Source organism: Anoplopoma fimbria, chromosome 16, assembly GCF_027596085.1.
Source record: "Anoplopoma fimbria isolate UVic2021 breed Golden Eagle Sablefish chromosome 16, Afim_UVic_2022, whole genome shotgun sequence".
NCBI lineage: Eukaryota > Metazoa > Chordata > Actinopteri > Perciformes > Anoplopomatidae > Anoplopoma > Anoplopoma fimbria.
This window is the reverse complement of record NC_072464.1, coordinates 7,150,685-7,216,418: the sequence shown is the minus strand read 5'-3', so window position 1 is coordinate 7,216,418 and position 65,734 is coordinate 7,150,685. Positions and strand designations below refer to the sequence as shown.

Sequence of the window (65,734 nt, the reverse complement as noted above, 5' to 3'; positions counted from 1 at the left end):
ATACTTCTGATAATTGAATGAAATTTTTCTATTTTATGTTAAAAGTCAAGGCTGATTTTGTATTTTGTAGGTCACCTGCATCAGGACAGACCTGAGTTAATTTGTTGAAGAGTTTGCCAACAATTACCTAATGCCTGCAGGCTTTATTTTGTTTTCATTGGAACACCTTTAATAATTTTCTTATCATGAAAGAGGCATTTGTGTATTATTGAAGAGTGTTTTATCATAAATTGAAGAGGGAATTTTTCACATTTTCAATGTGAAGGCCCTTGTGAGATTATTATTCTCTGAGTGAATGTTTCTGATGAAAAAACAATTGTTTGTTAAATAAATGAATGGTGAATAAATTGTTTAAATGTTTTAAAACAGTCGTGACTAGAATCCATCCTAGCTACTCATTACTTTCAAAAACTATGGCAATAAATGGCTTTAAAGTTCGCATAACCTGAACAGGTAGCCAGAGAAGAGGCATGAGCTTTCAGAGGGAAGCTGGCAGATGAGTTTTATGAAACAGCCACAGCGTCATGAGGTACTAGTCTACAGGAATTTTTTTATTGAAAAAAGTATTGATTTTGTTGTTTGAGACCGCAATAATCCACAATAAAGCTGCTCTGTAATTGATATACATCGGTTTGTGTGCAGAGATTCCTCCTTCTCAGCGCTTTTTCTACTCTATCCAGTGTCTCCCAGATTCCCTCTAAGATTTGACATTATTACGGCATAGGATGAAGATGTTAGCATCAAAGTCTGAAAATGATTAAATCTTTTTCTTTCTTTTTTTTTTCTCAGACACATGTTTTCATGAAACTTTTCAATCACACAGCTTTTATAGCTCGAACATCGGTATCACGCTCATTCGATCACATGCTGACTCACTCCTAAAAGGTTTAGGAATTTTGGGTATTTATCTGCATTCGGGTGAATTGTTATGCACCAATTTAATCGTGGCAATGTCTTTATGTAAAGGAAAACACAATGTTCAAGCCCCAGATGACAATTCAAGATATGGAAATAGAATTCAGTTAGTCAATGTTTCAGCAACCTCATTTACTGAACATTGTAAAGTTATCCCACATATCTGTGTTTTTGAGATTTGGAAAAGAAAAAGACTGGTAATATTGTGCAAAAACAAATATTCTGTGAATAAAGTTGTAATTTTAATGAGAACAAAGTCACAATATTTCAAGCAAAACCCACCTGCCCTATAGTCTGCTGTGCATTACAATATACAGATAACTCTTCTCTTTAGATGAGACAAAGTTTAGGAAAGCTACTGTGCGCTCCTCTTATTTGAAGATGGAAAACTTAGAATAACAAAACCAGTTCTGATAGGGCATAAATCTAACAATTGTGCGGCTTATTGTCCACACAAATGTAATTTCACCACTTCTGGTAAAGTGCAGCTCACAATTGCGTCCCCAAGTGTATTGGATAAACCATGCAGTAGAGAGACGGTCCCAAACAGAGCAAAGGTGTCTCTAAGCAGGGGGACACAGAGGACAGTGACACAGAGCTACCGGTCAGAGGAAAGACGCCGCACATAGCAGTCCATACTTTTAACAATTTAAAATAGATGACGCACACGGATCTGCTCTCACCTCCTGCAGTGTCTGTCAGTAAGTGCGATATTTGCCCTTAACGTGAGCCATCAGCTAACACCCTCCCTTTCAGCCAATCAAATACCAGCATGCTCGGTCACCTTGGAGACATGGCCTCTGGTAGGGCAAATCAGAATTATCCAATATGACTACACTCCAAAGATAATGCGATCGACTTTGTGCAAACATTGGTAGGCACAATTCCCTAACTTCCATATGCAAACCTATGTCCTTGAGGAATTTGCTTATTTGTCAATAAATCATTAAATGCCTATGAATTGCAAATGCATGCCTGTTCTTGGCAAACACTTTCTTAAATAAGACTGACAAATGCTACATGCTGTAAAAAAAAAAAAAAAAAAAAAGTATCTGCATTATTAAGTACAATCTGTTTGTCCCTTTTCAACAAAAAGAAGATTCAACATTGAAAAGATGAACAATTCTGCCAGAGCTGGAGCCTCATTGAGTGGCCTAGTATCGGGAAAACTGCACTACGGGGCAGGGTCCAATACACCATCGGCCTATTGCATTCGCCATTAGAAGGAACCTGTCTGTCAGCCATATTAACAATTGCATGTATTCTGGAAAGACAATCCCTGCCTTTCACAGGATCAGCACCATTGTCAGCAATTAAGATAAACTTTGCCTCAGATTGTTCCGCATGATCCACTTGAGCTGTACGGAAAATTAGGATTCATTGATACTGTTTATCCTTTTATTTAAGCTGAGCAAGAGTTCATTTCACATTGTGATTCAGAAACTTACAGACAGATATAGTCACATTGACCTGAGCCGGTGGCCATGCCAATGCGTGACAACAGAATTTAAAGAAAAATGCTGAGTCACAGATCTATTTTCATACCTAAACGTACACATAGTATTTTATTAGTACCCTGTATACACAAAAATGACACTGTTATTTATGGACTGCAATATACTGTAGCAAAGTGTTATCCTGAATCAGATAAAAGAGAAAGCAAATTACTTAATTTATTCCAGCAAACCACTATACATAATTCCACTTGGAGACTGGACTGTTTATAGCCCCAACTCCATAATTCCGAGTCTGTGTATATTTTTCCAGGGCAGATAGAAAAGGGACAATAAGCTTCCCAGATTTTGTTCACAGAAGGTTATTTTATGCTTTTCCCAAGAGTCACATTGCTTTCACAGTATTTACTGTATGGCCTTCACCTTATTTGGGAATAGATTTGTCATCCGTGTCTATAATAGGACAGCGTAAAGAAGCTTACCCATGGCAACAATATAAACTTAAGGTGAAACGTCCTGAAAAGTTCCCAATGCGCTCGTTCATTTTTTTTTTTGTCAGCAAGAAAGTGAAACTAACCAAAGTACTTACTGCAGAGTCGTTGACTTTCCAGCCCCAAAATAGAAGCCAATTCATATGCTGACTATATAATTTATAGCATATAAACTGATTAATTCAACTCAATGCTGAAGTGGCTGACACATGCAGGTATCATGAGCTCCTCATCTCCCCAGAGGGAAAACAGGGCAGCACAGACATATCTCATCTTTCCTGCCTTTCTTTATTGCTTAATACTTGGCACTGTGTATGTTCTTGTCCCTCTTTTTATCACTTCAAGGCTGAGGGGTTGCTCAATAAATTCTCCCGTGTGTATGGTAAGATTGATCTTCTTTTCACCTGGAAACACTAAGGCAGTTTAGTTGTGACACAAATCTCTTGGTTTTGAAATGATAGGCCAGCTGCCAAATGGGGCAGAGAAACGGGTCAGCTGCAGGTGCTGCACAGGCTGGAATTGCTCCAAATCGAGCCCTTTGCTATGCATCACCTGCTTTTATAAGATTGCAAAAAAATACGGTGGACATATTGTCATAAAAATACTTGTTTTAATGCCGTTTGTGGCTAACATGGGGTCATATTTAATCAATATTTTACAGATAGGGCATATAACAGATACGGTGACCCAACTGGCCCCTTTGTTCCAGTTTTCAAGCACATTTCACACATAAGCTAAAACGACTGATAACAAGCCATTCGCAGATAACATTTATTGTGCGTCTAAGGCCCAGCATCCAAATGTGGACGTTTTTTGCAGCAAGTGACGTTCAACAAACGATAAGCAGAGCAGATGACGCGATATATCGAGCGACCTTAAGTGAAAATTACATGATATAATAGTATTAAAGATTACGTGGTTTAACGAGTATAACAAGCGAAAAAGTCCATAGGGTTTGGACTTTGGACTACTGTGTTGCTGATTAACTATAACGGCAAATCGGGCCAGGTGCACAAAGTGTTGTTTTTTTTAAGCAAACATCCCATCACTCAATCAGGAGTAAATGGCACATTTATAAGGGACTATTTTTTTTGCCAAGAATTGATACTAACTCAAAAATCGGAGTAGTAACTGCAGGGAGGTGTATGGATTATATAATAAACTACATTGTGTGTGTGTGTTCATGGTAACAAGGAACATGTCAACCAGTGCAACGATGTGGCTAACTGATGGTTATTGACACCAATGTACAGGCTACAGATACAATATTTGTCAGAAGGATGATTTCACTGTTGGTTTTGGTCTTTACATGGTGTGTATTGACAGTATGAACAATATAAAGTATCACCAGCCTTATCTTTTAAATCAAATACTCAATTCACAAAGGTATTGAAGACCATTAAGTTGTACCTAAGAAGCCAATGTTTTGTTGGGGAAAAAACAACAGTCCCATATCTAAAACAGTGGTAACTCTCTTTTAAAAATGTTTTCTATTTGAAGGAAGTAATCCTGCCATTGATTTCCTTCCAGCATCTGCTCGTCATTATTTTTGCATGAGCCATGTCGAGTATTTTGCCATGTATTATAGCATACCAAAGCAGATATTGCAGATGCCTTTCCGAGTGAATCAATTTTTCCAAAAACACTCTTAACAAGTAGTAAGATTTCAAGCGTGTGATGAGCACTATCTTCTCCAGAGCTGAGAATCCAAACACCAGCAGGGACGGGTCTTGACATTTTGAAGTATTGGAGGATGGAAGTATTGAAAATACACAGCCTCTTTGTGGCTTGTTATCCGGGTGGTTACTCTTCTGTTTTGCTCGAGTGCAGCCACTGCACATGATGTGTGACGAACATCACATTTCGTCACCTTGAAGCTTGTGCTTTGCTCAACTGCATTCTGCTTTCAATTTTCTGCCGTCTATGGCCTCGCTGTGATGGAAACATTTCTTTCGGAAGTGACGATTAGAAGGACATTGTGGCAATACAGGGGTTTTATGAACATGTTTCCTCACAAAGAATGTAGTAATTTGTACTGCTACTGTCAGATATTGCATTTTCCTTTCAATTATCAGTACGGACATGGTCTTGTTGCTTTGGAAATATCTCTTCTGATTCATATCAATGAAGTGATGGTGTCGCAATTTGTGAACTTTTATGAGCATATTTCATACAAGAAAGATCTATGAGTTTTAAAGAGTGAAAATACGAAATAAAAAATGGATAGTATGTAATGTGTGCTGTATGTCCTTAAGATGCCCTTTAGCTGTGCAAGCAGGCCATCTAATAATAGCTCCTCTCCCTGCTTTTAGCTCATTTCTCTGCTTTGTTAACACCCTTAAAGGAGTTGCAGTCTTCCAGCTCACATGAAGCACAAAGGTGATTGGATGATGAATATCAGGGCAAATCAATACCACTGTCACTGCAACACTAATCACTACAGTCACTGAGAAGCGAGAGGACCAAATCATTATCATTTTTCCAGGGCGATTGTCATCCCCTTTTCCAACCAGCTGGTTATATGAAGTGAAGTATGTACATTTCACAATTTGAAAAAAAGTCTAATTTGTGGATGAATTAATTTATATTTCATGGTCAAAGGAGTGCCTGCAAACGGTGGAAAAACATTTTACATTTTCTATTAATTCTACACAATAAAAGTCCTCCGCTATTTTTGCTGCCTTCTACTCTACACTGCAATATTTGTAGACTTACTTTATTGAAGAATAGCAGCAAACCAAATGGCCTATAATTTCTTCGCAGTAAAAGTCCCCACTTATTTTGTATTTAAAAGTTTTTAAACCTAACACGAGGAGTCATATTAGAGTCTACTAAATCCATCCATCTGCCAGTCAATCAAGTAGATGTTTCGATATTTCACAAAATAAGCAAAACCTTTGACCTGTTGCTATAAGGTGCTAAGAGAAATTATAAAGGATCACCAAATCAGTAGGGTTAATTCTCTGGGGAACGAGAATATTACTACTAAACTTCATGGCAATCCACCCAGAAGTTGTTTCAAGATATTTCACTAAAAAACAAAAAAAGTCAAATCAACGGGGTACAAGCCATCACCGAAGTCAGTATACAAAGATCCATCCTATTGTAAAATATATTAATTCAGAGTTACCTTATTTAGTGGTTTAAGAAACAAACTCCCACATGCTCTGATGAACAGAGCGGTCACAACAAATCTAATGCAATTGTCTTCGACTGTTTTCTATTTGCCAATTTGCAAACAGACACAGGATAATCCAATGCTTCAATCACATCTTTAAAATCATAAGCTGTATTGAGGAGCATTGAAGTGAAAGCTCCGATCAATTCTCCCTCATAAAGAGTCTTTGGTTGGCCATAGTATAATTAAATGCACTTGACTGAAAATGGACTACACAGCAAGCAGATGACCCGCCTTCCCCTCAAACATTCATTTCCAGACGCTCCTTTGTCTATGATCTAGCACTTACAGAAAGTGTCAACAGCACAGGAAAATGGGATGTGAGTTCCGGCTTAATTTGATGAACATTGGCGTAATGCTAAAATGGCTTGGTGCCTTGGAATCCTCAAGGTCACCTAAGAGACGGACAGCTGTATGGATAGATTGCAATCTGATTGTAAATAGATAATAACAGAACCTTGTCTGGCCCAGGTTAGTCACTCATAGTGACACTGTGTGTAGGGATCACATGTACAGATCACTGAAGTATGTGCTGACAATGAAAAGAGTCACGAAATGTGTGTAAATGTCTTTTTGAGATTCCTGCTGCCACCATAACACAATGGAGGTGGGTGGAATTTTTTTTGAGATGCTCAAAATATTGAAAATTACATGAAAAACTCAACAGCAACTCAACAGCAGTCCCTCCATTCCCGTTCGCACATGAGTCCACGGTGAAGAAATAGTCCCAGTGAATACGTCTCACAGTGATGCCTGTAAAATTGCAATTTCACAAACATTTTGATAAGATAAATAATGATTATAATTAACACATATCACAGCCTCGGTCTTAATATTGATAGAGAGGAGAGAGACGGACTGGAAAATGGAAAGATAGAGGGGACGACATGCAGCAAAATTACATGGGACACCTGCTCTATCAGGTGAGCTATCTGGATGCCCCGTAGTCCGAACATTTAATTATTGTGACCATGTTTCGCCTGTGAAATCACATCTCGTTATTCGAAAGAGAACATAAAATACATGGTGCAAGGCTAGCACCGATGCTCACAGCAAGAGGGATCAGAGTTCAATTCTGTGTGTCAGTGTGGGTTCTCTACAGGTTCTCCAGCTTCCTTCCACAGTCCAAAGACATACAGCTTAGGATACCGGTTGACTCTAGATTGACCGTTTGCGGTAAAAGATAATGAATGGATGGACATAAAAAAAACATTTAAATTAAGTTTCATTCACTATAGATATTCATAAAGAAAGAAACTGTTATGTGAAACATGGCAAAGCACCATTTTCTTAATTACAATTAATTATCTCAGCCAGGAGGTAAGTGAGTGAGTGGGCACCTCTGTCTCTGTCCAAGGCTAATCTCACATTTTGCCGCATAGTATTTTGGATACCCAGTTATGGCTGAATGCCCTAGGACCTCTTGTGGTTGCGGTGACTCAGATGTCTTCAAAACACCTGTTATTGTCTGTTTTATACTGCCTTTGACTGCCTGCTGAACCCTGAATTACTCCTCCTAACTGGCCGGTGTGCAAGAGTAAGTCACGGTATACCAAAGAGTGAAATGTTGCCGGTTCTGTGTAGAGCTGAGTACCGGCCCATTTCGAGCACTGGCTCTGCATATTGTAGGGCATTCAAGACTGCTGCATTTTATTAGTGCAAACTAGACTACTCGATTAATATCAAGAGATATATCGTTCTCGTCATATAATTTTGGAAAGACATTTCCTGCCACTGGACCGCAGATTTAGGATAAGTCTACATTGATGCACAGTGCAAAGTAGTGGTTTTGATAGTTGACTATTCTGTAAAAAACCCTAGTGTATTGCAATACCTTCTTATCGCTACAGTAAATGTGTTCTTTAACAGTGAAGGCCAAAGATATAAAGTTAATATACCAAGTCCTCAAGACGAGGATGTATGTCTGAGACATACAAACACTCCAAGCCAACACAAGCCACAAATTGCCTTGGGGCAAAACATAATTGAATAAAAAGATACATGTACTTGTGTCATGGATGGATGAGATGGTGCAATGTCATCCCAAGAATAATAACAGTGCGCCTTGAGCGACCCTGAATCTGGGTAAGGTGCAATATTATCTGTCAGCCCAAATCTTGTCCGTCAAACTGTGTGTCTTTTTACATTGGTTGAGACAAACTTTGTTTTAGCAAAGACAAAAACATGAGCCTGTTCGAATCTGTACTATCCTAAAAGCATATTTGGATAAATCAATGCAATTAACAAATTGAATATCAAGACAGATTAAATAATGTTATTTTACCTAATGTAATTTCCCAAATACCCTAAATATGTCTGCTGTGATGATACAGGGAGACATCAAAAGCCCTGAAAAACTCATGAGTGATGGGTTGAACTCTTGGTCATTTTCGTATCACTAAACAAAATAATTGTTAATTAAATTGTGTTATAAGAATTCAGCAATAGCCATACAACATATTTATATTCAGCCACTACCTCTCTATACAATATTTTTCATTGTAGTAGATTGCGCTAATTTTGTGTTATGCACAAAAACAATAAGATTGTCAATCTTATCTCCTCACACTTAGCACAAATGAGTGTATTCAGTGTGTCAGTAAGGCCTAACTGTAACACGTGGATAGCATGATACAAATTCAAATGCTACCTTATTTCACCCCAACCTCCACTACATCGTCTCTGCTGTACAAGAACATCACACTTCCTGTATTGGAACAAAATGTTACCAGTGAACATGATGAATTTCTTGTTCCTCCATAAAGATTGTGCCAATTTAAATTCCATTTCTACAAACATACTTTGTAGGAGAAAGGGATGCTGTGGTGCAGTAATTGACACTTCAGTCGCTACACCGTGTGCTATGATCTCACAACACGTCTGCTGGCCTGGCAGCCTCCACATCTCTGGATGTCCCCATTTTAAAAATCCATTGACTAGACATTGCTCCGAAGCAGGTCACCTCATTTACACTGAAAATGTGATTTACTACGCTGCCCTGCTTGTCACACGTTGTTGAATGCCCTCCAAAAGATGGAGTCATGTATGGATAACGTTTACATGCACTTAATAGCCTCCTATTAATCTCTGCAGGGATAAAATGACTGCCTGGAGCCAGGGGTTTGGAGCACGCACAAGTAAATACCTTCTGTTAAAGTGCAATTTTCTTTTTCTTTTTCTTTTTGTGGAGATTGCAAGGCTTGCTGAAAAAGCATGCTTCTCTGAGTAGAAAATCAATACCCTTCATGCAACTGGAGACAGAGTATACACTACTCAAAAGTCATTATTATACACAAATAGAAATATCACTTCTCATGAAGTCTAGTGTAATCAAATCAGAGAACCAGTATTAAAAAACACCCCTTGTTCATTAGCTACAACTCACAGAAGTGGAAATGATGGGGAGTGATGGTGACTTCCTGAGCCGGAGCTGGAACCAAAGCAGCGGCAGTCCTAGTGAAATATGTTTAGGGGTTAATTGAACACATTCTCCTACCAGTACCTGTGGAGTTGAGTTGCTGACTGCAGTTTTCAGAGACGGGGAAATTTATGAATGCCTCATGATCCAGTGGGAAAGCAAAATGCTTTGTCATCTAAATGAGATTATTGTAAAACAATGATGCAACTCCCTGTCCGGGGCCTGCTGATACAGTAGGTGTGCTAACAAAATATCTTATTAAAAGGGCAGCTGCCCATACTTTGAATTCAGAACTACCCTGTGATTTGATCTTACCATAGTTACATGACTGTGATTGAATACAATGTATTTTGAAAGTTACTAAGAGGACCTTTAATTTTGTGTTGATTTTAGCGGTCCCCATGGGAAAAAGCGGTAGTATTCCTGAGCACCAGAGTTTCTTCAGAAAAAATCTAATTTTGGGTCTGACAGTCTGCCCTTCTCAGTCCTGGTTCTGGTTCTCTTGTGCCTCCCCAACCCCCAGCGGGCCCAGCATTACGGCCCCAGGTAATGCTTATACCCTGTAATATGAGGTAAGAAATAAGAGCCAGCATTGGAATTATTTGAAGGGGTCCCTCTCCTAAGCTTACAAGAAACATTGCAATTCTAGAAATACATTTAGCAAGCTGAGCTGTGAATTCACTTGGTTTGTGAAGCTTCATTATAAACCTTTTTCAATTATTAAGCTCATAAAATTCATTTTTTAAACAAAGGCTACAAACATTTTAGCAGATGGTAGTAGATGTCTGAAATTATTCAGCCTATCCATGAAGCTAGGGAGATTTTGGCATATGGCTGGTTAGAGCTTTGCTCAAGGACGCTTTGATGTAGCAAGACATATTCACCATTTCAGGGATTCAAACTGTGACCTTCCTTGGCAGTCTCTCTGCCACCTGCTACCCATGCCTTCCAAATGGCCCAAAATATCCAAATATGGGAAACTTAGTAGTTTTAGGTAAGTGATCTGAAGGAGAGGTTACAGCTAGGAATGATTCAGGACGACACAAACTGTCCTAAAATGCTAATGTCATTTAAACAGGCTCTATTGTGCTATTTTCCAGGTGCATATTTTTATCTCAAGTTACAGTTACAACATGTTTACATGCGTTAATGCTCATCATCAGCCTAGCTTTTCTCATCCTGGCTGTCCTGCAGCACCTCTTCTCACCCTCTCTCTGAAATGCTCCATTGTAGCGCTTGCTCCTCCCTCCAGAAAGCAAAGTCTGCTCTGATTGGTCAGCTAGCCCGCTCTGTTGTGATTGGTCAACGTTTAACATTTCAAAAAACTCTTCCTCAGGAGCTTCAGCTCCGTCTCTCTCTTTTGTTGTTTGAGGGCCAAACTAGCCGGAAGGAGTTTTACGCCACTTCCGTAACATTATGACCTCATAAAGTTACGGAAGTGAAGGAGAGAATTCAATCGAGCCATTTCAGGCAGCTCAGGAGCAGTGATTCTGAGGGGGAGGGTGACTCCTTTTAGGCGTGGACTTCAGGTTTTACACTCTACAGACCTTTTACATGTACAAAAATATATATAACACACTGGAAGAGGGAAAAAGTGGAAAAGCATAATAGGCCACTTTAAGACCAGTGTAGTTCAATCTGGAAAGTTGTTACATTTTTGGACCCTAAGTGGCCATGAACGTCTTGATGGTGTTTCCCTGCCAATGTCAACAGATTTCAGACTCAAACATACATGCATATCTTTGAATAGTCAAGCTTGAATACCGTACAAAGGTTACATTGCCCTTCAAGGTGTTTTTGGAAATGGTATTTTTATTGGTGGTTGGTAAGTGAGGTTAGCAATCTTATTATTATGAGTGTCCTTTCAATGTCTTCTCAAGTACAAACTGCATATATAGCACGGTACATTTTTCCATAAAATAATACCAGAGCAGTGTGAAGAAACAACTCTTACAGAACACATTTAAAACATATTAGATGTCATATTTTAGACAATTATACCCATTCAAATTCTTGCCTGTAATACATTTTTTTTTTAAGTTTTAAGTAAAAGAAAGCATATATTGTTAGTTGGGGGTTTTAGAGATCCCTTTATAAATGTGCTCTGTAATTTGGCCAAACTTTAATTTCTGGCTGGATAGAAAAGCATCTAAAACAAAATGTACATCCTGAACACTAGAATTATAGAATGCTGACTTACACAAATCTAGTGACCTAGATTTGTGTCCAGGTGGCGATGTTAATTTGCGAATGACCCAAACCTTTTGAACGACTCTTTGGTACGAACTAAGTGAACCGAGTCGTATTGAGGGGGCGTTCTTTTTATAGCTGTGCCCAAATTTCACTGCCTGCCCTATCAGCAGCGCCGGGAGACAGGCGGAAGTGTCCCGAATCACCACAAAGCGCTTCCAGATATAAACACAGACCCACACAAGCATACGGACAGAGAGACAGAGAGAGAAAGGTTGGGGTCGAGCAAAGAGCAGTTTGTTCACCGGAAATAATGCTGAAGTTTAGAAGTTTTGATGACTAAGAAAAATGTATGATTTACCTCTGTCCTACTGCTACGAGATGCCAGGTTTAGACTCTAGCACAGCTTCTTGTCCATAGCATCTTTGTCAGCATATCACGGTTCCTCTACTCTTCTCTTCTTGTGCCTACTTCATTTGCTTCCGCAAAGTTGAGATCCAACATTACATTGTGAATCTTAAAATAACCCATAACATTTACTCGGATACTCCCAGAATAGACGCTGAGTCTATATGAGAGACAACACATCACTAGAGAGGGTACACAGGGCAACGAGTTGACGATTCTGTCTTATAGGCAAGAAATTAGGTCTTGAAGGAAAACTGACATAGCTGTAATACCACTTATGGCTCATAGATTACCTTGCATGGCAGTTTGGTTCTCCCAATAATACGATATCAGTGTCTTCAATTAAAATGTTAACGATATTTCAATGAACAGATGGTGCAAAGGGCAAACAGACAGAATTAACAAACACAGGAAGTCGTACGAGTGGATGACATTCCAGCCAAGTGCGTTGTTTTACATGTTAATCACCAGAAGAGATGGATGGAGAATGTTGTCTGTGGAGGGAATGAAAAAGGATCATGATGTAACATGCCAAGAAAAAAATCATGGAACTAATAACAATTAAAAAAGGATCGTGATGTAACATGCCAAGAAAAAAAATCATGGAACTAATAACAATTAGCACTGCATTGCTTATTCCCTGCACTGTGCATAATTTGAGTGAGATCAACACCCTCTGAGGCCAAGGGGCTATGTTAGAAAATGATTGTCTCCTTCTGGTTGGGAGCTAGTTGATCCCCCCCGAGTCATTTAGTATTTCTTGATCGATAAAGCGTATGATTAAGAGGGTGAAGTTCGCAGATGGACTAGTGGGGCATCCACAGTTAAGTGTGTGCCTCCCGTGACGATCCTGCAATTTCTGTTTGGCACCTAATTAACCGTAACCATGAGCCTTTCCCCAACCTTAACCAACTGTTTTAATTTCCTAACCTCAATTGTGATCCTTAAAGTGTAACCTCAGACTGAGTAAAATGCACCCAACACATCATTTTGGAAAAGGCTAAACAGTTGGTAAGGGACTGTTTATCAGACCACAATGAGACTACTCAGCTTGGAGGATAGCGGGCGCAAGCTTTGGAGACGGACTGTCGCGTCTGTAGCAACTGGAATTCAGCCAGCACCAAACTGTAGCGCCTCCATCCCCGGGACGGACATCTGCTACTGGCTCTACTTTGCTAGTGGCTAGGAGAAGGGACCCAGTGTAATGTTGGCATGATCACATTGTGGAATTAGCAAGCTAACGTTAGCTAGCCAACTAGCCAGCTGAATTTTCGTCCCAGTGCCTCCCTGATGTACATATTTGTCTGGCAATAGTTGGCTGAAGAAGAAACTGAGGATTGACTTGGGTTAGAGGGACTAAGCTCATGTAGACTGCTGCAGTCGCAACGAGGAAATCAAAAAGTATAGTAACATGAATTAATGGATGGATGGACGGTCAAACTTAGACTCTGAATGTTGGTCTGCACATTTGCACAGTCAATTGAAGTGCTTAAGTATAGCTCTGCAGATCATTAGAATACTAAATTAATTGGTAACTTGTGTTAAATCCCTGATTGTAAATTTGACTATTATTTCAGTTCAAGATAAAGCACTCACACCCCTGCAGAAATAAGCCTACTGCCAACATCTGCCTCTCCAATCCATTACCAGAGACTTTATTAGTTGACAAAGAACTGAGCAAAAAATGACAATAAACAGTGCAGTGCTAAAGGTTTAGGAAACACCAATTCAGATAATTGCTACTGCAAGTCACAGAACTTTAGTGACACTGGCCTTTCTAACCGATGCAGCAGGCACAAGTTTCTCTCAGTAATGATTCTTTCATAGATCTCCGCACTGAGCACTAAGGCTACTGGCTGGATAAGCTAAAAGCTACAGAGCTTGCTTCTCCTTACACTCTGCACTGTGAGGTGCACTTGCTTGGAAGATTAATAATCCCTTATTTATTATAGTAATGCCAGGTCACTCTTGGCCGCTGATAAATCGCCACAACAAGTGACATTCCGTGATTTTGGGACGAAATTAAACTTTGTACATTTGCTAAAGTACTGTACTTAAGTACAATTTTGAGGTGCTTGTACATGAGTTTTTATGTTTCCTGATTCCTTATACTTTTTTTAAACTACATTTCAAAGGCAAATATTGTAAATTGTGCTATGTTTTTGTGATGAATTTAGGTAGACATACTAATTGATTAGAAATATTATAGATTATTATTATAGATACTGTAAACTATCCAGCAGTATGTAAATGGCTAATTGTAGAGGATAAATCTTTTATACATAAGTAACATTTAAAACGCAGGACTTTTACATATAACAGAGTATTTCAACCCTTTTTCAGTTAGGAATAGTTCTTGTCATTGGCATTTTGCATCAACAGGGAATGAAAGTATAGCTGCTGTCAAATAATGTCTTGGAGCTGCTCCTTTTTTTCTGCAGCTAAATTGTTTGTTGCAAATTAAGTTACTGAGAAGTCGAGGACGAAAAACCTCATAGAAAGAAAGTCCAGCTAATACAGTTCTGATGATGAAAGCTGGCTTTCTTCAGAAAATGCCTTTACCTATTTTGGAGCCAAAACACAAAATGTGAGGAGACTGAAAAAGGTTTGTCCTGAAAAAAGATTTTTATTATTTTCAATTGCTGGTAAGGTGTCCATTGAAATCCATGATAAAAGAAACACGTAGAAACAAACACATAGAAAATTGATACGGTTATCACAAACAATATAATTGGAGCCCTTCCATTTCCATCACAGAAATACACAACTCAGTGAGTAATTCTTCTACAGATGAAGAAGAAACATCAAACAAATTCAAAGACACTCTAAACTTTGACATGGGTTTAGCTAAAGACATATTTTACAAAAATAGCAACACAGATGGCATGTGCCTGCATTTAGATTGTAGAGGTTGTGTACACATTGGCCAGCACAAACATATATGTTATATGACAGTTCAAAACTGCACAGACAGGTAGACACTGTAACAAATAGACCTACAGTAGTACAAAAACAGACTACTTTACTTTATGCAAGTACAGTATGCAACACTACAAACAAAAGTATTAGTTGCAAATAATTCTGTGTTTATTTGAACCTGTTTGAACTACTAGATGCGTGGGAATCACCACATGAGGACAGGTACAGTAGGTGGTCAATCACAGAAAAGCATGTAACATTAACTTTCAAAGAATTTTCTGTCATTGTCATCAGGCGCTCATTCTTGTCCTTTTTTTTAAATAACCCACCCATCTGGGGAATTGGGCTTTAACACCTTTATGACTCAGTTCCCAAGACCTACTCAGAATCTAGCTAGGCATACCTGGTAGCAGACTCAGGTGTGGACAGGGAGGGGACTTAGCACTCAATTGTCCAACTTAGTGCACAGTGCTATAGTGTAGGAGTCCTGGATAGTAGGCACTTGGACACAAGTATCACATGAATTACATTTGTGTCCAAACATCAGTGTGCTGTGTCGCTATGGTTGACAAGTAACAGATATCATGTGGTCTTAGACATTTCTGAACATTGACATCCAACATAAATACATTCACTGACACAGTTATTTTGGACCCCCGAAATTGCTCTGAAAGTACCAGTAAAAATATAATAAACCAGATTCTCTCTGTGGTGTACCAGATGACACAACTGTTCAAAATTGTAGTCCTACACAGGAAATGGTGCATGGGACTGACCATTTTTCTGATGCCCTATTATTGCAAAACTCCAATAGTCCAAAAAAACGACCCATTAGAACGAAAGCCTATTTGTTCCACAGCCTGTTTTACCGAAAACAAACGCACAATCTTCTTGTGGCCCATTGCTCCTAATAACAAATTCTCGAGCAACAAACAGACAGGGCTAATTATTATGCAGGATTACATCATCAGACTTTCAAGATTTTATTTTTCCTCTGGCGAATGGATATCCAGCCTCTACTAGGTTTAGCCATGAGGAGTGATGAATGGGATAACGGGCCGTCGGACAAATGGGCTTTCCGTCGATGGGACGGAGAGCCCATTTGACGAAACATTTTCAGACTTCTGAGGTTTCCAAATAATGGACATTGACATGAACCTTTGTTCAAACAAAGATTAGGTTTTTTTAAAAGCAAAACAATTTATATATATATATATATATATATATGTTTTTGCAGGTGTTTCTCAAACAATCGTGAAATACACAACAGACTGCAATTGCAATTGCTAACCCTTCGTCCCAGAAGTATGCTTCTTCAACCATGAACAGGGGTCGTTAGGGTACCTTTGCATGGCTTGTCCTTGTCTTTTTTAAATATCTGTTTCAAACCTGCCTCCTGACGTGACATTATTCAACCAATCAATTTCTTGTTGCGCAGGTTCATATGAATGTTTTTGAGATCTGGGAGGATTGTCGAGGGTTGTTCAGGGCGACTGTGGCTCAGTGAAGAGCAGGGTCGTCCTCCAATCAGAGGATCGGTGGTTCGATCCCCGGCCTTGTCCTTGGGCAAGACACTTAACCCCAAGTTGCTGCGCTGCGCCATCGGTGTGTGGATGTTGTATGAATGTTAGTTAGACTTAGAGTCCTGATGTGCAGGTGGCACCTTGCATGGTAGCCCCTGTCGTCAGTGTATGAATGGGTATAAATGGGTGTGAATGATATGTAATGTAAAAGCGCTTTGAGTGGTCGGAAGACTAGAAAAGCGCTTTACAAGTACAGTTAATTTACCATTTATGGCTCGGTTCCTCTGCGAACCCATATGAATACATTCTATACGCAGTTTCAAGGTGTTCACGTTTGTATTCAACCAAAACTACATTCCCGTATTACATATTAAAAAAGGTAATGAGGTTTTTCTACCGGATTATGTATGGTTTTGACCAATCACAATTCTATTTCTGATCAAAGTATGCGTAAGTCCACATAATGAGGAAGATGGCCTGATGGTTAGGTCAAATACAAGACTGTCGCGCAAGAGACAACTGTTTGTGTCCCGTATGAAACCTAAAGTAACATATTTATTTGAGGCCACGACAAGATATTTTACTAAACCTAACCAAGTACTTTTGTTGCCTAAACCAAAACATGATTGAGAATGCAGTTTTGATATGCCGAAAGCGCAATGAGCGGTTAAAGTACTTTACCACTGACATACACATATGTGGAAATGTTGATATGAAATATATACTTGGTTCAGAAACGTTTAATTTTAATGTATTCTTGGTTTGTAGAAACGTACTGTACGATGCCAACATTTTATTCTGGCGACTGGGTTGATTTTCGAAGATGCATAAATGCAACTTAACAGTATTATTCAGTCACATTTACCAGCAGCATCAAGAGGCTTTTATCATTTATTTTTCTCAGGAGTTGGTGAAGACCAAAACACAATTAAACAACTTTGAAAACTTGAAAATTTGTGTCTTGAACTTGACACAATGCAGGGTTTGCACGGAGTAACCTTATTTCCTGGGTCATTAGTTTCCTGTGTAAGGTTCACTGGAGGCAGGGCTGTTACAAATGTGTTATGCACACTAAATGATAACACCTTTCCCTTTTTCATATGTTAGCAAATTCTCATAAAATGGCCTTTACCTTGACAGGAAGAACATAAATCAATCAATACAAAGTAACTGGGGGACACAGCCGTGTTAATCGTTCATCTCAGTCGAAACTCTATCACACTGTGGATTGACACCAGAGTGGGAACATTTATCTCTTCAGTCTAGATCTATCATCTATCATGGAAATGTAAATCTTTTGTTTATTTTGTGCTATCGCTGTCGCCCTGTCTGGCTGATTTACTCTTATTAAATTAAACTTAAAATGTTTTTTGAAAAGAAATATACATATATTGTTTATGGGGCCTAAAAAATCATGACCCATTTTTGTCACTGAAAGACCTCAGAATAATGCCTTACTCACATATGTACAGACACGCAAGCACGCACACGTCCGGTCTCCTGATTTGCGTATGGCCCTGCTAGAGAACAGTGCTGATGGTGTCAAAGTCCTTGCTGATCTGGGAGCTGCTCGGCAGTGACTTGAGGTACTCCAGGTGCCTCCTGGCGTCCTCCTGATTGTGTCTCACATAGTAGATGACGTACGCGATCACCATGGTGAACCATCCGAACATGGTGACAAACATGGCTACGTCGGTGGTCTTGTGGTGAAAGTTGCAGAAGTTGATCCCTGAGTCCAGCACCTGGATTACCGGTTTGCCTGCATATTCCTCCTGCACCGCTGTGTGGCAGATCACCTCATTCACCGTCTCGGGGTCCAGCCGCAGCTCCCTCAGGACCTCCTGCAGCGTGCACTCGCAGTGCCAAGGGTTGTTCGAGAGGCTGATTTTTGCTCGCAGGCGTGCAAATGCCTCTTTGGGGACACTTTGGATGCGATTGTTTGATAAATCCAAGACAAGGAGGCTGTCGGAAACACCTTGAAAAGCTCCGAGGTCCACAGTTTCGATGTCATTGTTAGACAGGTCCAGCTCCTGAAGGTAGTGCAGTTCTCTGAAGGCGTGGTTTGGGATGTGGGTGATGTGGTTGGATGCCAAAAGTAGGACAACAGTATCTCTTGGAAGATCTGGTGGGATGCTGTCCAAGTTGCGTGACAAACATTGGACCACAGTCATGCCACTCTTCTCTATACAGTGACAACTCGTTGGACAAGCCATCCCTGGTGCACTTGCAATGTATAATCCAAAGAGCAAGCCCCATAAGAGGCCAAAGCCATCAAAGATAGGAAATTTCCTGGGCATTTCAGGCCCTGCTAAGTCCTGCATGTTCAGCAGGGACCTCCCGCAAGTCCTGTCAGGCAAAAGCAATCATAGTTCGACCTGTTGGGTGGCATTAAATAATGATGGTTGCGGCTTCATTAGCTTTAAAAAGATCACAAAATGATTAGTTTATTCACTCCGACATAGGGTCTTATTTTGAGATACTTCTTCAAAATTGATTTGATAGAGTTTTGTATAATCTTTTGAAATTGGTTTCAAAAGAGCTCATCCCAAGACCGAGCTGCTCACTGAGCATATTTTCCGGCAGGGAACTGTAATCTCAGGTTTATTGTGGCGACGTTGAAAGCCTCAGAGATTTCGGAGCGGGGCACTGTCAGTGTTGTGCACTGAAAGAAACAAAGAGAAGAGTGTTATTCCTGTAGAAAAAAACCCAAAGAACAGTTCTTCAAGGCAGCAGAAGATTGCCATAGCTGCTGTCAGTGTACATGACGAATCATCGAGACAGCGACTCCTGCTGAGATCAGTCATTTTCTAAGTGAGCTGGCAAATGCCTTTGTCTTCCCAAATCGAGCTGAGTAAATGCTATTCCCACAATGTTTACAAAGTGTACAATGTGATTATTGCGAAAAAATCCATTTCACTTCAGCAAATCTCATAAACCCAGAGGCACACTCATAGGTCATCGCCAGCGTTTTCTCATTCAATTAGGAAAAAGCAATTTTGCTCAGCATTGTCTACTATGTGAAACATTATACGAAGTGATTATCTGATGCTAGAGCACTTTCTTGCATATCAATGTTCATTTAATTATTCCAAAGCTGGACAAAGAAGAAAAAACAAAACAATAAAACAGCTTATCTCCCGTAGACTCCAACGATGAGAGAAATCTTGTTTGCGCAGCTCCCTCATGTCTCACTCACAGGCGTATGATCAGAGTAGCTCTGGGCTCTAAAATGACTCCATCTGCAGGAGGAGGATCATCACTTTAGGACTGCGCACCCTCTGGTGGGCTTAACCGATCGCACCATGAACCCCTCGCTGTGTTCGAGGTCATCCGCCCCACAGAGCCGGTGTCTTCCTCTCTTAATTTTTCTTTTCTTTTCTTTTATCGTTTGTCTTTGGCAAGGGCCTCATATAGCTTCAGGACACACACACACACACACACACACACACACACACACACACACACACACACACACACACACACACACACACACACACACACACACGCAAGAGTCTTAAATAAGCCCCCCACGTTCTCATCATTTTCTCAGCAGGAGGTGTGGACAAGATGTGGACATCTACGCACACACAAGGGCAGCTACAACACCCTGCACTTGTGTTGTGACATCACTACATCATTAAGTCAAACAGTAGCCTTTAGGCCAAGTTAAGGTTTTTACACATGCATATTGTGCTGGAGTTTGCCTTAGCTGTCATAGTATCTTTTCTTTTATCAGTAATATCCTAAAGGGACTGCTTCTCAAGATTATCCCCAACTGCTTTCTAGAAAGAGACATTGAGTTTTTGAAATCATTTTTTTGTTTTGGCACATTGAGGACCACAAGCCAAGTGCCATACAGTCTTATTATATTGGAGAGAAGGCAGACATCTCTACGGCTGATATCTCCAAAACGAGACAACACACAGCAAATCTAGATTGATGAATAGCACTTCATGTAAAAAAGAACCAATTTCGTTAGTAAGATATTCTGTGAACTGCCCCTTTTACAATTAAATTAGATTTGCAAATTTGCAAACAAATGTGTTAAAATGTCATAGCTTAATTTACAATTTAGCAGAGCAGACATTTATCCATGCTAAATAAGAATATTAGGTGCGCCTATAGAGGAAAGAATACCCTGGGCAAAAGATTTGAATTTAATCAGGCTAATGATGCCTCAGTGCAGAGTAAGCAGTCTCATGGCGTTTTGTAATATTGCGGATTTTAATCACATTAACATTCCGTGGTTAACAATATTACATCGGCAGTAAACAAATACAAATAGGCTAATGATTTAATTGAAAAAACTAGAGGCATTGGCCTACTTACCAGGATAGAGTTTTATCCTAATAGACTTTTCTTTATCCAGCTTCTGGGGCTAGAAAAGCTATATAGTGGCAAGGTGGACATGTCGTCAATAGCGCAGCAGTAGTTTGCTCCCATCACATCTGTATGTATCATGGTTGAAAAGAGGACGAACATCTCTGAAAAATAAATACTTAATCAACAGTTCAATGAAAAGTCCCGTTCAGCTTGCTCAACGCGTCCAAATTTCGGAAGACAGTAAAGTTCCTAAGTTATTACATCTCCGAGAAAAAAAGATTTCATATTTCCAAACGTTGCTCCTCTCATCAAAAACAAGAGCACGACAGCCACACTTGTTGATGCTGATGATAGTGATGGAGGTGTAGTTGGTGTTCAGGCGGTGTAGTTGGTGTTCGTCGCCAGAAGGAGTCCCGGCTGCGTGTGGATTGGACCGCTGTTGTACTGGCAGCTCTCCTCGTCCCTTCAGCTCCGCCGCCTGCCTGACTCTGACTGTACTGACTGTCTGTCTGTCTGCCTGTCTGCCTGCCTGCCTGCCTGTCCTCCTCCACTGGCTGCCCTGCTGCACCTTCTGCTTTGAACCCCCTCCACCCCTCCCTCCCTCCCTCTCTATACTCTTAAGCAATTAACCAAGCCAATGAGAACACCAAACGGAACCTGGATGCATAACAAGTGGAGGATACGACAGGTATTTTGGTTATAACTTTTTAAATGACTTATATGTCATAAATCATGTCTTGTTAGATACATAAATTAGGTTCTTAAGAGGAGACACCTACTGTGAATATGGGTTAAAAAAAAATCCAATAGATAACACCATGAAACTTCCCCAGTTGATTTTTTTTTTTTTTTTTTTTTAAATCTTTAAATATTCGAATGAGGCATTATCTAATGCTAACTTTTTGTGAATTTAGGACAAAAGTGCAAATGCAAATAAAGGAAGTTTGGTGACATAAACACCTAAATGTGTATTTTTAGATGTTTGAAAGATAAGACATATAGGGCCATTGTAGTTAAACAAACAAAAACAACCAATAAATAAGGAGCTGGAAAGGGGTTAAATATTCAGAGAAGATTTCAGAGAAAAAACTTGAATATTCTCTGAAATTAAAGTGGCAAATTTACAAAAAATATTTTGTTTTCAAGCCATACATTTTTAAGAAAAATATCAGAAAAATAGTGGAGTGCAAAAAGACTGTAATGCCAGTCGTCTGGATTTAATTTCCCAAAAACAAGTGTTGTTATGGTAAGGATGAGTGAGGATAAGGTCCTTAAACATATACACGTTTCATGTTCTTTCTTTGTTGTTTGATGAAAATAAATAAATGCTAATTTTGTTGAAGTAACAGCAAAGTAGAGACGAACAACTTCTATCTTTGACTACAAAAAGGTTACATAAAATAATTGCCAAAGTGTTGAACCACAGAGGGTGTAGTCCTGAGAGTTTGCTGTGGAGGGAAGTCTGGAAAAGCCTTCATGGCCTGTTGCTGCTGTGACCCGGTCTCAGATAAACAGATGAGAATGGATGGATGGATGGATGGAGAGATGCTACAATATGATGTATTTTGCACTGTGTGGCTCACAGTACCACACTGTTTAACAGTGGCACCTTGGGAAGTTAAGCGATGTGGTTCCTTTATCACTATGACCCGCACTACTTTACATCGCTCTACCCTTTTTCAAAAAATAATCTCACAAATTAGTTTTTTTCTCTCGTAAATTTGCCACTTAAATCTCAGAGAATATCCAAGTTTTTTATTATAAATGTATAACTTTATCTTGGAAACCCAGATTTTTACTCGTAATATAACCCCCTCACCAGTCTCCTTAATTGTTATTATTTTACCTACACTGGCCCTAATACACTATAATACACTAAAACACATGTTTTTTGCCTGTAGTGTCTCTCCCCTTAAATGTTTTCAATACAATCCCCTTAATCAAGTCCTGCAGTTTAAAATGCAAGAACAAACTCTTAATTAAAGAGTGAAAGAAATATTTTTGGAATCACTTATCTTGCAACACACCTTAACTCAACACCTTGCCCGTGTCACATTGACCTGTGATGTATTGATTATTTTAATCACCCCAAGTGCTGTATCAAACAGACGGGATGTTAGGGGATTATAGCACAGCAGTGGATCAAGATGTCAGCTTCTGTATGGCGGTCTGCATTCTGGTGTTAATTGCCCTATTGAAACTGTGGAGGCTTATTCCCCACTCACAAACCTCATGCAAAGTAGGCTATATGTAGGAGGGAGAAATAAAATCACCATGTTATCACTACATTTGTTTAATCTGCAATCTTTACACACGAGCATCCGCCTGCAAGTGAGAAAGAAGAGAGCCTGGGGATAAAACACTAACCAAAGACAGAACACAGACATTTCCCTCTTGATGCTCTCTTGTGTAGGTTTCCACTGTAGTTGGGGTAAATATCTAGCAATTTAAGTTTATTTAAATTTGGTTTGTCCTTTTTTACTTAATGTTACTTCTAGGACTGAATCAATCACTGTGCATGTCTGCGTCATCTCACAGAAAATGTGAACATTTTCCCTAACAAAGCCATTAGTGGTGTTTCATTAAAGAGATTGTTATGCAACATTATTTTCAACATGTACCTATACTTATTATGGAAAGTGTGTAAACAACACAAGTAGGATCCTTTACATCAGTATGCTAATCAAGGTTGGATCCAATGTGACCTCGACACATTGACTGTGGCGTAGTGGAGAGCAAGGTAGTTCTCCATTCAGAGGATCGGTGGTTCAATACCCAGCTTCGGCAGTCGATGTGTCCTTGGGCAAGACACTTAACCCCAAGTTGCTTGCCATCGGTGTGGACTGGATGTTGCATGAATGTTGGTTAGATGGTGGCACCTTGCATGGTAGCCTGTCATCAGTGTGTGAATGGGTGAATGATATGTAATATACTACTGATTGTAAGTCGCTTTGGATAAAAGCGTCTGCTAAATGACCGTAATGTAATGTAATGTACATGACCGCACATGCAATGAAGCATTCAGCTTCAGTCTTTAGTGAGACTCAAAAATAAAAAAAGCTATTTTAAAACTGTGCTCAGGCAACTTAAATTGCAGTTTTAAATGATCTTTCTTATGCGCACTGTAGCTAAATTGCTCATGAAATGTACAGTTCTTATAATTAAGGGCAGGTTATAAATGACACAGTGTTATGTCAATCTTCCAGATAACCTTCAGAATTCTTTTTGCAAATATGGGCTTAGAATAGTAAATTTAACCGACCGCTTCATTTCCATTTGCTCTCCCCCATGTGGTTCAAATGTAGGTCAACTGGTCCCAATGTTCCAGGTGTCATTTGAGCTACGTAGGAGTGCAGGTTTTTTTCATGGGGCCAGTCCTGCCACAGTCTCAAACCCACAGTGTGCCAGCTGGCATGATTAATTGTGCTATATGTGGCACTACTGAACTCGATGTAGAATAGTACTTTATAGTGCATATTGGATTTGGGTTAACCATGTTCAGAGGGGGCCTTTCCAGTAGGGAAAATGTAATGAAGTGCCCACTAGGGTGCCCTTAAATGGAGAAAACATGATGAACTGCCCTATAGGGTGCCCTTAAATGGAGAAAACATGATGAACTGCCCTATAGGGTGCCCTTCCAGAAGAGAAAACGTGATGAAGGTCCCTCTAGCTGGCCATTATATGGAGTAAATGTGATAAACTGTCCTTTAGGGTGCCCTTTCAGTAGAGAAAGTGTGACAAAGGACCCTCTAGGGTGCCCTGAAATGGAGGAAGCATGATAACCTGCCCTCTAGGTAATCCTGAAATGTGGGCCATGATAAACTGCCCTGTAGGGTGGCCTTCCAGTAGAGAAAACTTGATGAAGTGCCCATGCAGCTGTTGTCCTTTCATTTTTTTCACCCCCGCCCCTTAAACAGACTGAGTCAACCACTGACAGTGAATGTTGTGTTTTCAGCTTTCTGTACTGCCTCCAAGTAGCCACAAACTTTTTCAATGAAGGGTCAATGAACCAATCATGTGGCTGATATCAAATGCATGATAACTTATAAAACTAACAGATTGTGAGTTACTGATCCTATATCATTTTCAGCATAATTGAATCCTTTGAGGAAAGAAAAATATTTATTGGAAAGATTAAATTGGATTAGATAAGAAAATCTCATGATGTCAAAAGGGCCCTCAGATAACTATAGTTTACGTGACAAACTTCTTTTTTGAAGGTAAAAAGTGAACATCATAATTCCAAGGTCACCGCAACACAGTGTGTCTCATCCTTTACCATTTGTCATCCACTTATTATTCCAAGGTAAATACAAAGCCTGGGTTTTGGGTCAGGTCTCAACAGCTCCAGGATTTACTGTCTTCATCTGGGTAATTCTATTAGCTCAACAAGCAGGTGAAGATGAAAATGCAGCTTTTCAGCGACACTGCAAAACGCAGTACGACTGTTTACATGGAAATCCGTTGCAAATTCAGTTCATGGACAAATGTTAACAAACTTGGAAAGAAAAGATGTGTATCCAAGTTAAGAAATAGAATCCAGTGATAATATCTTCTTTTTTTATTAGATTTCTTGTGCGTTTTCCAAATATTTCTGAGGTTTCACTCTAGCCAAGACATCGAAATGAATCAACCTGCCACTGACAAAGAGGAGTCAGCCAACGGCAGTATCAAGTGAATGAGCTGTAGTGTGGCTGAACGGAGGATGCTCTCTTTTTTTCCACATTCTTTGTAGTTTAGAATGAGAATGCAAGTGTTAAAATAAGAGGGTAAGCATTTTTTTATTTACCTATACAGCAGAGGTGAGCCTTGATTGTCATGCTATCAGCAAAAGGAATTTCCCTTCTTGTAATGACCTTTCCCAATATTAATGTGATGCTTTACAGACTCAAAATACCCATTTATTATTATTTTAACCAGCAATCAATATTTTGCTGAGTTAGGTGATGCTGTAAAACCAATTGAGGAGCAACACCAACAGACTAATGGCGAGGTAAACTGGGAGTCATGCTGGGAAGTAGGGCAAAAAGAGCAGTTCACTGTGCCAATCTGATACATATCTTTACGTTAGCATTATTTTTGTCTGTTTCCTCCTTAATTCGCCACACGAAACCTAATCATCACCGATCCGTCATTGATTTAATCCCAACAAAGGAAGAAACCATTAGACATATATATGCTAATTTTGAACAGGTAAACCCAAAGATGGCAAAAAAAAAAAAGCACCTGGAGAAAGGACTTTATCTTAGCCTTATCTCTATATCTGCTGAGCTTGAATATATAATACCAGATGAAGGGTCATAACAGGGATCACCGGTGGTTTCATTCTGCCAGAACACACACACACACTTACACCTAAGGCATAAAATTTGAAGACTGTGGCAGTCAGATAAGAGAAAGCCAAGGTCAGAAATTTGGAGCGCAGCTGTTACGGGAGCAGCAAATACCACGCATACGCTGCCGGAGAGATGCAGTAGGTTTTCCACGTCAGCGACTTGTGCTAACCTTCCTCCATCAATTCAAGGGACCAGGCAGAGAAACTCCAGTGTTGGAGGAGGTGTGAGTAAGCGGCTATTCATCTAGATGAACAACAGGGGTACATTTACCTTCACATCAATTTATTGTGATTAATGTAGCCACAGCAGAATCTCCCCCTGTCAGGATTTTTTTTTTTCCACTGCAAAGAATGCCCTGAACGTTCTTTTTCAGTGTACAAGTGGGAGACTGTGAATTAGATCACATTATTCTACATTTGTCTTGTGATTAACACCCTGGTGAGGTGTTTCTAATGGTCACCATCTATTCATATTACTCACAATTTAGGACACATTTGACTAGTCTCTGCCTGTAATTGCCCCTGGGACAACTAATAACAGCTTCCAAACACAAAACACATCCATCCAACTCCGCCAACATTCAGGGGGGAGATGGCCCGCTGATCTATGACCAGTTGGTTGTGACACTAAAGATAGAGGACTGAGGTGCAGTTTGGCGTGTATGTGTGTGTGTGCGGGGATGGCATGGCTGAATTTTCTCAGCGGGCAAAAACCACAGGTCTAGTTGTCTCCAGGGGGCCCTTTCCCCCCTCACCTCCATGTTCACCTGTCCCTTAATGAATCTCCAAATGCTTTGGACTAGACAAATTATCTGTGTCCGCTGCCTGCAGTCATTTCAACCTCAACCTCATGTCGCCTACTTACTTATCCAAGTGTGTCACTTCGGATCTCCCCCGACGGTAGTAAATTCATCTCCTCTGAATAGGGTTCAAGATACTGATGAGTGGAGACTTTGGTTCGGAACAATTCATCACAATTACGTATAGTGGCTGTAGCAGTGTCCAAGGGAGCGGGGGATGGGGTGGGGGTGGGGGGTGTAACTGTCTGATTAGCTGCTGTAATACATCTAGGGCTGTTTGTGTTTCATTACATGTCAACACAGATTGTACTGATGAAGTAAATCAACAGGATGTGATTTATCGTGGTGTTATTCTTAGTTATTGATGATGTTGAAAACGTATATACAGATTACCCATCCACATAATACACATTTTATTTACACGTGCAGTGCATTCAGATATTATTAAGACCCTTTCACTTTTTGCACATTTTATGATGTTGCAGCCTTGTGCTGAAATTATTTAAATTAATATTCGCCCTCGCCAATCTATACTCAATAGCCAAGGATGACAAAGTGAAGAGAGGATTTTAGAAGTTTTTGAAAATGTATTAAAAGATTTAGGTATTCAGACCATGACACTTCCCATTCCTCTTGATCATCAATGTTTCCACACCTTGATTGGAGTTGTGTTAAATTCAACTGATTGGACGTGATTTGGAAAGGAACACAGCTTTATGGTCCCCCAGCTGACAATGCTCGTCATTGCAGAAACCAAGCCATGAGCTCAAAGGTAGGATTGTGGCAAGGCACGGATCTGGGGAAGGCTAAAAAAAAAAAAGAGCATGGTGGCTTACATGATTGTAAAATGAAAGAAGTTTGGAAAAGCAGGACTCTTCCCTTAGTTGGCCGCCCAGCCAAATGAGCTATCGGGTTGAGAAGAGATGTGGTCGCCAATGTTCACTCTGGCTGACCTTCAGATATGTTGTTAGGAGAGAAGAAGAAACAAGAAACTTCCTGAAAGACAACCAATAGGGAGGCTGCCATAGAGAAAAGCATTGGGAAATGGTATTTCTTATGTTAGCTACCAATTGTTTACAAAATATATCTTGACTGTGGGGAATAAACGGTCTAGATAAAATGATCATTATGAATGATCATGGCTCCTCTGACAATTATTAGTTCCATATCTGTGCATCTCTTATAATACGAATCCATAGTGTGCAGTGTAGGTTTCATAGCACAAAATCTTGGCCATTGACCTAATCAGTTAGTATAATCGGTTGGACAGTCAAACAGTGAGAAAACATGAAAAATGCAGTCTTTTCAGCACACTGCTTATGGACCGTGTAGCTTGGGAATGATTTTCTACACCTTTTGTGAACGTTTTCCTTGTGGCAAACCCCATCTGGACAACAATATAAAGTCAAATTTTAAAGTATATTGCTGGTGCCATTTTCTCTTTAATGTTATAAACGATTGGCCTGAAGTGACCTAAAGTAACAATGAATTTATCCTACTAACAATAGTGTGTAGACATGACCTCATATAGCTTGTGTCTCTGTGCAACAGAGCACAATTCCATCTATCTTTGAATTTAAAAGAGTGTGTTTTGGTCATTGAATGGATGTGAAAGCACCAATTAATTTCTCTTTTGCCTCTGTCACAGCAGATGCCTGAACTTTAAAACAAAACGAAAAAATAATACATATACATCTTTTTAAATGTTTGGAACACATAATAAATAGTTTTTCTTTGAAAGTAATTTTCTTCTAAAGGCTTTTCTAAATATATTTATATCACCTTTCTTTCTGTGACTGAGAAGCTGAATTATAAATTTTGATATACTTTGATTTACTCTGATTTATTCTTTTCAATGCTTAAACCTTTGGTCTATTTCTCATTCATTCTGCCATTCACTCCTCTCACTCATGCTCACTCGTGAATTATTTGCCATTGTTTTTGGGGCTGTCACATCCATCCAATAACACAGCGACACACCTACATCGGTAGCCTATCATCTTGCTACTGTCTCTTTTTGAATATGATTCTCTCTCTAAGTTCATGTTCCTGTTAGGCACACCCCTTCCAATCAAAATGACTCCTGTGTGGATGTTAAGGTTATTCTAGTGTTTGTGAACACAGAATAGCAAAACTGCAAGTAATTTGTGTCAGATAAAGCACTGCCCTCTAAGGATGAGGACCACTTGCAGGGTTTTTCTCATAAATGATAAGCAGCAGAATGGAGTGCATACCTTATAAGGAAAACTGTATCAAGGTACCTTTTATATACAAAATCCTAGCTTTAAAAAATGTTTTATTTGAATAATGTTAAACAATTTGTTTTAATCAATGCTCAGCATTTTTACAACCATTCATTCAACTTTCAGTCATCTAGAAATTATTGGAATACAAATGTTCTTGCTAGATTAGGTATAATTAGTTGTACAAGTTGAAGGCTCAGCACCACCACTTTGTATATACAAAGCAAAACAGTATGTAAGCAGACTTTGGTTGCCCTAAAGCCCCATATAACAGCATGCATATTCATGAAGTAGAATACTTAATTGCATTCCTTCCACACAGTTGTAAGAAACATAAAACCAAATTTTTCTTGTAAAAAAACTAATCTAAACCCAAGGGTGGATTCATTTCCTTCCCAGCATGCCCTTACAATTTGCTCTGAAATTGTAAGGGCTGAAAAAGCTGCATCTCTTTTAACGGACACAAGGCAAATGACAGAGGGGAAAAAAGTGATGTGATGAAAGAAAGGCTGTCTTAATAAGAGGAGTCATTTCACTTTTTGACCCTGAAATCCTATGAGTATCGACCGGAAACTGCATTTACTGTCATATTTACTTTGCATCAGTAATAGAAAAATAAATTACATTCTCTGTCTGATGAAAAGCTAATCCAACCCTCCAGTACTGATGCTGCCACTATCATTGCCAGTGAAAGGCCTTTCAGCCAAGGTGGAGATGTTGCCTTCAATGTGTCTTTTAAATTATAAATGGGTGGAAAGAAGCGCTCAAATTTCAATGGAAATTTGTTATTATTTTCAAATGCTCTGGAGGAACTCATATAATGAGAGCATTAATGTTCAACCGTAAATGTCTTTGCGCTGTTATAACATTGGCGCAATACCTTTTGTGAAAAGGAGACAGGCAAAGAAGTTGCAACTGATGTGTAAATCAGCGGCTGCAATTCGCATGTCCGTCTCATCAGTTTGCACGACAAAAGTCTCTGACTAGGGATGATAAGGTACATAAGTACATAGGTACATAAGAATGCATCCATGAAAACATTCTTTACCACTGCTTTATAAGAAATGCAAGTTATGGTGGTTCTGCTTTAGGAGTTGACAGAGGTTCTGAGTGTTTATCTTTGGCCTGTCAGCAGTGACTAAATTACTTTGTCTTAATCAATATGCAGCAGACAGCCAATAGTATGATGGCTTTCAATCAAACCAAACACCAGACCATCTGATTTCACTAAGCTGCAAAATCTCAGCCGGAGACGCTGTTTTACCCCACATGGAGAACCAGATGGATGAAACCCAACACACCAGAGCAAAGCAGATTGTGTCACATAAGCTGTTAATTATAGAATATATTAAAGTCTCAAATAATTCACCATGATTAGTTTCTTGGATCCTTAGTGTTGTCCATTATTTATAGGTGAAAGAACAGCTCAGTCTTAAGCAATCAGATTGGTATAACGATAGTTTATCGAGCAATGGGACGGTTTTGCATTCTCCTTTAACCCAGAATCAGATGAAAACAAGCTTTTTATTCTTTACCTTTAATACTATAATATTAGCTAAACCAGGCCAACTGGAAAAAAAACACTATGTATTGCTGTATCACAAGATGCACACTACCCCCAAAAAATTTTTGCCATCATTTTCAGTCCAATAATGTGTGGAAAGTCTACAAGAGCTGAATAATTAAATTGTTTTATGGCATTTGTGAGTGGCAGGAGCTAACTGAACTCAGCTGGCTTGAGTAAATATCAATGGTGTGTAGATTAATGTTTCTTTCATCTTGTACTAACATGCACTAAATGGTACACCCGGCTATATAAACAGAGCACAAAGAAGCCCATATAACAACACACACAGAGGGAGAGCAACTTCATTCTCTGTTCAAATATACATTACTGCTCTTTTTTCATTTCCTTTAGTTAACACTGTAGCATTTTAAATGTAGTGTTCATTAATCTGCTTGCATTACTAAATTTGTGGGGGTCTGTTGTGGAAAGCCACATAAAAACCTCACATTTTACCAGAAAAGTATTGAGTGATCTTACAAGGAATGTCAACATAAATGTAAGTAACCTTTTCTTCCTTGGCAGACATTGATAAAAGAATCATGATGAAGGTACTGAATGTTGCAAAATCACAATCAGCTTCCTTATTTGGGGCTTGTTCTCTTCCTGGCAAGGTTGTCAATTGTTTCGCTGGGAGATTATCTCCCCTTATTTAGACGTGGTAAATGTGTTACCAAATGCAATTAGGGACTTTGGGAGCATGATCAAGAGCTGCTTGAAACGGGGCATATTTAACAGCCATGAAAGATTGTGTCAGGACCGATGGTCGAGCTGTATACAAGGTGACCTCTTGTCGCCCCTGAAGAGCGACAACGTTAATTTGCAACATGCCTGTGGACAAAGGCGTCCCCTGTGGCTGGGTCTCTTGTGCACACACTCCAGCTGAATGTCAGGCCACAACATAGCTACGTCCAATTAACTGCAGTCACTCTTTAGAAAACTGAAACTAACACTGTAGAAGACACCATAGAGCCTTTTTTCCTCACATCCATTTTGAATGAGGACTGTGGTAAATTTCGAAAATTGTGTTAATATTACAGTAGACTCAATTGATTAAATTGTAAATTAAAGTATCTCACAAGGCACTCATGGAGAAATAAGAGAAAAGTGGAAATAGCGTGATGGTGTTTTAGGTCATTTCTTTAATTAACACTAAACTGTGTCATAGTCTCTTAGAGTCTGTTACAGTCTGGGCTGAGAATATTATGCATGATCAGCATGTGCTTGACTGCCATAAGAATATACGCTAAAAAATTTACATTGAGTTGAATGAACACCTCACTGACATTCTCAAGAAAAACTGAGAGTTATGGCCAATTTAAAAATCTTTGCAGGGATGTTGCAATTGGTTGCATCATGTTGCAAGGTGTTCCTGGTATTGTGTCCACCCCCATGAAGTTTCTATCTGTTGCAGTTTCTGACATTCTGAAATTAAAACAGATCCAGGCAAGCTTTGCCTGGATCTGTTTGCTGCATAGAGAGAGCATTAACCAAAAACCTTTACAAGCCAAACAATAATAAGGTAAAAAGTCTTGTGAGAATAAAAAAACAACCTTTTGCATTGTTAGAATGACATTCATTCATGAACATTTGGCACTGTGTGAAACCCCTACCTCTGTGTGCACGAGTAAATCAGAGACTATTTAAGGGAACTGAAGCCAAAAATCAGTAACCTCCTTAATTGTCATAACGCTTGTCTGTAACTTGCATTTCAGAGATTTACTGTAGCTATTTTCTCCACTTGATGGTCATTAAGTAGTGCATAAGAATTAACTAACTGGCCTCATGCAGGGATATCTTGGAATCAGTTACACCAAATGTTCAAGATCTACTCACTGGGGGCAGTGGGGGGATTCATTAGGAAAAATAAACCTTCAAACAGAAGCAAGTGCAGCTTGAGAGGGGAGATGACTGGAGCACAGAATATGGACATATTAACTTAATTAAAGCTTCTCACAGTACTGCAGTCTGTGTGAAATTATTATAAAGTTATCACTAGTATTTTGATATCTTACTTTTTGTTGAATAAATGCTTTGAAAAGGGTATTATAAGATCAGTGGTGCGCAAAGGACTGGTCAGTGCCACTCAGACTGCAGCAGCTAGTCTGGCTACTCAGACGTTGTTTGCAGGTAATTCTGTGCACAATGATGATGTTACAACAGTGGTATTCAATAAATATTCATTTTTAAATGTTAATACAATTTGAGAAGTGCTCGCTAATGGTGTGAAGGGCAGAAAGAGTTCGGAACACCTGTTAGTCTTTGCGATCTAGCAATCGAAAGGCAGTGATATTTAATAAGATAGCTAGTAGCCAGGGATTGGCATAAGTGTCATCACACAAGTACTCGATTTTTGGGGGTCAGTATTGCTTCAAAGTATCGTCATTGAGTCAGTTTGGAGTTAAACTTGGGGTTGATAATGCATATCTTTGTCACTCTGGTTGCGGCTGAGGTAGTAAACAGCCATAGCCTGTCTGTTTCTAGCAGTTAGCATGTGTTAGCATAGCCTGCTTCGAAGGCTATGTGTCTCAAATACTTGCTGCCTTGATAACCCAGCTGCACAGCGACCATGGAGAGATGTCCATGTTGTTGTTTGTGTGCCAATTCGTTTCATGGCTGCTATGACTTATAATGATTTTTTTTGTTGTAGGCTAATCTACCACAAAGAAGTGTAATTACCTTGATTTTCAAATGCTCATCTCCTCCCTCATTAAAAAATCTATTCTCCGTGTAGGCATACTGGAGATTTGTGTACGTGGCATATTGGACCAGGATTGACTTCCAATTGAAATCATTTTTGATTGTGCGTGTGCTGAACTGAGATTTAAGGTAAGCACATAAGACATTTATAGCTTCAGCAGATGAATGTGAAAACAGCCTTCTGGTGTCAAACACTTCGCAAACATCATTCTGCATAATGAAGGTCACACAACACAGTGAAGTATATGCAGAACACATTTTTAGGTGGAGGGGGACTTAAGCAGTTCAACAATAAGTCTTTTGGGGGTAAAGCCTTTCATGACAAGCATGCATGTGAGTATCCATACATCTGTGTCTCATTAACAGACTCCTTGGGTGACGTCAACTTGCAGGAAGATATAGCAAATCCTAAAGTTTGATTTCCTCAAAAGTTTAATTTTTATTTTGAATATCAAACACTACATCATGTGTATTGGTAGCTGTTTTATTTTCTTAAAAAAAAAAAAAAGTGTAGTGAAGCTGAAACTGACAACACATTTATCATCTAAAAAACTGTCTGTAACTTACTTACAAGGTGCCTCAAGATTTTGTAGCTTTGGTAATATTGAAGACACATATACAACACACAAAACTGGTTCTCAATCTCCTACTGTCTCTAAATCTCGCACTTGAAGTAGATCAGAATATGTGATGAAGGTGCTGTAATTCCTTCACATTTTAGGTTTGTACCCTCATGGTTGATGCGCTTGTTGTAAGTTGCTGTATCGTTATATACATGTAAGTATAATGTAATTCACACAAAGGAAAAACTTGAAAAAGATGACAAATGCAAGTCAAGGGAAGAAAACACAAACTTTATTCTCTTCTTTTTACAAAACATTTGATAATCACCCTCAATAAATAATAATGAATCCAATACAGACCTTCAAGAAGCAAATGGTCAAACTTAAACATGATCAATAATGTTTCCTCAAACAGCATCATATAGTGCTATAGCATTTATTTTTTGCTGCTCTAGCACAATAACAAAAAAGTGTTAATGGATCATAATGGCAAACGCAAAACAACAAAAGGTGTTTGACCTACATGGCGTTATAGAATGATGAGCACATGAGCGATGCCATGATTATGAAAGATATGACAATAAAAAAGGCAACTCAGATGTTTGCAAATGGGTCATAGTGTGAAGTAGCATGACTGCATCATGGCTGCCCTGCCTACACACAACCAGCAGGCACCTTGAACCTACAAACACAACCATTAATGTGCGCTTTACAGAAAATATTAAACTACTTTAATGATCAGGTTCTTCAGATGATGGGAAGTTTTTAAATTAAAATTAAAAAATAAAAAATCAGCCCTCAGTCAGCTATTCCTCAGTTTCCATCTGAAACACATCTGGATGCAGAGCGCTAATCTACAGATTTACATTCATAATGTAAATGTGAAGCAAAGTGTAAATGTTTTAATGTAAAGCAGCCATGTTTCAAAAACATCATTATATTACTGACTCAAAATCGATGTATTATCGATTCTCAAAAGTACCTGAGCCTAAACTGCAATGACACAAATCATATTCCAAAAAACATCTTCCTATAGTTATCATCAGAGTAATGCATATCCAGGCCTTGTGAGTAAAATGTATAATTATATAATATAATGTTGATTATAAATAGAAGCTACCTGCCATCAGTGAAACACAGTCATTAGATGAACATCATATTATTTGTTGGAGTGTCCAGTTTGACTTTAAAGTGATAAATATATATATAAATATGTTCATCTTCTAGCCTACATTTTGAAATAAGAACTGCAGATACTAATGAGGCCATCCATTCATATGTTTGAAGTACATACAGAAAAGTCATGGTTTGTATGCGAAATATTAGTAAATAATCATTCTGCATTACATTCTACTGCACAAAGGAAAGTGTCTGTTTCGAAATTGTAATTGACAGCAGTTAAAACACATTTCGAAATACATTCAGCTTTAGTTTGAATACGGACACAGATTGGTTGTCTGTACATGTGTTGGGAAGAAATCTAACAGCTGAAAACAGATACGCAACGTGGTGTAACCAAAGAGATTCTGTTTTTGATGCCGTCTGCAGAGAGTCATACATAAATGTATATGTAAGCCTTGACTTTATGTTACTTGTTTGACTGACATAACCTGATTAATCAGACTACTGGTTCATTGAAGGTATATAAGAAAAATATGTCCTCAATGTTTCATACATGCAAACCAGAAACGCACTACGTTATCCACATCTATAATGGCATGTAGCTTACCAAACTAGCCCATTTCTTTAATACAAAGCTGTTACGAGATGGCAGCATGAATAACATGATTACATTACATTATGTTTGTGGCGTATATGTGAATAAAGTGGTGCTTATTTGTAGCATGCGCTTGGATTTCACTCTTCACTGTAATTCTTTTTTGCCCATTTTCATTTGACCACCCAACCTTTTCGTCAGGTCTCGTAGGAAACTCGGAAAGATGGATATTTGTGCCTTACAGTGGATGTTTATTGGCGTGTGCCCATGAGGTCATTTTAAATTTGAGTCAGTGTGACACGTTCAGATCATAAGACTGGTCACAGCATGCTCCATTCCCTTTCACTATTCAGTCGTCCTTTCCACATGTTTGATTTTGAAATAAATTGGAAAGGCAGTAGTGTGTAATGCAGATATATCTAGAGTGTAACACTCAGACAAGCAGGAAAATGTCTGCTTGTCAAAAAGTGTGAAAGAAACTAAAAAAATATATCTGCTTATTGAACCTTTGTGTTTAGTTATGCATTGACCATGGTATTGAATTTTTTTGAATATGGAATAAAAATGTGTTAATATATCAGAACGTGGGGTAAAGGACAGACAAGCTTGGTTGGAATTGCTGTAATATTCTTTTGGTTTTCTTTGCATTTACTTTCGGGTGCCTGCGGTTCAAGAAAGAAAAGTGCAGTGACGTGTTAAAAACATGAGGTAAAACAAAGCGGCGCGGTGCGTGAGATGCCGTGAAAGGTACTAGAGTGACAAAAAAGTAAAGCGACCTTTCAGAAACAGAAACAACAGGGCCAGAGGTGTGAGGCATCCTGGCAACAGTGCAGATGCACATGTTAACAGTAAATACGAGAAATCATAAATCACTCAGGACAGTCAAATACAGATAAATAAATATACTAGGTGCAATGCCATTCACTCAAAGGCCATGTGATGCACTGAGGGAAGATGGGTAGAAATTAGAGTGTGCCCATTCCAGTGACTTCAGACGTCAGCCTAGAACAGTTCAGGGAAGGCGGGGGAGGAGGAGGAGGAGCGGGGGAGGGGAGGGTGGGGAGGCAAGACAGAGAAAATAAAACAGCTGTGAAAGAAGAACTTTCGCTTGAAAGGGAAAGTTATGCTGTAATGGCTGGCTTTGTGCTCGAGTTTTTGCTGGCACCAGTTTTTTTTTCTTGCGCAGATTTGATACCATATTTTTCATTGTACCCTTTCACATAAAACTTATAAAAAATATGGTAACATAACCATGCAGTACTAAACCCCTTCATGAAGCCATGCAGTGGACAGAAAAGAATGGTGGTGTCATGAGATGTGTATAAATAGCTGTATTCCCTGACAGACACATCACATCACATTTCTTTCTGACAGCATACCTCAAGTGGCAGTCATGTGTTTTGTCTTTTTTTTATCTTTGCTTTTTTGTTCATTTTACATTTTTTTTATTATTTTACTCTTTCCGGACAATGACACAATTGGACTAAATAGGGAAACTGATCTAATATAGGAATGACAAAAATAAATACAATATTATTATTGAAATGATCCATGCTAAATGAAGAGTGTACTAAAAGGAATAATTTCACATTTTGGGAAATGCCTTAGTCCCTTTTATTGCAGTTAGATGAGAATACCACACTTATGTCTGCAGGCTAAAGCTAGGAGATGGTTAGTTGAGAAAAGCACAGCATAAAACCTGGTAATAGGCACAGCCAGCGTGTCTTAATTAAGGTTGTAGAATCTGCTTACTAGCACCTTAATAACTCACTAATTATTATATCATATTTAGGTTTTTTTTAACGGTGCTAAATTTCAAATTCAGAGCGTTTCTTTTGCCTTTCTCAACTTAATGACAGCTTAGCCGGCAGCTTGAAGCTAACAATGCTAACAGTGCCAACAGTGCAAGCAACGGCAACAGTGCTAACAGAGCTAACAGTGTTAACCTCAGGGGGAACCGGAAGGTGGGCAGTCTGTTATGCGACAAAGCTGTTGCCAGGCTAGCTGTTTCCCGCCAGCTACACTCACTAATATGTAACTCACAGACATGTGAGTGGCATCCACCCATCCATTATCTTTAACTGCTTTTACTGTTCAGTGTCGCGTGAGGGCTGGAGCCAATCCCAGCTGAAATTGGGCAAAGGCAGGGTTCACCCTGGACAGGTCACCAGACTATTGAGGGCTGAGAGTGATATTGATTTTCTTATATAACACCAAGCAAAAATAGTAGTAATAATAATAATCAATTAATATCCCAAAATGTCAAACTATTCTTAACGAAAACCAATCCCAAGTGTCTGACTTTTAATGTAGGTATTTTCTTTTGCAAAACCAAGGGAGTCTAGGGAAAGTTTCATGGGATAACACAAAGAGGTTAATTTTGAAACGGTGGTTTTGATGTTAGCTTCTGCAAGCAGAAGCAGATTTGGGGTGACTTCAGGATGTAGTCATGGATGAGGGGTCATTCCACATGGCAGCCACGTCCCTGAACCTGCCATTGGAATTGTGGGAAAGCAATAACCATTAGTTTCTCAACGGACTGTTTTCTGAAATGCCCTTAAGAAATCAAAGAAATTAAGTCCTGTTTGTTGTGTATCGGTATGTGGGTTCTCCTGCTCTGACGCTGATAACATTTGCCTTTGAGGTGTAGGTAGCCTGTGGACATCAGAGAGGTTGCGTTTATTTTCTCTGTTGATAATGAATTACTGGTTTGAGCAGATAGATGGGGAAAAAGAGACAGGCGTTGTGGAGCCTCACAAAAAAATTCAAATGAAAACTATGTTCCTCAGTATTTTACTGGTATGTATCTATACTGTCCAGAATCTGTATATATTGTCTCCAGGCTCAACAGATTTTGTCTCACAGTTAGTTGTTTTTTAAGTTAATAACATAAATGGCTTATGTGCAAATACACATGGTCATCTTCTATATTTGGCTTGTTGAGGCTGCATACCTTAAAGACTTGTCATGAAGATTTTGTCGATGAACTTTCCAAACTGAAGTTGGCACTGAGCATTTGATGATTTACTCATTGAACATTCAGTTTACTAATCTGCAGGTTCTGTCAAAAGACACAGATCCGTCTCAGTAGTTGGCATTGCTCCAATGAGCCACTTACTTGCAAAGTGTACTGGAGAGTGTACTGGCAGAAACCTAATGCATATTAATGTCTACACTTGGGTGGAAACAAAGAACAAAAGTAGAAAGGAAAAACCAAGAATATAACATGAATAGCCGCATTATTAATGGCCTTATCTGTCACTTGTCAAAACCTGACAGATATCGTGGTTCTTCTGGCAACTCATCAAAGTATCGTGAATGTCAACACTAAACTAGCAAGCTATTTCTTTTTTCTTTTCAAACTGCAAAATCACATATTTTCCAAGATCTTTGCTATGAGCATGATCAGTCATGTGTTGCTTCAACCCTTTAGATTGTGCTGGAGCCCAGCAGTAAGAGTTGAAAGGTTACCTGGCATTGATGAGATACTGGGCCAGGCTGATGTTAGCAGGAGTCCCTGTGATGGTGATCTGGCGCTCTGACGAGCCTTCCATGGCGTTCGCAATCTTGATCTGCGCTCCAGACATCTGTCGAATCTCATTTATTTTGGTTCCCTGGCGTCCAATGATGCAGCCTATTAGCTGGGGGGAAAACAGAAGTATTTGGACATGAAGCAAGGAAACGTCTTTGTTGTCTTAATACATTTATTACTACCTAAAGTTATAATTTGACATTTAAAAGGCAGTTTAATGGGTTATGAAATGGCCTGGGTTTTGGTTAAAAAACATCATACAGCAAATTAAGTTTGATTAATGATAGCAATAGATCAGCTGATTGGGGGTATTCTGCTGTATAAACAGTAAGAACTGTAATTTGTGCTGTAATCGAAGTGGATGGCGCTGTAATCGAAGTGGATGGCGACACACCACCTGAAGCTCAACCTGGACAAAACCGAGCTACTGTTCCTCCCGAGGAAGGGTTGCCCGCACCGAGACCTGTCCATCACCATTGATGATGCCGTGGTGACGCCAACTCGGACTGTGAGGAATCTGGGTGTGACCCTGGACGACCAACTGTCGTTCTCAGCAAACATTGCATCGGTCACACGCTCCTGCAGATTCCTCCTCTACAACATCAGGAGGATTCGCCCCTTCCTCACTGAGGAGACGGCGCAGGTGCTCATCCAGGCTCTGGTCATCTCCCGCCTGGACTACTGCAACTCACTACTTGCCGGAGCCCCGGCGTCGGCCATCAGACCTCTGGAGCTTGTCCAGAAAGCTGCAGCACGTCTGGTGTTCAATCGCCCCAAGTTCTCCCACACAACTTCCCTTCTCCGTTCTCTACACTGGCTCCCTGTAAGAGCTCGCATCCAGTTTAAGACTCTGGTGCTAGCCTACAGGGCAGTGAAAGGAACAGCTCCTTCCTATCTCCAGGCCATGGTCAAGCCCTACACCCCCGCCCGACCACTTCGCTCTGCTGCCTCGGGGCGATTGGTTGCCCCGTCGCTCAGAGGTCCCTGCGGCCGATCCACCCGGTCACAGCTTTTTTCTGTCCTGGCCCCACAGTGGTGGAATGAACTCCCCACTGAGTCGCTGCCCATCTTTCGGCGCAGGCTGAAAACTCACCTCTTCAAGAAGTACTACCCTGAGCCTTCCTCGTAGCACTTCGTATTAGTTGTTGCACTTATTGTATTCGTATCAGTTCGCTGCACTTATTGTATTTGTATTAGTTTATTGCACTTATCCTATTCGTAGTAGTTTGTAGCACCTATTATATTCGTATTAGTTTGTTGCAATTATTGTTTTCGTAGTAATTTGCTTCTGCACTATACTTTTGCTCTGGTTTATGCTTTAAGATGCTTGTTTAAGAAAGGAGATGCACTTATGACTTCTGGTGACTAGTAGTTCTCTTGAATACCTATGTTGAATACACTTCCTGTAAGTCGCTTTGGATAAAAGCGTCTGCTAAATGACTGTAATGTAATGTAATGTAATGTAATTTGTAGGATCATTGTTGCTAATGTTGTAAGTAATATGTGCTTATAACATTTATACATTAAAAAGAACAGGATTATTTCAGTGTACATTTGCAAACATTTTCTTTATCAGGGTTCTCTATGACAAAAGACTGAATCATTTAAGGTACTACACTATGACATGAATCTGAAACTTTGCACAATAAATATCATGTCAACATCACTTGAATGTATTTGATATGTTAATTGGAAGACACATCATTTGAAAAGTACAGAATATTGACACATAAATGTATATCCCACAGTCAGCTGTCTCAAGAAAGCATTACTCACATCATTGGGAATGGTGAGTTCATGGGTGCTGGCTGGTGGACTGGCATCCAAACCTGAATTGGGGAGCAATGGGATAAGAAAAAAGAGATTTGACTTTAAAAGTCACTTTAACCTTTCAAAGGCCTATTATTAATATTTTGGGAAATGGGCTTATTCGTTTCTTTGCAAAGAATTGGATGAGAAGATTGATACCACTGTCAATATGATGTGACAATATTCTCAGCTAACTAGCTTTAAAATTGTTGTTAGGCAGATTTTACAGCTAACCAGGATAGCCACGATTAGCTGATTTCCTACTGTTACTATTCTTTTTGCTAAGCTAAGCTAACTGGCTGTTGGCTCTAGCATTAGAGTGGTATTATATGATTAAACTCTCGTCAAGATAATGAGCATATATTTTTCCAAAATATAAAATTGGCCTTGAATTATGTAAATTATTTCCCAATGAAACCTTTGCTGCAGTTTATTTGTACACCACTTCTCCTTATCAAATTGTGTGTGTGTGTGTGTGTGTCAGATTTGATGTGACAAAAGTCATTTAAATACATTTTAGGGCATTTTTTTAAGAACTTGTGTTGATTCAATCAATAATTTCATGTATAAGAGTAACACACATCTGTTAAGATAAAAATGGTAAACAAAGAATCAAACATATTTATTAATGAGCTCTTCAGTTGGTCTTTTGCAAATTTACATGCCGAACATGATACATCAATAATAATATGTACCAAGGTCCATATGAAACTGTTGAGTTGGGGGCAGATTCAGTTGGTTATTATTACAGTACAATGTGGCCAACCTATTTCCCTGGAGGTTTTCATCTGTAATGGAAAGTTAAGAAAGCTAAAAATGTGTTAGAAGAAGGATCCTGTTCCCAAGTGATAACACAATTATTGATTCATTGTTTAAAAGAGAAGCCCAGTGCAATTTTGTTTGTGCATTTCACCAGCACTATATCAGACAGAGCCAGGAGAAAAATATATACGTGAAAAGAAATCAAACGAGAGAAACCACGGGGGTCAAGTCATGCTGCGCCACAAGAGAGATAAGGTGGAAGATAGGGGAAGAGAAATGTGTTTCTCTGGATGCAAAGAGAAGGAAATGTCTAAAGGGCCTTGTGGGTACGTACCAGGGAAAGCAGGGGTGGTCTGTCCGAGAGGGGTAAAGGGGGTTTGCTGCATAGCCAACTGGTGGAGCTTGGTCAACTGCTGAAGGGTTGGGAGGGAAAGTAGAACTAAGAGGTTACTGTTACACAGGTCACACCAAGAAATGAAGCAAACCAAAACTAGAGTGAAGAAACGGTGAGGAGAAGGAGGCCATGACACAGGGTGGTGGAGGACAAAAAAGAAAGAGAAAAAGAGATACAGAGAGCGGTGATTGTCTGTCATGAGTTGTTAATTGCTGGGTAATTTAATTGTTCTTTCTTTTCTGCCAATGCCCTTGTCATTTTCATATTTATCAATGTGGGGTTTTTTTAAGGAACAAAATGGAGAGACAAACAACTCCACACATGAGCACATAAACCATAAGCAGGAAATAATTTCATTCCCATTTGCCCCTTTTAATTACCATGTGTCCTTCTAGCTGGCACTTATGACTCAGAACTGAGAACCTTTGGATTTAACATGCCTGTCAGAGAAGCCGCCGCCCCCCCCAGACATGGTCACAGGATGTCCATCCCCTGCTGTGGATAATTTCCATCAGGAATGGGGGAAGATGGATGCTTTCAAGCTTTCTTCTCCTTTTAAGAGGAGTTTTAATGAGGGTGGAAGAGAGTGTCAAGCCTGTGCTTGAGTGATTGTACCGTCAACCACCACCTCCAGTGGCATCAATCACTGCCCAACTTTGAATTAGTGGATGTGACACAGTAGCTCTTGAGATGCTCTTATGACAAGGACATATGAACGCAGATTATTAATGGAGACTATATGGTCCAGCAGAATTAAAGGGGTGTCTACATCAAAACTTTTATAATTGTCTTTGTTTTTATTGTTATCCCCAACAGTCAAGGTTTTGTTATCAACCACACATGGTAAGAGTTCTTTTGAGCTCTAGTTCACCCTTAAGGGACAGTGTGAAGGATTTGGTGGCATCTGGTGGTGAGGTTGCAGATTGCAACCAACTGAATATCCCTCCGGTCCCTTCTCCCATACCAAGACCTGTGGTAACATGAGCCGCTGAGTGTTGTAAGATCGTTTGCCTGGTTTAGAGGCCATCCTTCTAATAACAACATTACCTTAGGAGCTACGGATGTCAGACGGCGGCTGGCAGTACCTCGCTAGAAACATGGCAGTGAAACAAGGCAGACTCTGTGAAGGGCACCCAATCCCTATGTAGATATTAAGGGGTTTCTCTAAGCTAACAAAAACACCACAAATCTTAATTTTGGGTTTTTTAGTTATTAATGTTAAATTCCATTTATCCATTTAGATCCCAAGAAATGCTACACACTGGTGCTTTAAACCACAGGGCCAGAGATTCAGGAGGTCCCGATTTATGACTTGCCTCTAAATAACTTCAAAGAGTTGGTGTTTCGATGTAATAATATATCTGTAACTATTTTTTTATAGTACATGATTAATATACAGGTTGAATTATTGACTGAATAAAAATGAGACCAAGAACTCACATCTGGATGTGGTATGGCGTACTGTCCCTGAATTGTGTAGGCCTGAGGAGATGAAAAACATAACAGATAACAGGTTTTAACATCTGGTTAACAATAAGAGGAGTAGAAAATCAAACACAGTCTCTAGATAGTTTGTGAACTAGTCACAAACTGCTATCGTTTTGTGCACATGGACACAAATAGTAGATTCTTTCGTATAGCTCGGCTCTTTTTCTGGCATTACGCTACAAAAGGGGTAAGGTTTGGTCAACAAACCACTAAAGTTTAGAAAAATATCAAGGTTGAACTTAAAATAACTAAGTACCTTTAAGTTTGGGCAACAAACCACTTAACCCATCATGAACATGTCACTTGACAACAACACCTTTGGATACGCGCTGTACAACACTGGTCTCATGGTTGAAAGTCCTCCCCTCCCACAATCCATAAATGGTCTTTCTGGATATTCAATACAATGTCAGTAGCTCTGACCATTGCATAATCACGTTGATGTGTTTAATTCACCTGTCCATCGCAATCCTAATTGACTTTCCATTGGCATTGTTTAGGTGCCGAGGGACACAAAACACAAAGTTTGCATTTCTGTGGCATTTCATGTCCTGCCGAACACACAGAAAACTAAATTAGCTTGTTCATTCTCAGCTATGTACAATCTCTCCACACACTTTGAGCTTAAAAGCACCATAAAAACTTTTTTATTGCAAATATATCATGATTTTCCAAAACAGTAAGAGATATTACAGTGAATGATCTTCTTAGCCATAATCATTATTGCCACTTTCAAAGCAGTAACCCCATATACAGGCAACATGTTCTCATCCCAACTCGTCACATTCTGGTGCTTGTTCAGCACAGTTGGCAAAACTTTTTAACTATACCAGACCAACATCATCTCGTTTTTTCCCATTTTAGTAGGGGAGAGGGGATCTTTAAGGGGAGCTGTGAGGTCATCATAATAAGCCACATAGGGGTATATATAGTGGTATGCCTCATCTGAAATCTTGGAACCAGAAAAGTCATTTGAGATGCATCTCAGCAGGGTGTGGGAAGTGGTTCTAGACATGAATCAGAAATAAAAATATACTAATTAATTAATTAAAATAAATTGTGAAAGACTAAAAGGGCTTAGAACATTATGATGGACGTAAATTATGGCCATTCTCATGCTCTCATATGTCTCATTATTTTTTGCAGCAATTCTTGGATTCATACCATTTGTTTCACAGATTTTGTGCTAAATTTTACAATTGTATACCTCTCGAGACTGGATAAAAATCACAACAGAGTCACATGACTAGGTACTAAAGTGAGACATGTGACCAACGACACTAGTACTCTAGTGACTGAGGACTCACTTGACAAAATGTCAACATTCACTTTTAGAGTCAAATGGGGCATGAAAAGCGGTCACCTGGAGGAAAGCTGTGTGTTCCACACCCACCAGTCCTGTGTGGACTATCTAACTCTTTATACTACATCAGTTGAACTGATCGACTAATAATAACAAGGGTGGGGGTTACAGTGGAGTTAGAGTAAAGTGTGATGTGTCTCATATAGATGCTAAGGGGTGACTCTTCGGTATCAGACTCGAGGGGCACTGACCAACCGTCTGTATTTGACGAGTTAGGAGTGAAACTGTGTTGGAACTGCATACTCTGGCACCAAAGTCACAAGTTTTGTACACACATCAAACCAAGCCTGGCCTAACTTACCGAGAATTAATGAAGCAGTTTCATAATGTCACACTACTTCTTCCTTTGCTGCTGACAGCGCACAAACAAATTTGCACAACAGCAAGAGATTGTATGTCAGGAAAATGCAAACACTGGTCATTTTAGTGTTTGAACATACAACCAATGCTGTGATTGTTCTAGCGAGGACAGCATCATTTGTAAAAGGGTTGTGGTGGCAGGCATGATTGCACATGAAAAGTAGAAAGACAAGCAGGAACAAGCAGTGGATCATGCTGCAGTAACAGCCTCTGGTTGGTTGTGGGCACAGATTAGCAAGCTAGACCCACATCAGCTCTTACCTGGCCACCAGAAAAAATGACTGGGGTGGAAGCAGGCTTTGGGCGATAAGGGATGGTGGCACCTTTGGGTGGAGACTAAGAGAAAAGGAAGAGAGGAGAGGCAGAGTCAGTATGTTCTTACCTTATTTAAAACAAAAAGGCAAACGCTTGTTCAACATTTTGGTAAATATGCTCATTCTAACATGCTTAGAATTAAAGAATAAGATCTACACCACTTTCAAGTATGTATGCCAAATATGTTAGCTTAGCTTAGCATATAAAACACCTACCAGCACTGCCAAAGCTAACACTGTGACATGTTATATCTTGTTTGTTTGGTCCGTACAAAAAACTAATTGTAAAAGCAACTGGTTGTGGTTTTACTGGGAGTTTTATGACAGACTATTTTCTGGCCGGGTGCAGTGACTTCATATTAGATAGTAAGCTTGAGAGTTGTTGATGGTAGGCAGATTATGTTACCTTTAGTTAAGGTCAGGCTAGCTGTTTCAACCTTTTAACAGTCTTTATGCTAAGCTACACTAACTGGCTACTGGCTGTCTCTTCATATTTAATGAACGGATATGATGATGGTATTGAGCTTGTCATCTAACTCTCAGCAAGAACATTAATAAGCTTATTTCCAAAAATGTTGAGCTTTTTCTTTTTAGTACTATGGTACTCTTGTGTTTGACGTAGTTTGTTTCATTTAATGTAAAAGTTTTTCAATAATTCTTAGTGATAAATATGGGAAAAGCCTTCATTCACTTGGTAATTACATGTCTTAATGCTCTCAATGACATTTTATCAGAGAAACAGCAGAAAAATACCTCTGAGATAACACCGCGTCTTGGTAACTTTGTACTCTTTGTAATGTTTTTATTTGCCGGCAGCTTCTGAAAACTGAAATGTTGTTTGTGAAAACATAAAGGAGTCATGGAGCTCAGAGGTATTAGTAGGCTATTCATGGAAGATACTACACAATACAAATACCTGGAATGTGTGAAACTTGATGACCACAGATTAAATGTGCTATCACCACAACACTATTTTATCTTTTTTTCCCAAGACAGCAGGGAGGTGATTTCAGTGAGAAGGAAGGGAAGTTCCATTTGCAAACTTACTTTAATGACACAGAGCTATTGATTGATTCATGCTGAGCTTCAGCAACAGGGCTATTCAAGACATTGGAGAGGGCTTAATTAGATTTCCTCTGTAGCTGCTGCTCTGTGAGGGGAGGACTGTCTACTTAGGTATGTGCTTTAAATACAATATGAAGAAACAAGAACTGTGTTTTTAATGGTACTGAAAAAGGCTTGGGTATTACTGACAGTTCACCTGGATGGTTATACACAAAAAAAGGGTCAAGTGGTAAATACAAATTGCTTCCTCTTCACTGTAATGAGACAATTTTACTATGTATTCTCAAAGTGTTTAGACCACAAATAATTCTTGAGTTTCTAATACCTAACCAAGTCTGCTACAAATTCGAAATGACATGGCTGGACACAAATTACACTCTCAGGGCCTCAATTACGCAAGCAGAGTGCTTGTCAAGTTGACAGTTATGGAAAACAATAATCAGGTGTTTCTCACCCAGACAAAGCCTAATTTGTCTCATCTTATCCCTTTTTTTAAATTTAAAACACTGATTCCCATTCAACCATCGATTCCTGAGAAAATGTGTTTTACCTCCACAAGCAGTGACACAGCTTTGTAGCCTAAAAAAGTTCTTCAAAAATACAGAAGTTTATTCTTACTAAAACTAGCATTTGAATTAAATATCGCTCCATCTTGACATACTCTACCTCCAGCATGACGACACAGATTTGTTTGACACACTGAATGATGGCTTCTGGGGTCCCAGAGATTGTCACTGCACGTTCTGTGGAGTTGGGCAGCATGTCCCCTGCTACTTGGACCTGGGCCCCTGTGGACTGGAGTAGAGTAAGGGACTTAGAGGGACAATGTTGACAGGATTCTGTTCTAAGTCACACAGGCTGTGCCTCATGATCTTTGTGAGTAGAAAAGTTGAAAGGTGCAACTTTCTTGAACCTCTGACAACATCCAATATCAAAGCTGGGTATGATCTAATACTGTTGTAAAAAGTTGTGGTGTAGCGTTGTACTACAACAGTGCCACATTGCTCAACTGCTGCACAGGCTGTGGATAAATCATGTTCCCATCAATAGTTGGTAGTGCAAGTAGATTTATTAGACTGTGGTCAGTCTGAGCATGTTAGCATGTTAGCATTTATCTCTAAGCACAGCAGTGCTTAGTGCAGCCACCCAAAGCCTCTTGCAGTTTTAGACTCTTAGTCAGATGTGTTTGTGAAGCCCTGTCTCTTAAAAAATGATGTTACCATACAATGAAACTGCCTTGTTAATTACCTTTGGAGGTAATAAACGTATTTTGTCCCGGATTAAGTTTGTCTAATAACGTAACGCAAATACATTTCTAATGACAGTCTGCATAACGTAGGGTGAGGTCGAGGATGGGTAAAACAAATACATGGCTTTTACCCAGGTGGCCACTATTCTCGTCCTGTGGTTAACCAAAAGATACCTTTGCTTTAATTTTAGTCCGTAGCTTAAAAAACATAATGAACATGGTCATTTTGATCCATGATGTTTGCTACCTACTCAAATAGTTATGTTGCATTAACCTAACCTTTGTTGCATTTTTGTTTGGTTTTGTTTCACTTTACAACCCTAGCAACATATTTAAAACCGTTTCATTAAAACTGAGAACGTAATCAGGGCAAAACTACGTTTCCATTTAAACATTATTGAGAATTCAGTTTAATTGTATGGTAACATCATTTGGCTGGAAACAGGGTTGGTATGTGTACTGCATGTATTAATTCCCAGGATGTATTGTTCCCCTTTAATAGTCCAAACAGCCAAAACCTTATTGGGTGAACATGAAATATGTAAAATGTTCAATGTGCTTCCATCAAGAGTTGAATGGGAAAAGTCTGTAACAGGGCTCCAACTATGCTTATTAATCTTTTCTACAAGGTGAGAATATTACAGAGCTATTACATGATTAAATTCCTACATATCAAATGAAAACATTAAATAAATAAGGTAAAAGGAAACAATTTAATTGCACATTGAACACATGTCTATATTTATCCTCCCATTAAAAATAACACCTCCAACAATATGTTTTTACCATGGCCAAAAGACAGGTAAGTTGGTATCAAACTTGGGATGCCATCAAGTACCGGTATTAGTCTGGAGCTGCTTTATAGACAATGAATTGGAGACATTTTTATACCAAAATGAGCTTTATTCTTTGGAATTGTTAAGCTGAAACTGAGAATGTACCCAAATAGTCAGAAAATTCCCTGGTTGCACTCTGTTTCATCTAAAACATCTTTCCCAATTCATTGTCTATGGAGCAGTTCGACACATTACTTCATGACATCACAAATTTGAGTTTTAGCACACATTTTTAGCACATTTCAGAGAGTGTTGGCAATGTTAACTTATACTTTTGGACTATCTATGAACATTAGACTAACATTTATGAATTTTGAAAACGAGGGTAGTTCCCCTTTAAGTATTCATAGTGAATGTAAATTCACAAAATGTAAATAACACCAGGGGAGGGACAAAAAATGTGTCTACACTACTTTTTCTTTGTCTTGCATAAAGAAATAATGCAATAACTAGAAAAGGCTTGACTTTGTTGTCCATGTAGCATTTCTTTCCTTTTGTGTTTATCAATAAAGAAGGTTTCATTGCATACCTCTCTCATTTCTTTTATCTTGGAGCCTCCTTTACCTATGAGGGAGCCACACTGACTGGCCGGCACTACAAGCCTTAAGGTGACTGGAGGCTTGCTGGTTGCTGGGCTGTTGCTCATGGAATTGATTATGTCCTGGAAAACAAGACTGTGTATTTCATTTTGCAGTGGTAAAAATGTTCCTCAATGTGACCCAAACAAATCAATGATGCCTATCCATATAAATCAGTTCACAAACTCAAAGGTCAGTGCAAATGACCTGCAGAAACACATGCTCTTCAATCATTCTTTCATATCTTCTCTGCTTGGTGAATGAGCACTGCTCTCTGGCTGTGTCAGTAAATAACGAAAGCCTTGTTTCAGCAGACCAGATTTTACACACGTCACTGAGGACACAGCAGAGGGTCTCCTCTTGCAAGTTGCAGTCACAGTACTTAGGTATATCAAGTAGATGTGTCACATCAAAGACACGATCAGAGGAAAAACCCGCCAAAAGGAGATGACTCCAATTCACCTAGACATGGGATACAAATATCTACCACGATGAAGGAGTATGCGCCTGATGGCTGTATATGTGTTACTGATCAGAAAACTCTGTGTATATATTTAACAACTGGAGAGTCATTTTGCATATGTAAAATATAACTATTATATAACCTTAGTTGTAGTCCTTTAAGATAAAAGCAGATCTTTGTGTCAGCTCTTTTGAGATACTGCACCTGTGTCTAAAATGATACTTGTAATTTCTATGTACACTTTGTCTGTTCATAAATATAGCAAAAGGCCTTGAACTCCCGTTGGACTTGCGTATTTCACTTTATATAGAAACACTGCTGTATCTGTCTTATAATACCTCCTCGAATTTGTAGGCAATCATAGCGAAAGCTTTGAAAATGGTGTCTGTTGGTCCAGTGATGGTGACAATCCTCTCTGGACAGTTGCCCTCAGAAATATTGATTCGTGCTCCGCTCTGGAAAAAACAAAACAAACATACTGTCAATGGGGTCAATATAGTTGATGTGCGACCTTAATCCAGGAACAAATATATAATTTGAATAATCCATTCACCAATAGTGAATTTAAGATAGTATCAAAATCGAAGATGACATGAATTTGTCATTCATTTTCAGAAATTTGTATTCTTCAAAGTGGTACAAAAGTGGTAAAATGGTAATTATTTTGTAATTTATACTGTTATATTTTTTTGGACCGAGACCCACCTCTTCTCGCATCTTTTTGACTGTTTCCCCTTTCTGTAAAAAAAGTACATTTCATTATTTTTTTATTTAATTATTAAAATCACGATTCATATATATATTTATATTTTTATATATATTTATTTTCCACAATACAAACATGTGTGATCTAATAAAAATAACATACCTTTCCAATTATACTTCCAACCTCCTACAATAAAAGATAATAAAACATGGATTTTCAGACAATGATTAATTGAAGAAGGTGGAAACAGTACAGGGGCATGCAAAGGGTTCACAGCTTCATGGCGGTGTTGAAGGCCACACTTTCCATTTGCATGTAATCACTCTGCATGAGCTTGGTGTGGCACAGTGAGTCAAGGGCAGAGGGGCAGCGCTGGGTACAAGCATTAACACAGGGTTACATCCATCGTGACGTTCAAGCTGCAGGCCAGTTGCTGCGCAAGTCTTTAGCTTTTCGCTAAAAGGTGCAGATTGATTGATGCATGGATGACATGATATTGATAGGTCGAAATTGATCAGAACTAGCTTACGCAAGCACATGTAACATTTTGTTTTGCAGGAAGAAAAGATGATTGGATTTTGACCAAAACAAACTGTAAACTTTTCATACATTTATAAATAGGTGGATGTGCATTGTGGATGTGATGTAAAGGGGTTTTAAAGTCCCTTTTTATTTCATCTCAACTTTAAGCATTTATTTATATTCACAAAGCACTATGCAAGGTTATTGCCCTAAAATATACTTTTCGGAATTTGCAAATATCCCCGCTGCGGGACTAATAAAGGATTATCTTATCTTATTCAAGCGTTTTCAATTTTTTTATTCAAACTGTTACTCCACGACAATTTAGAAAATGAAATTCCAATACTACTCTACTGGATAATACTGCTTTACTCATCTCTACTTTTTCATCTATTTAATCATCAACATTTTATTTTATTATATCATGGCAAGTTGCTGTCCATCCTTCACAAATGACATGTCTCTTTCCATGCATTCAGCAACTTTATTAAAAGCGATTTATTAAAGCTCTTAGACAATGATCCATTGCTCACATCTGACAATTACACTCTTGGCTACAGTAAATCTAATAAGATGCATATTTCTACGTCTGCATTTATGCTTCGAGCAAACTCACACCCAAAACTAAGAAAACAACATGAAAACTAAAGAATGAATTCCTTCCCCTGCGTGGCTCAGTGGTAGAGTGGGTCGTCCTTCAATCAAATCATCTGCCCCTGCATCAGTGGCTCCTGCCATCAGTGTATGTGTGTGAATGGCTGTATGACTAATAGTGTTAAAGTGCTTGAGTGGTCGGAAGACTAGAAAAGCGCTCTGCAAGAACAAGTCCTGAGGACCTTTTTCGACTATGTGGTGGCATCAGCCATTTTTTATGCAGTGGTCTGCTGGAGCAGCAGCATCTCAGCAGCTGACAAGAAGAGACTGAACAAGCTTGTCAGGAAGGCCAGCAGTGTGCTGGGGTGTCCATTGGATACGGTGGAAGTGGTGGGAGACAGGAGGATGATGGCAAAGCTATCATCCCTGATGAACAACACCTCTCACCCCATGCAGGACACCCTGGCAGCTCTGTGCAGCTCCTTCAGCCACCGGCTGCTTCACCCCCGGTGTGTGAAGGAGAGGTACCGCAGGTCCTTCCTTCCTGCTGCTGTCAGGTTGCACAACCAACTCTGCTCCCAGCAGACCACATGACACATGACATGTGCAATACAATAAACTGTGCAATATAGCTATAATAGTTTTTTCTGTCTGTAAATATATAATATTTCAGTTATTGTTGATTTTCTACTGTTTTTTATTGCTAATTTATAATACTTGTTTTTTATTTCATTTTTATTTTTATCTTGTCTTTCTTTCTTTTACTATGTCTCTTAGCAGTTATTGTTGATTTTCTACTGTTTTTTATTGCTAATTTATAATACTTGTTTTTATTTCATTTTTTATTTTTTATCTTGTCTTCTTCTACTATGTCTCTTGTGTGCACTTTACCCTATGCTGCTGTAAACCTGCAAATTTCCCCGCTGCGGGACTAATAAAGGATTATCTTATCTTATCTTATCTTATCTTATCTTATCTTATCTTATCTTATCTTATCTTATCTTATCTTATCTTATCTAAACACCTCACACAGCCCAACCAAATGGCAGCCTTCTTCTGATGTGAGCAAAAGAGCCAGACCAGGATCATGCTGCCAAAAGTCCTTCCCCATACACCATCTACTACATCTCTGGGGCCTGACTGGGCCTGTGTGGCTGCTGGGTTATTCAAACTGTCACTGGGTCACCCGTGTCTGAAACTCCTGCATTAGCAGCCATGCAGTAGGGTGAATCATTTGGCTGCAGATTGACTGGCACAAAAACAAGGGGAAGATTTTGGCTTTAGTTTTTCTGCTGCACACCCCACCAACAAGGCCATCTCAGTGGAGAAGTGTGGCATGGGTTCTCCAATTACCTAGAGGCCAGCACACCTCCCTATAGACGAAGCCATTTAAACATTCATTCAATTTCACGCATTAACCTTTGACAAACTCATCAGACTTAATATAAATGACGCAAGTTGCTTGCTGCTATTACTTATTGTGAACCACATCTTTAGCACTTTATTGCAGGGGCAGGAAAGCAAAGGCCAAGTTAACTGTGCAGGATGGATCTTAACCGGCAAAAACAAAAACACACACAAACACACACACACACACACACACACACACACACACACACACACACACACACACACACACACACACACACACACACACACACACACACACATGAAGTCTGACCACCTCTCAAAGAGTAGAAGGGTAAGAGAGTGGAGGGAGAGCACAGCACACATAAGTGCTTGAACAAAAAATCAATGGTAGTGCCCACTTCCACTGTGCCATGGGAAACCTGAAAACACTAAGGGCAGACGGACAAGAACACACTGAGCAGAGTCGGTAGATGCCTGTCACTCTTTAAGTCTGGAAGTGGAGTCTCTACTTGTAAGGTCTAATCAACCATCCTGATCCCAGAGGCTCTGTCTGTGTATCAACACAATAAACTGTTGTGAAGTCAAGCTAGTGCAGAGAGCTGGACAGTGGCACTGAATGACAAAAGACAGCTGCTGCCCAGCTACCACGATGTTCTCATGCAGAGAAACGTCAACGGGTGGAGAAGCTGAGAGTGCCACAAGTCCAGCTTCTGAATGAATTCTGTCATATTGTATAAGGGCTTAGGAAGATGCAAACTGCAGTGGGATCAGCAGAGCTAAAATCAAAGCTCAGCACTTCCGTCTTTAACTCTAAAGGTCATGTTTTATTCCCAGGTGGTGACGCACTCTGCACAGGACCCCCTGTTATGCTGAGACTGGGATGGGAGGGGCAGCCTTACATCAAGGAGATAAGATGAGATTTCATATTGATCTTTCAGAGAGAAAAATTGATGTACAGCTGCAGTGGATCTGTGAGTTAAACTAATTTAGGAGGCAGTTGTTGCAGAAAAGCAAATCTAGTATAGTGGGTTAGGGTTATATCAATAACAATCCTCAAGTTAATGTTGAGTGAAGCTTAGGTTAACATACAACATGACTTAAAATGGCACTTAGGTGATTACCACGACAGATATAGGAAAGGATGGTCAGCAGCTGAGGCTTTTAGTCTCTAGTACTGTTCATGCTTCAAAAACATCTGGGTCCTTATACTTCCTATAATGTAACCAATCATATTTTCATAAGACTCTCCCTGCCTGCCTGCAAACAACTTTTAAGCTCCATGCTGTCAGCTTGTAACATAGGTTTTCTGTTCAAAATCAGATGGTCAAAGCAGAGATAAACAGCTGATGACCTCATCAGGGTTATGAACTTATATTTGACAAGCTCCTCGAGAGCCATAGTAGTAATCTTCATGACTAGCATTAGTATAAAAGCAGTGAGGTGATCCTTAAAGTTTTAAGGCTACTGTTAAACTCGGCCCCCACTGACTTCAATTTATTGTGACTTTTCTCTGGGGTTTTTTATTCTCCTTTTACCATGAAGGTTTGAAGTTTTATCAAAGAATTCAAGGTAACATGTGGTGAGTAATTGATACACAAATGGTAATTTTGAGTTTGAAGTGTTCCTTTAAAAGGTAAAATATGACTTAAAGGCTCCTTCAATGAAGAAACAAATTGCCAACATGTCTTTCCCTTTTACCACAGCCAGCATAAATGTGTCTGTGCCTGCTTACTTTTCCATGCATGAGGAGGCGGATGGTAAGGGTGACATTGAGGCCACCATCTGACTGGACTTTGGTGGGCTCCATGCTGGGGGGGGAGGGAGTGAGACCAAAGCACCGTCCTGGAATGGGATGTCCTCAGAAGGAGAAGGGGTAGGGTGGTATTCCAGCCAGCCAGTCACCTGCCAAACACAACATCACATGAAAACACATCATCTATACTATTATATATGTTCACATATATTAAGACAGATCATAAATACCAGATGATATCTAACTTCTGTCTTGTCAGGTTGCAATACAACAGCTTTTGTCTTATTGTAAAAAAATTCAAGAACTGTTTATTTTTCATTTTGTGTCAAAAAATGTACGATGATATACAATTGTGTGCCTGTTTCTAGCAATGTAAATTCCAAAGAAAACTTTAAAAAACTCATCTCAACATGCTCATTTTACAGGTCACCAAACATTTCAAACTGTAGCTGATAATTTTGCCAAAAATGTGTGCTAAAAATAAAACACTGTAGAGGGGAGTCTGCAAGTACAGCTACGCATCACTTTTATGAGGTCCCCACACAATATTTACTCCATAAATCATACATAATTATGCAGAGAAGATCGGGAAATAACCAAATGTAATTAGATTCAGCTCCCTAAGGTATTTACTGTCTCAGAAATATATAAAAAAGGAACCTGATTGTTTTGTTTATAATTGGACCCCACAGTTTAGAGGGAGCAAATGGGCTAACCTTTTAAATGGTATATATAGAAATAGATTTGGGACGCTCAATAGTTGACAAATCATAATACTGACCACTAAAGGGTCGAAACTATTCATTTTTCACAAAGGACTGCACTAGGGATTAAACTAAATGAAGATAATGAATGCATCGACCAAACTTAGAATGAATATCTCACTTGCATGTTGACTTGCAAAATCCTTAGTGGTAAAGTCCTTATGGATAAAAGGCTCTTTGAGTCAGACTTTTAAGTTTTCTTCCAGTGCCCTTACAGAAGTTAGTCAAATTACTTTGCTCTCCTTTGAATTTGCTACTAAGGCAAAGGCAAATCTGACAGCCTGTATGCATGGATGACTCTGCCAAGAAGTGGAAGTAACTTTTTCTGTGGAAGAAGTTAGAAGAAATGTCCTCTTCATTGTAATGTCTTCCCTTGCTAGGTCTACACTTTGCATATTACAGAATAAAGCATAATAATACTAAATCAAGAAATAGTTTCTGCATACATGACAAGCTAGGACTTATATTTATTCATTGTGTAATGACTCCACAGATAACTCTATGGTACTTACAATTCATTAGAAAGAGTGCATAACACACTGCATGAAAAAACATATTTTTCCAATTTCATGAAAATAGAGTTATTGCGATTTGTGATTTTGACATTTTAACTGTACTGACAGCACTCCTAACCTTTTTTTTTAGATCATGTATATATTAAAATGCAAATTCACCAGATTAAATTTTTCTGTACTGTGACTTTAAATACCTAATGTGCCATTTTAAACAGAGACTGAATTCACTCTTTTTCCCCAGTGGCTTTAACTGCTATTGTTGTTTTCTAAACATTTGGCCAATGTCATTGCACACAGACAGCATGATCCAAATATTAATTTGTTCATCCACTCTGTTGACTTTCTACTGCTATCATTACCTGCACAAGTTATCATTTAATTGTCAACAGATATCAAAAGGCCCTTAGGAAATGATTATATTCTCTGTAGATTAAAGTTAAGCATTTCAGATTTTATGTGGTAGATTTTTTGGCGACAGATTCAAATGCAAAAACATTTCTAATTTCAAGCCAGACAATCCCTTGGGCTATTGTTGTTTTTGTGCTCATGTGAAAAAAATTTAAACTCACACCTTCTGTATCTCAAAATATAGACAATGTTTGCACATTTTTTTATCACCTTTTCTTTCAATAGGAGTGTTTGGCAGTTTTCATTTGTAGGAAACAAGCAAGATGACTAGCTTGTTTTCCTTTAATTAAACATTTGAAATTAAACCAGCCTTACAGTACAGTACAGCAAATTGGCAATAAAACATTCATGTAAGTTAGCTGGCATTTCTTCTGTTGATCATATCAGCTAGCATAACTTAACTGTGTTGTAATATTAGCTAGCATTGCAGCATCAAAAGGTGGATACTATAGACTTCTGGTGAAAACAACTCTATATGCAGTAAACCAGTTGGCCTCCATGAAGAAGTGGAGAATGACCTTCATCTCAATATCGGGAGTAAAACAACCCTTTTTCTGTCTCATGCTATGACCAGCAATTCCTCATTAACACCTAAAGTCTTAAAACTTAACACTTAAGAGCAGGATCAAAGTTCCTGCTCTTGCCGCCCGGATGTTCTGCAGCACCTTTCCAGAACCTCCACAGCCTGTCAGAGCTAAGCCTGCAGAGGATGTCCCATATTGGGCAGCACGGCTATTGCACCCACCTCTTGAGACAGAACTCCACAGAAGTGGGGGATGGTCCAGGGCCTGGCTGCCATCCTTTAAGCATACCCCAGCGCCAAGCGAAAACCTGGAGTACCGAAATAACAAAACAATTGCTCCAGCCTCACTGTCTCCAACAGGGGAGGAAAGAGAAGTAGCGACAGAATGAGATAAAACAGATTTTTTCGGCCAAGGCCCATGTGCAAAGGCGTCCTTCTCCAGGCAGCGATCTCCCTGCTTTGTCAGAAACCATAGCAGGCATTGCGTGTTGTGGCAGTTGGCAAATACACCAACTTTTGCTTTGCCGACCCAGGAATGTGGAGAGCCTTCAGAAACAGATCGAACTATTGATGAATGCCACCATGGTGGGGTTGTCTGAAGTTGTTGGTTCCATTCCAAATGGTTCTGGAATGCTTACTGAAATAATATGCCTCTGTGCGACCTTGGTAAAAGAGGTGATACGAAAGCTGCCTGGGCTGCAAAAACCATTACCACTGTGGTGGTCAAGAAGCAGAAAGGCCCAGCAAAGAGATGTCTTTTTGCAGGCTTTTGCAGGAAGTTAATGTACCGAACACCGATGAGATATTGTGTTCGTCGTTATCATCTACAGAAGCGAATGTCTCAGCAAGGATGACCGGAGGCAGTGGCAGAAGTCATGCAGTTAAACAACGCAGTGAAGCATCACAGTAAAAGCGTATGAAGTAATCCCGTCGTCCCTGCCCCAAATCTTGGGCAACGCTAGCGAAGCAGGGCAAGCTAGTGGTTGATGGACATTCAAAGCAGGTGTCTTGAAGATCCGTCTAGTACTAACAGGGTTATCTGTGCTGTCTCCTTGTGTCCACATGAATTCAGGTAGGCACGTCATGATTGGACGGCTACTTTTCTTTGGGCAAATGCTTGCTTGTTCTTGGAGGTGAGTATTAACCATAGAATCCAGTAGAGAGAGGGGCCTGTGTGAGTTAGACCTGAATACTTGGTGGATATAGTGTAAGACTAAGTGCTTTTTGCAACTCTTCGTTATTTATTTTTTTAAACCAATTAGCAACACCTAGAAAGCAGTGAAAAGTAAATGTGTTAACTTGAAAAAAATTGCAAAAAACAGCAAAAGACCTTTTCTTGTCCTAGTCCTACTTGCTCCAGCTGTAATGCCCACAGTGTTCTTGATCAAAGGTGGCAGACAGAAGGATGTGCAACCGAAGGTGCTAATAAGCTAATGTGTCAGATAACCATCCAGGCACTGTCCACTCATAATGTATTTTCTTGTACGTGCTGTGAGCCTGCAATTTGTGTTTTTTTACTGATGTCACTGAAAAGCACTTTGTAACCTGTGTTAAAAGGTTGAAGCATTTGTTTGAGGGCTCACCTTGGATAGTGGTGCAGGGAAGGCTGACCTCATATTACATTACATTACAGTCATTTGGCAGACGCTTTTATCCAAAGCGACTTACAATAAGTGTATTCAACATAGGTATTCAAGAGAACTACTAGTCACCAGAAGTCATAAGTGCATCTCCTTTCTTAAATAGCATCTAAAAGCATAAACCAGAGCAAAAGTATAGTGCAGAAGCAAATTACTACGAAAACAATAATTGCAACAGACTAATACGAATATAATAAGTGCTACAAACTAATACGAATAGGATAAGTGCAGTAAACGAATACGAATTCAATAAGTGCAGCGAACTGATACGAATACAATAAGTGCAACAACTAATACGAATGCAATAAGTGCTACGAAGAAGGCTCAGGGTAGTACTTCTTGAAGAGGTGAGTTTTCAGCCTGCGCCGAAAGATGGGCAGCGACTCTGCTGTCCTGACGTCAGTGGGGAGTTCATTCCACCACTGAGGGGCCAGGACAGAAAAAAGCTGTGACCGGGTGGATCGGCCGCAGGGACCTCTGAGCGACGGGGCAACCAGTCGCCCCGAGGCAGCAGAGCGAAGTGGTCGGGCGGGGGTGTAAGGCTTGACCATGGCCTGGAGATAGGAAGGAGCTGTTCCTTTCACTGCCCTGTAGGCTAGCACCAGAGTCTTAAACTGGATGCGAGCTCTTACAGGGAGCCAGTGTAGAGAACGGAGAAGGGAAGTTGTGTGGGAGAACTTGGGGCGATTGAACACCAGACGAGCTGCAGCTTTCTGGACAAGCTCCAGAGGTCTGATGGCCGACGCCGGGGCTCCGGCAAGTAGTGAATTGCAGTAGTCCAGGCGGGAGATGACCAGAGCCTGGATGAGCACCTGCGCCGTCTCCTCAGTGAGGAAGGGGCGAATCCTCCTGATGTTGTAGAGGAGGAATCTGCAGGAGCGTGTGACCGATGCAATGTTTGCTGAGAACGACAGTTGGTCGTCCAGGGTCAAACCCAGATTCCTCACAGTCCGAGTTGGCGTCACCACGGCATCATCAATGGTGATGGACAGGTCTCGGTGCGGGCAACCCTTCCCCGGGAGGAACAGTAGCTCGGTTTTGTCCAGGTTGAGCTTCAGGTGGTGTGTCGCCATCCACTTCGAGATGTCAGCCAAGCACGCAGCAATGATCATTGTTCTGATCTTTTGCTGGATTGTGATTATTTTTTCTCATTCATTTATTTCACAATCTGTTTCTTAACACTCATGATTTCGAAGTTAATCCAGTTGTGGAGTGAAAGCAGTTTGATCCAACCCAATTTATATAAATAACAATTTAGTTCCTTAAACTTTTTTATTTCTAAGTTATATTGTTCTTAATACTTTTTTTTATTATTTATCTGTTCTTATTACAGTCTTTTTATTGCTGCAACACCCGAATTCCCCCTCTGGGGATCAATAAGGCTTCTCTCATTTTATCTTATCTTAACTTAACCCTTACATACTGTTTATATTTAATGCCTTCACAATTTTGACCCAGACCAAGAATTCCCTCATAGTAAGTGTCTATACCCAATTTTAAACTACAGATCTATTTAGAATGTCTAAATAGACTATGTCTCATTAATAAATGTATGATTAATCCTTATTAAATGTTTCAGAGAGCAGGGAGAGTGTATTTTTTAAGATTTAAAAGATTTGTTTTTGGAGAAAAACATCTTCTATTACACATTATTATGTCCTGTTTTACATAAGACATAAAAACATAAAAGCCATAATGATTTAAATATATTTTATTGAATTTGAAAATGGCATGAACATTCTGGAACTGTTGGAATTACCACTTAGAACACAAACATGACATAATAAAATGCTCATTCTAAACTAGTCTCTGCATTCAAAGCAGTGGTAGGAAACTTTACGTGTGTGGAACTTGCACATGTGTTTCCCACATTTGCAGCAGGTTGTCCCTGTTTTGAAAATCAGAGTTTTCTACCACGTTGTCTCTTCCTGTTCTGACAAATCCTCCAAATCACTATCCTCCCCGTCTTGGAAGAACAGATCAAGGGCCTGTTGCGCACCCCCATTTTCCTTGATTTGACCCACACTGGTAGATCTAAAATCCATCTCAATAGATACGGGTCAAATTTGACCCGAAACAGCCTCAGTGTAAAAAAAATTGTAGCACCTGTACAAAAGAATAACATTTTAATATATTTTCACTTTTGTGTATTTTGGGTCATTTTAGGAAAAGTCATCAAATTTCAGGCTAAAAGAATGACGTTTAGGGGATTTTTACAGCTGTCAAATGTCAAAACGGGTCAAATTTGACCCAAACAGTATGTAAGGGTTAAACTGTTTATAGAAAATCACAAATCATGTTCCATCAGTACCTGTGATCTTCAAAAGCAGCTGACTGTGATGTGACATTGAGTGCAATAGCTTGTCAGGCTATGCAAGGGCATTGACCACCAAAGATCACGAATGCAACCTAAACCAATAGCTGGATGGCTGAGTCAAAACACCACTAGCGTTGACAACATGTATACGCATACTCTGGATGACGGCTGACGTAAATGGGTCTGTATGCAAATTTCCCCACTATGGGACTAATAAAGGATTATTTCATCGTATAGCCCAATCTGTTCAGATCATTATTTTGTTTGCTGTGGGAAGCCAGCTGTCAAAAATATTCCCTTTTGCACTCAATGCACAGTAAAACGCTGCACATGACTGCACATATAAAGGGAGAATTACTACTGTCAATCACTAATGTACGTTACAGAATTCAGTTCACAAAAGGGATGGAAATCATTCGTCATGAATGAAACCATCTCTATGCTATCCATGCAATTTTCATCATGTTGGTATTTTGGATACTTTTTTTTTTTTTTTTACCCTTTAACAATGAAATTGTTCCTGCTGGTTTTTAATATTGATATTGTCCATAGTGCTTGCTCAAAGTGCTACATATAAATGGCAATATTTTAAAATCTACTTTGGAGGTTTTGGCCGAAAATGACACTGAAATTGACACACAAAGCATTTCATCAAGCACTTCATCAAACAGCGTCTTTTTTGTCTCCTGCAGTTTAAATCATCAGCGCATGCTGTGTTTCTAAAAAGAAGCAGGGGACCAATTATACTTGCTATTGCTTGCCAGGAACATCTTTGAGATTATAACTCTGATCAAGCTGTTTCCTTTTGTTTTGGTTTAAACTGTGTCCCATTAGCCCATTCCCTATACAGAAGAGCACTTTCTAAGATTTCAAAATGGTCTCTCAGCCTTAAAGAGCCTAGATGAATTTGGGAAAATGAGCTGTAGGAAAGCAGAAAGGGAAGGTTCAATATATCTGCAATAGACATGCTGAGGAGCCTTTTGTTGCACCACTACAGTCTGCAAGCAGCCATCCTGCTGGACCTATTCGCCCGAAAATCCGGGTGCAAACCTGTCATCTCCAATCAATTGGTCTGGTTAACGCGCCAGGCAATTGCAAGCTGACGGCCCCTTGCATTGTTCCACTGCCTCCTAGCATTAGCTCGGAGGGTTAACATAGTTTATTGGGGCGTATCTGCTAAAAGCCATGTAAGTTGACAGTTTACCCTTTTCTTCAGTCTGACATTGTAAAGACGATGCTAGTTCTGTTCACGCTGTGGGTAGTCGCTAATGGAGAACAATTACTCTATTTAATACTTATTCATATGATAATGATATTGACACAGCTAACAGTAAACTGAATTCCCTGTTTCCATATAAATAGAATAGCTCCAGTTTTTTAGTTGCGTCATAAATTGAAATCCAAGTTCAAGACAATATGAGTCTATTATTATTATACAATATATTATTATTAATATGTATTATTTATATATAAATAGTTTTGGGGTAATTGAAAGTATTTCATGCTTGGTCTCACTTTTGAATCTACAGAATGATGAAGCCATAGATCAAATTAGACATGTATGAAATTAAAACGACAAGACACAACATCTCATCCAATCAGAGCGATTCACTGGAAAAAGTTCTTTTTTTTTTTTTGTCTGCTCTTATCATTTCCACCACCCCTAGACATCACAATGCATGTACATACAAATAGTCCCCAAGCAGAAGGGCCCTGCGATGAGATATATTCTATGAGAACCACAACATTTGACCATAGCAATTTTCTCATCTGTGACATTACTTATAGATATGCAGAGAGGGTTTACCTTTTGTGTAGCTCCAAACAGTTGAACAACACGCCAGCGGTGAACAAAAAGATTAGCAGTATAGAAGTAAAATATTATATCGCCCCCTATCACTAAGACATGATGAAATACTTAGAAGTCATTGGCCAAGATGTGGAGTCATGTGGGCGAAACGTCACAACTTGACGTCACCTTTGGCGTGTAACCCCAAAAATACTCCCCCGGTCTAGCCGTTTCGTCATGCTTTGACCAATGCACGGGCAAGTGTTCTCCTCTACATGGGCATACGACATGATGGGTGCCCCAGATTAGCATGCCCTTTGGGGTATTGTGTGGGGGGGTTGGATGCGGCAAACAATTGAAATGGGTGCCTGGATATTCGGAGTGACATCAAACCTCCTCCAAGCTATCAAACATGGTAGCTCAATGCTACTGCTGGCGTTGCTGCTAAGATCGGCTTCTGATTTTTCTGTATTTTACCATGCAGTGTTGTAATGAAAACCTTACCATCATCATTTCCCTGACTTATCCACGACAAACCCAGCATTATACCACAATCCTATGGTTCACAGTGGAGCAGAAAACAGAAACCAACAAACTGATATATTGTTTTGGTAAAACCATTGAAACCAAATCACGCAGACTTTTTCTTGCTACAGACAAATGACCATACAGTTGTGATTATTATGCCACTGTGTTGCGACAAGCAAACAGAACAAATACTAATCAACTATGAAATTGACTGAATCCATTTCTCTGCTTGAGGTGGAGTCCGTCCCAGACATTCTCCAGCACATGTTGTGATTAACTGATAACAAATTTGCAATTACTTTCCAGGTCAATAACGACAGCTGCAAACCTTATTCTTATCTTACTGTGCTGATTTTATGTTTGTTTTATTAATTTCCCACCATTGCGTTCCATTTCACTCCTCTCTGTGAGTCATAGATATGTCTTGTTTTTTAACCATCCTTGTGGAGACCATGCATGCTAAATAAGTGTTTATTGTGACCAATTTGTGTCTATTTTCATGATTTGAGAGTTACATTATAATAATAATAATAATAATAATAATAATAATAATAATAATAATAATAATAATAATCAATCCTTTATTAGTCCCACAATGGGGAAATTATTTCTCTGCATTTAACCCATCCCGGAGGAGCAGAAGTTCTTGTTCTTTTTTTCCCCAAAATAAAAAAGCAGACATTATATTGAATGTGCTGTGTGCTATATCTGCTTTTAAAAGCAGCAACTGTGCATTGGGATTAATGTTTTGGATGAAATGGCTATCACAAGATCCAACATGAATTATATACAAAGTGCAGCCACCATAAGAAGTGCATTGCATTTAGCCTATGACTGTTAACTGTGCACACATTTGTAATGATTATATTGTCATTACAAACAAAAATAACTAATAAAGGTCATAATGTCTATTACATCATCAGAAATGTAAGGAATAATATCTACAGTGCAGCCAAAACGAGAAGTATATCCACCCTATGCCTTTCAACTTTTGTGGCCAAACAGAAAAATGGTCCATGACACATAACATGCGCAAACAAACACATCAGACCCTCCATAGCACACACACACCGATTGGGTACACGCAACAGACTGTATATAAAGAATGGATGTAATCACTCTTTATATTTACTTTTTACTCAAAACTAGGTAGGGGGAATTTATTTTTTAAGTGTACTACATTTTCCATCAGTACTTATTGGACATCCGTTCTTACTGACTTTAGTTTACCACTGTCCTTTGAGTCTTGTTTTTTTTTTTTTTTTTTTTTTTTTTTTTTAAGTCACATGGTAACATAGTAAACATTGTCACCACTCCACTGGCCTCTTGGGTCCAAGCCATTATCTTTCCATTTACAGTGAATACAGTATCCACCTGAACCATGACCTTTTCACAGAGGATGAAAAGGTCATGTGCAGTAATAATCACAGTGAGATATGTCCAGGGATGTTTTTTCCACAACAAAAAAGTTCATCTTAACAAGGTATTCTTCTGAACAGGAGTTGTTTTATCAGATGTGATACACCTTTACAATTAAGTGGGACAATTCACTCAGCAGGCAAGGTATTGTTCAGCAGATAATAAACAACCTTCAGGCAGTGAATCTAATTTCATTCCCAATCAAACATCTTTTCATGACTGCATTTTCCAAGATGAATCGCACACATATAAGGATGAGTTTACAAATAATAGATGATATCAGCAGTAAAAACAAAGATACAACACAGTCATAAGCCCAAAATAAAATGACTTACAAGAGCACCATCCTTCTTAGCTCAAGTGCCCACAGCACTGTCTGAACTCTCTAATCACATCCAACCTCCACAAGCCATATACCTATTAAATCCTGCAACAAAACAAAGTGTTAGATTATAACTTCATGGCAGGCTGTTCAAAAGAGCACTTTAGCAAATGTTTTCCATGACCGTACCTCTTGTGTAGGTTCGGTCTACTGTACATTCTTTGCTTTTTCACTTCTTTTATGGTACATTTCCTTAATGAAAAGGTTTCGAAGGCTTTGAGACTGTCTTCTTATTTACATCAGATGGCAGTGTTAGTGGACTTGAAGGGAAATTTCATATAGTCAAGAATATTGCTGCTCCCAATTGGTAGAAAATTGTTCCTTTCTTGTTGTTAAAGAGATATGACACATCATCCACATCCATAGCTTTTGATTGTGTTTAACTTGAAGACTTTTAGTGAAGTGTGCTGTTCTCGCTCAGCTGCAACAGTGAAACTTCAGGACATGTAAAAAGTGTCCACCCCATAACATGTTACCCAACGAAAAGAAACGGATTTCACTTGTTTTTGGCTAAAATAATTGCCTCATTTATATAACTAATTATTTTGG

The 65,734-nt window shown here is 39.3% G+C and overlaps 2 protein-coding genes across 3 annotated transcripts; both read right to left on the bottom strand.

Annotated features, from left to right (window-relative positions):
- Positions 1-18,016: 18,016 nt before the first annotated feature.
- lrrc3 (leucine rich repeat containing 3) lies at positions 18,017-18,817 on the bottom strand. The gene has a single exon (XM_054615987.1). It carries the CDS (start codon positions 18,815-18,817, stop codon positions 18,017-18,019), a length of 801 nt encoding a protein of 266 aa, XP_054471962.1.
- Positions 18,818-36,706: 17,889 nt separating this feature from the next.
- pcbp3 (poly(rC) binding protein 3) lies at positions 36,707-54,954 on the bottom strand. 2 transcript variants are annotated; one of them, XM_054615988.1, is made up of 12 exons: positions 54,880-54,954; positions 50,823-50,846; positions 50,660-50,692; positions 50,293-50,409; positions 49,443-49,574; positions 47,495-47,623; positions 45,711-45,785; positions 43,679-43,720; positions 42,179-42,257; positions 41,050-41,102; positions 39,213-39,382; positions 36,707-36,743 (listed from the first exon to the last, which is right to left on the bottom strand). In XM_054615988.1, the coding sequence occupies exons 1-12, from the start codon at positions 54,952-54,954 to the stop codon at positions 36,707-36,709; spliced, it is 966 nt and encodes a 321-aa protein (XP_054471963.1). The 2 variants fall into 2 exon arrangements, with proteins under 2 accessions (XP_054471963.1, XP_054471964.1); XM_054615989.1 differs by having other exon boundaries at positions 42,179-42,254.
- Between the last annotated feature and the right edge of the window lie 10,780 nt (positions 54,955-65,734).

Bases quoted from the DNA above. Each gene is read 5' to 3' on its own strand.
- lrrc3 (XM_054615987.1), bottom strand. From the start codon at position 18,817: ATGCAGGACTTAGCAGGGCCTGAAATGCCCAGGAAATTTCCTATCTTT.
- pcbp3 (XM_054615988.1), bottom strand. From the start codon at position 54,954: ATGGAGCCCACCAAAGTCCAGTCAGATGGTGGCCTCAATGTCACCCTT. The intron at 50,410-50,659 runs GTGGGTCTCGGT...TGTTTTTTCCAG, and splicing joins TCAAAAAGATGCGAGAAGAG to AGCGGAGCACGAATCAATAT. The intron at 39,383-41,049 runs GTGAGTAATGCT...TTTTCCCCCCAG, and splicing joins AACTCACCATTCCCAATGAT to CTAATAGGCTGCATCATTGG.